The 72,089-nt window shown below is 43.0% G+C and overlaps 1 protein-coding gene across 1 annotated transcript; it reads left to right on the top strand.

Annotated features, from left to right (window-relative positions):
• Nucleotides 1-22,049: 22,049 nt before the first annotated feature.
• Nucleotides 22,050-60,376, top strand: LOC149448823 (proteinase-activated receptor 1-like). The gene is made up of 2 exons (XM_089694222.1): nucleotides 22,050-22,258; nucleotides 47,558-60,376. The coding sequence occupies exons 1-2, from the start codon at nucleotides 22,129-22,131 to the stop codon at nucleotides 48,754-48,756; spliced, it is 1,329 nt and encodes a 442-aa protein (XP_089550348.1). The 5' UTR covers nucleotides 22,050-22,128; the 3' UTR covers nucleotides 48,757-60,376.
• Nucleotides 60,377-72,089: the final 11,713 nt, after the last annotated feature.

Below are 72,089 nucleotides of genomic sequence, written 5' to 3'. Positions count from 1 at the left end.
AAATAGGAAAGCTGGCAGGAACACCAAGGATTTCACACAAAGGAAGTAATACAAAGAGAACAGGATATTTTTTCCATACAAATACATGATACAGCAGGCACATATCAGGAATATGGAATGTTGGGTTTACATATCCTTGAAGCTTGTCATATATTAGTGTAATTTCACTCAAGAAATTTTACATATTTTTTAAAAGGCCCTTATTCTTCTGTAAAAAATACATTTGGATATTTTGGCTTATAAAGTATTTAAAGACAATCAAATCCTGTACTTAAAATACCTTGCACCTGGTCTAAAGTGTCCGAAGGTCCCATATGCTATTAATGTGAACTAAATAATACTGTTTTAAAAAGACTGAAATCTATACTAATACAATTGATGTGATGTCATTGTACTTTTATTACCGCAATGATGAAAATGACCTGTTGGCTTGCTTTCAGCCCGATCATAATGAAATAGAATTACATGGCTCCTGAGCTTGTACTTCTCTTGTCATCAGTTATTCTATAATTATTCCATAAAGGAAATATATTTTTTTTAATTCAAGTCCATGTGACGTTTTATGTTTTAAACTAAATCTACTAAACAATCCATTTACAGTAATTTCCTTGGTACCGGAAACAGTTGTCTGGATTCCATAATCTGATGATCCCACAAATGCCAGTATTCTATTATCAGGGTGATGAACATAATGCAGGAGCATATATTAAGTGTCAACAAAGTAATGACCTCTATATATAGAAAACTGGGAATAATACTTGGAGAAAATTAAAGTGAACAACATATGAAGAATAACAAGAATTCAGCTGAAAGACCAGTATGTTGAACTTATATTTAAAACAATTTTAGTTTCTGGTGACTATCATATAATATAAAAGTCTACATTTAGGCGCCATGTACACTGCAGCTGGTAAACTCACGATCAGGAGCTTTTCTGCGTTTTTTTTTTTTTTTCAGCAGCCCCTGAACTCTCCCTAATGTTTTCCTATGTGTACATGTATACTATGTTGTTTGCAGGCAGTTGAGTTTACAGTTGCTTTTTTAACCCAACAAACTAGCGTTCAGGAGTAGATTTTATCAGCATTTCAAACGCTTGTAAACGCAGCTAACCGCGTTTATAAGCGTTTGCGTTTGGAAATTTTTTTTAACTCAAATGGACCTGGTACACCGTACTTTGAGGTTTCGGTTGAAAGAAAATATGTTAGACACAGCTGCAATAATTTCTGCACAGAAATGAGCTGGAACACATCCGAACACCACAAAAAAAAAGACAGCTAATCTCAACAAATACTGCTCTCTGCTTCTGCACTCTCTATTGCTCTCAAGATGTCTAAAATAGTTAATTTTTTACTGTTTTTCAGTGCATTCTGGGCATTTTGGAAGGTCTCCTGAGGTTATCCTTAAAAAAACTCTTCTAAACGCAAACACTCATAAATGCGGTATGCAAACGCAGCTAAACAGACGTTTTTCAGCAGACAATTTCCATCATTTAGAAGTGTCCCGTGTACATGGGGCCTTATAGAAAATCTGTAATGAACCTGGGTAGAAGGGGGGTAGGTGTAAGTAGAGGCATTGGTGGAATGACTAACCTCTGTCTTCATTTCCATAATCTACCATTCCACCCAATCCTCTGCCGTCTTTACTCTTTTCCCTAAGATTGGTAAGTCCCACACTATGTCCATAGACACATAGTCACAGTAGCACTATAAACCTATCAGTAATAAACTTGAAATAAAACTCATTTTCTCTTTCATTCCTATAGACACAAGGTAGAATGATTACTGGGTATACATCACAAAGGTTTCAGCATAATGGGACATACAGAAACAAAATTTTCATTCTACCTGCAATTTTCAGAGCCACAAACAGGGTTATCGGAACAACCATTTCATATTGCCCAAGGAAAAAAAAACTTTGACTATGTTTTAAATTTTCCCCTGCCTTCTGGAAGATTCCAGAACACAGGACTGGGAGAGTCAAATGGGCAGCTTGAATATTTATTGTGCTTCAACCAATCCCTGGGGATGTCCAGTAGGTGGCTGGGGAGAACATAAATAGTCTGGGGTCTGGAGCAGCTTGAGGGTTCTTGTCCTGCTGGAGAAGTTCCACAGCCTCAGGCTACTGCCTCTGTGGGGCAATTCTGTCGGTGTTTTCTGAAGATCATCAAGGTCCCAGATGTGACAGAGCTGGGAGGTCTATTCCAAAATATCTTGGGAGCCAGCTAAAGGAGTTTGCCTATGAATCTGGTCTGCAAATCTCACTGAAGAGTGCTTGGTAGAAGCTGGAAAGGGTAAAGCTGTCCTGTGGCATTGTGAATATTAACCCCTCCCTCACTGAAGAGTGTCCGGTGGAAGCTGAAAATGAGTAGCTATTCTGCAGCCAAAAAGAGAGCCTGGAGGAACCCAGGAACTGTGCAGTTCTCCTGCAACATAGAGATGTTCGGTGGAAACTGGGAAGTGTTCAGCTGTCCTGGAACATTGTGAGTGCTGACCTGAACTCACGAGTCCTGGTGACTTTATGCTGTCTTATTTTTTCAGGTGATATGTGCCAGTGATAGCTCTTACTGAGATGGCTCTTACAGGTTCTCAGTTCTGGCCATTCCCCTTTGTCCCTGGCATAAAGACTGTTCAGAGAAGCATGTCCTCTTGCTGCTATTCATTGTTCTTGGAGTATCCCACACCACCCTCTCCTGTTACACGTTCTTCAAGCAATAACTTACAAAAAGGCAACCCCTGGATAGATTCACTCTCTCTATTTGTCCTGTTTACCAAAAGTAAAAAAGTGAGAGAAAATTCCAAATATTGTGTTTCATGGTGTGTCACTAGAACAGGAATAGTGGGGAAATCTTCCAATGGAGACACTAGTTCTGGGGACACCCTGGGATTTCCTCACTTTAAAGAGGAATTTCCTCTTGAATCCCGGTTTGGCCATGGAGACAGGAGGTGAAGGAAAATCTCAATGGAACAAATGTAGCACTACCCTCTTGAGGGCCACTGTGTTTCTGCCCACCCCCACGCCAAGCTTCACACAGCCAGGCAATAGTATTTTCCACACTTGCATCCACAGTCAGTGAACAGTCCATGAGCTTGGTTTTTGTTATTTTATTAGGGGAAATAACATGGATAGGGTAATAGAGATTATGGGATGGCCAACTTGACTGAATCAATGCACAGGGACAGCTTCCTTCCTCTTTACAGAAACAGATCCTGGACTGTTCCTCTCCTTGAATACGGTTAGTCTTTATGGATCAGTAGCAAAAGCCCCTTATGGGCTAGGGACTCTCAGGCCCTCTGTAAGTTAGTTTAGATTGTAGTAAACTACATGCAGAGATGTCTCCTCTCCCCTCTAGAACGGCTCCCAGCTCCACAGCCTGCAGACACTACCAGCCCTCCTGGCTGCTCTGAACATCTCCCAGGACAAGGATAAAGGGTTAAGCACAGCGTTGTCCTTTGAGAGTTTGCTACATGTGTCAGTCTCTCCTCATGTGAATCCCCAGGTGTGCTGATTTACTCACTCTATCCTCTTTGCTCCCAGGCAATGATCTTGTTCATACTGTGATGCTGAATAGATCTTCCTGAGCCCAGCCTGGAGGCCAGCCCCCCCAGATCCAGGGGACCCCTCCCAGGCCACCTACAGCCTCCTCAGCACTCCATCCTCCACCTGACTTCCCTGCTTTCCTGACTCTCCCATATTTATGTGTTGGCCTCACCACATTACCAGGGCCTTCAAGTCTGGCAGATTTAAGTCTCCACCCCTTCCGCCCACTGACTTCTGGAAGCTTCCATGGTCCTCCAGAACCAGGTGGAGGTGACAACCTGCTGAGTTACCCAGCCTGACCTGCAGTAACCTGACCTAATTACAGACTCACACGGTTACCATGAGTCATACCAAAATAAATTTACCTACACTAATACTAGTAGCACACTAGAAGGTGCTATACAAAGATGTCAAAAAAAAAGCTGACAGGGGCTATAACCCTCTCTTATTCCATTAAAATGCTTTTCATTCTGCTTAAAGTGAATGTAAACCCTTACATATACTCAAAAGTGACTAGCCTTTGGTGAAACAGAGATGAAACGAATCCTCCTAATAAGTTGTACCTGCTTATCTGTAGCCATCTCTCTTTTACATCTGTTCAAAGTGCATAATTTCACAGCATTTGTAAGCTTCAGAAGGCAGGGAGCAGGGATCTGAAGTCACACCCTGCACAGTATAGAGAATTGAGCTGAGTTTAATCTGAAACCTAAGAGGAGAGAAATGACACCCCCACACACAGTCTCATAGGGAAAAACCCACAGTTGAGGCTGTCAATCACCAGCTGAATACTGGATGGAGGATTTGGGGTGTAGCTGTCCCCCAAGATTGCTCAGTGTTGGCTTAAATGCAGAGCAGTCAGAAATCACACTAAGTGCTTTGGATTGAGGCAAGTACACACTATAGAGGATTATACTTTGTTCATTCTTCATGTCAGAGGCTTAAAACTACTTTAAAGCTTCCTGTATCATGTTTCCACTAGAGAGATCAATTTGGTTTGCTAGAGAACACAGGAGATAGGCCTGAAGTGAAAATAACTGCATATGGTCTTCATGGATAGAGATGGTTTTGTCAGGACAAAAGTGAATTTGCTAGGTCAGTTGAGGATTGTTATGTTATTTCTTAGGCTGGCCATAGATGGGTAGAATTTTGAACAAACATTCTTGGGAAAGAAGGTTCTAAGAAAGTGTGTTTTTCTAATCATTACTGGGCCAAATCGACAAAGTGTTACTAAACCCACAACAGTAAAATCAGTCTGTATATTCAGTAAAGCATGCTTGTTATACTCACTGTGGAACCTAAGGGGTTAGTCCTCTGCATTGTGTAAAAAGGATGTTTGATCCTGTCTTCTCTGATCCTCCCCTTCTTTCCCCTTCTTCTACTATCCCCAATCCATCTGCTGGTAGAACAGAGCCTTGACAGTAAGCTTCACATGCTCAGTTTGTTGTGAATTTCTAGAGAGTGTTTTTGGGGTTTTTTTTTTGGGAGGGTGCATGTGATCCACACAAGGTCAATCAGCTGTCAGGGCAGGGCTGTGGAACGGACAGGTAGGCCTAGTGGCAGGGTAACGCACTGGCTGACGACAACCACCACCAACAGACTGAAGTCCCTCAGGGCGCGGAGTCTAAGTCCCAGGCTGCCCTTCACCAGGGCCCCTGATGGTGGGGATGGACTTGACGCAACCAGGGACCAGGTCGTGGCCCCCGAGACACCCCAGCTGCGGTAATGGCCGCCGCCAATGGCGTGTAGCTGGTGAGAATGACAATAGCGTAGTCAGACAAGCCGGGTCAATAACAACGGGACAAAACAGTACAGAACAGTAGACAGAGAATCACAGGTCACGGGCCGGGTTCAGCAACGGAAGGTCAGATCAAAGGGAAACACAGAGAATGGTCTTAGTACAAGCCGAGTCAGAATACCAGAAGAGTCACGAGCATATACACAGAGCTGTAGCAAGACCAAGACACAAGTGCAAAGAGCATGTGCAGATCCCAGGCTTATATGTACTCAGCCACACCCCTCTGGGGGATGGACCTCAGAGACCTGAAGGCATAAAAGATTCCCATCATGCTCAGCAGAAATCCAAGATGGATGCTAGCACATGGAGTAACAAAACCTCTGGGAAAAGGTAGGACCTTGACATCAGCACTGTCCAGACAAAGGGTCAGGGGTTATACAGCTTCATAGGACAAACGGGGAGAATGAAAATGCCTACTACAAGCTTTAACAAGTGCTCTGCTGGACACTATTAGAAGTCACAAGACTGCTCTAACTACTGATGAGAAAAGGTATTTAGCAGTTTATATTTACTAAAATAATTGCATTTCCATGTTCTGTGTACTGTGGGAGACCAGATATAGTGAATGCAGGATCCGGGGTTTAGTAACACTTTCATTTTTGACCGCAGTGACAAGAAAATTCAGAGCAGGATGGAACATTTTTCTTGAACAAATTTCTAACAGTGTATGTGGTTTTTGTTCTGTAAAGTCCATTTATTCCAAAAGCAAATGTTAAAAGCAAATGAAATCTTTCGAATGACAAACGAATGTTCTGAGAATTTTCCTCAGATTTCGCCATTTGTTTAATTAAAATTCTATCCATCTATGGCCAGATTAGTCATACATGGGCACTGTCAGTCTGTATCTGAAAAGGGGAGATAACTGCCTGCCTGCTGTGAAAGATGTGTTTTTTTATCATAGAGAAAATTAAGAATAGATTTACAGAGATATCCTAACAAGTGAATAAATCTCTGTGAGATAACTGACACTTCACATATGAAGAACATTCCTAATTATAACAAGTGGTGCTCAGATCAAACACTTCTTATCAGTGTGACAAGCACATCCTTGAGTCCTTTCTCAGCCTGTGGGACCCATACCTCCTGCTCGCACTGAACACATTTTGGATAAATTGCAATGCCAAATGTAGGAAAGGGCTTCTTGTCCATATAAGTACCTGACCTCACAAATGCTCTTTCCGTTAAAAAAGTTCCCACAGACATGCTGAAAACTCCTGTGAAGTCTTCCCAGAAGAGTGGAGGATATTATATCCGTAAAGGGGGACCAAGGACCAAATCCGAATTAATGGACATGGTTTGGGAATAGGATGTCCATCAATTTTCTATATTGTGATTGTCAGTTGTCCACAAATGTTTGGCCATGTAGTATAGGTGGCTTAGGGGCCCATTTATAAAATTGAACATATGCTTGTCGGTGGGACTGCAGTTCAAATAACCAGCCTGTATGACATAGGAATATTCTTCTGTATGTGTTACCCAAATTATTCTTCAGAAAAAAGCAGCAAATGTGTGCCCAATAGCTGAACAAGGTAGAAATCCTAAGTCCCAGTACAACCATTAACTTCTGTCCATTAACTGCTTCCTGACCACCCTATAGCAGAAATACCGCTACAGGGCGGCACGGGCGTATAAAATCACACACATATATATATATATATATATATATATATATGTGTGTGATTTAGCATTTCTGGGTTGGGGGATCGCGCGCCCTACCCGCACCGCCATTCACAGCCACAGCTGTCAATCACCGGGTCCTGATCGATAATTAGTCGCTAGCGCCCGGTAATTTCTGAAGATCTCTGATGGGGAGGAGAACTATTTTGTTTACTAACTGTCCTCCTCTCTGTAAGCTCGGGCACACTGCTCTGGATGGCTGTGCACAACACAGCCATCCACAGCAGTGTGATTACAGTGAAAGAACTGACACGGCCCCTAGTAAAACACTCCCTGCACACAGTTAACCCTTTGATCGCCCCTCATGTTAACCCCTTCCTGCCCAGTGCCCTTAGTACAGTGTCAGTGCTTTTTTTTTTTTTTTTTTTCAGCACTGATCACTGTATTGGTGTTACTGGAGGTGTTAGTGACACCAAGTTAGTTCCCCCCCAGTGTCAGAATGATCGCTGCAGTCCCGCTATAAGTTGCTGATCGCCGCCATTACTAGTAAAAAATTAAAAGAAATTAAAATCCCAGTATATATACCGCCATTTGTAAACGTAATGACTTTCACAAAAACCGATTAATTTACATGTATTGTTTTTTTTTGCAGAATACATTTTGGCATAAATTTAAGACAAAATTTGATTTTTTACATTTTTTTTACTGGACGTGTTTAATAGCAAAAAGTAAAAAATATTGGTTTTTTTTCTCAAACTTGTCGGTCGTTCTTTTTTTGTAGTGCAAAAAATAAAAAATGCACAGGCAATCAAATACCACTGAAAGAAAGCTCTATTTGTGGGAAAAAAGAACATAAGGAAAAAAGGACAGAGGATTTACCCCCCCTTCTTAACTGGACCTTTTTTTTTTAATACGGCTCTGTGTTACTTTAACTGGCAATTGCGTGGTCATGCAACGCTGCACCCAAATGAAATTTATGTCCTTTTTTCCCCACAAATAGGGCTTTCTATTCGTGGTATTTGATGAAATATTTTTTTACTAGATATAAATACATAAAAAGTGAGCGCTCTCAAGTCAGCAGCCAATGCACTAAATGTGATCACAGCAAACCTTGTAAAGTACCAAATAACATGAAGTGCAGCGCTAGATAATACCAATGAATAATAAAAGCATAAATGAATAATAAAATGTCCTCAAAAAATAGAAGCAAAAATAAACAGTTCATAAAATTTAAATTAAGGATGATCCACTTATTGTAGCAGGATACCAAGACAGGTTTGTGTCAGGAACAAATGATAAAAGTGCGCACTGACCGGACGCGCCCAGATAATGCGCATGTAATCAATATCCACCAGGGTCACTAAAGTAGGTAGAGTAGGTGAGCTTCCATCTAAGGATAGATAATCTTGTCTTGGTAGTGTATGGTTAAACTGCTAGGTCCAGAGGTCCCCTTAAGGTTGAACGGGTGCACAGCCTGGGTACAGGGCTCCCTCCCTCTCATGGACAAAGGACAGGGCAGGGGTTGTAGTCAGTGGGGGGTCACAGTGGGGTTCAATGTCTTCTCACACACAGTGATTGCAGGGTGACACCAACCATAGGGGCACCCCTGTCTGAGTGGAAGTGGCAGCAAGTACCTTTTAAAGCCAGGTACCTGTCAAAAAGTAGGTCTGAAATATGTCAGAGGAGGGGGGAGGAGGAGAAAAAGCACAACTTTCCCTTTTGGCTGAAGTTCCGCTTTGAGTGAGGAGAAAAATGATTTTGAAAACAAACCAGCATTAGAAAATACATAAGACCAAAAACATATTGTTATAGAACCCTCCCCCCCATTCACATACATACATACATACATACTGTACATACACACACACACACAACACGTGTACATGCATAACGCCATCTGTGCAGCACATATCAGTACTGCGGTGTACACGGAAAGAAGAGCAGTTCTTCTGGAGCCTTCATTTCTACTTTAACACTGAGCTATACAGCGGCTTTGGGACACTTTTTTGTTGTTTGTTAATTTACTCAGCACGTTCTCATCTTTTATATTTTACAGAACATTTGGAGATTACATTGGGGAAGGGGGTAATAAAACTGGAGCACTCAGAATCTGGTGCAGCTGTGCATGGCAGCCAATCAGCTTCTAACTTCAACTTGTTCAATTAGGCTTTGACAATAACTCTTCGGTCACTCCGAATCAACTTCACTTGAATTAACACGATTTCAAAATCAGATGTCAGTCCGACTTCAAGTGCAACGTGGAAGACATCTGTGCGACTTCATGCACAGATGTCTATGCAAGCAGCACCTGAACTTGCCAAAAGTAGTGCATGAAGTACTGTCAAAATTGGTGCGACTCCGACGGAGCCAGAATCGCACTGATATGACCGCTTCTATTGCAGACAATAGGGTGCAACTTGTCATGCGATTTGAAGCTGTCAAATCGCATGACAAGTGGTACTGTTTTGACCGAGGACTAAGGCTGGCCATAGACGGGTCATTTATCGGCCGAATTTTCGGCCAATAAACGAAACATTGGTCATTGCTGGCACTGATGTTGCCACCAATGTCCATGAAAAATGTCCGTTTTTCGTTGATTTTCCAGCATGACTGATAAAAGTAAACGAGAAGATCCACGAAAAACGGTCGAGGGTATTGCCCCACTAATGGCGTGAATATCGGCCGATTTTTTTTGTGCGGACGATAACTCGGCCGATAAACGACCCATCTATGGTCTGCAAAAGCCCTGGTTCACATTTCTGCGATCCAGTAATGCCCGTAGCGTAAAAGAAGGAAAGAAGTAGCGCAGGGCAGGCATGACTAGGCCTAGAGTGGGAAGGAAGGCTAGAAAGGGTTAAGTCAGTGCCAGGGGGTTTGAAAAATATATAGGTGGGAGCTGGTTGGTAGAGGGAGAACGTGGATGGTCTCTTTGGCACCTTTGGGTGGGGTGTCCTGGGTGGGGGGCGGTCAGTCGGAGCTGGACGTTGGTGAGTGAGCTTCCCTCCCACCCTACCTACACCAGCGTATTATTAGGGCCTTTTCCCTGAGAGACAGTGGGGCTGTCATGGATGGTCTGGTGGCCCAGCTGCGTAAGGCGGCAGCCTCACGGGGAATAGAATGGCTGCAGAGCCGGGTCTCTGCCTTTCTGCAGGACCCGGGCTTATCACAGGGCCCGGGCTTATCACCAGAGGAAGGGGGGCGGGAGCGCCCACGTGCTCGGAGGTCTCGGACTCCGGAGCGCTTTAGCCCGGACTCCCCCTCCCCCAGAGCTCAGTGCCGCATCGGGAGCCCCGCTCGGGACCCTCCGGCCCCTCGGGCAAGGCACTCTCTGGCCTCTGCTCGCGGGGGAGCCGGGAGGAATCCCCATCTTTGGCGGAGCTCGGTGGGCGGGGTTTCGTACGGAGGTAGCCCCTCCCCCCCGCCCGCACAGTGACGGGACGGCAACGGCTCCTCCACTGATGAGGTGCCTGTCAGGGAAGGAGCCCAACGTGGGAGAAGGAGCGCTGCGGCTGCCGGGCTGTCCCCTGCGGCAGTCGGCGGGCCCTCTGGGACGCATGAAGCGGCGGCTCTGAAGAGGCATAAGCAGAAGGGCAGCATTGGGCAGAGTGCTGAGGAGTGTGTGACGGGACGGAGACCAGGGACGTCGAGGGGCGTGGCTGGTGCCAGGAGGAAGAGTCAGCAGCGGCACGGCCCGGAGGGACCCGTGGCTCCTGGGAGGGGGAGGCCATGCAGCCGTCAGGAAGAGGATGGAAGATCGGAGGGCGAGCTGTCGGAACCCGATGCGGGGGCGACAGCTGGCTGCTCTGCGTCGATGGAGGCGGGACGCGCGGCTGATGGGACATCTCCTGGGCAGCCTGGTGAGTTCCCTGTTTTATTTTCTTCTGCACTTCGGGACCTGTTGGGGGGAGGCGGGGGCGCGGCCCGGGCAGAGAGGGATGTAGGCATTCCAGAGTCAGGTTTAAGGAGGGGTCTCGGCGATTTGATGTCCGGTTTGAGGGATTTGTTGCGGCGCTTTGAGCGGGGTGAAGGTAGGTGTCAAGGTCCTACCTTTTCCCTGAGGTTATGTTACTCCATGTGCTGGCGTCCATCTTGGATTCTGCTGTGCATGATGGGAATCCTTTTTATGCCTTCAGGTCTCTGAGGTCCACCCCCCAGAGGGGCGTGGCTGATGACATATAAGCCTGTGGCCCGCACATGCTCTTTGCACTTGTGTCTTGTGTCTTTGTGTTACTATTACTCTGTTCTGACTCTTGTGACTCTCCTGGTATTCTGATTCGGCTTGTGACTTGACTATTCTTTGTATTCTCCTTTGATCTGACCCTCTGTTGCTGAACCCGGCTTGTGACCTGTGATTCTCGTCTGCTGTCCTGTACTGTTTTGTCCTGTTGTTGTTGACCCCGGCTTGTCTGACTACTCTTTTGTTTCTTCCACCAGCTACACGCCATTGGCGGCGGCCATTACCGCAGCTGAGGTGTCTTGGGGGCCGCGACCTGGTTCCTGGCTGCGTCAAGTCCATCCCCACCATCAGGGGCCCTGGTGAAGGGCAGCCTGGGACTTAGACTCCGCGCCCTGAGGGACTTCGGTCTGTGGGTGGTGGTTGTCGTCAGCCAGTGCGTTACATTGTTAGGCCTGCCTGTCCGTTCCTCGGCTCCTGCCCTGACAGTAGGGCCCCTGGGCCAGCTTCAGCGTGGCTTCCGCCGCCGGGTGGGGAAGGGTTCGGGGTCCTAGAGCAGGAGGGAGGGGACATGCGGAGCTCGGGGGTTTCTCCTCCTCCTGGTTCTGCGCCAGGGGTGGTTACAGCGGAAACAGGTGTTCTGGTTTCCGGGGTTGTAGATGGGGGTGCTGGGGTCTCCGGGACGGTAGGCGTGGCGGACTCACCAAGGGCGAGGTATACGTATGTTTTGAGGGCCCTTTGGGTGCGCACTTACCGTCGGAGGTTCGAGAGCGGATTTGGAGAGGGGAGTATGTGGAAATTTTCACGCTCTTGCCTTTGGAGCGTTTTCCGTTAGATGGGTCGCGGGTTGACGAAGGTAGGCGAGAGGAAGCTGAGAAGCGGCGCTTTTGTTTTATCCCGCGTACATTTGCGAATTGGATGCAGGCATTTGCGATCATGGCCAGTGTCATTGGGGAGAAGACTCCTGAGCATTGCTCAGCTCTCTTTTGTTACCTGGATGCCATTAGCGAGGCTCACAGGGTCTACGGTGAGACCGCATGGCTTCGATACGACGAGCAGTTTCAGCAGCTGCGGGCTGTTCGCCCTTCGTTGCGTTGGGACCATAAGGACATTGGCCTTTGGATGCGCCTCATGACTCCCGTGCGGGCTCCTGGTCCGTTTTTTCAGGGCGGGGTCGGTGGTTCATTCTCCCCAGGACAATCGGCCTCAAAGCGTAGGGGTGTATGTTGGCAGTTCCAAGAGGGCGCGTGTCGTTTTGGGGGGTCCTGCCATTTTAAACATGAGTGTTCAGGTTGCGGCGGCTCCCATCCTTTGTCGCGCTGTTTCAAGCGGGGTAGAGGCCTGCCCGGAGAGCATGCGAGTAAGAGGGACGACTCTGGTGAAAGTGGAAAGGATGCGGCCTTTCCTAAATAGATATCCGGATCGAGCAGCCGCCGGGCTGCTGTTGGCTGGGTTTTTGGAGGGTTTTCGTATCCCGTGTAGTTTGACTTCGATTCCCCCTTTAGCTCGTAACTTACGGTCGGCGGTGCAGCATGCTGAGGTGGTTTCGGCGAAGTTGAGTAAGGAAGTGGGGTTGGGACGTATGGGCGGGCCTTTTTCTTGCGCTCCGTTTTCAGACCTGGTGGTTTCCCCCTTGGGGGGGGGGTGCCCAAGAAGGAGCCGAATTCGTTCAGGTTGATTCACCACCTGTCTTTCCCCAAAGGGGGGTCGGTTAATGATGCCATCGATCCGCAGTCCTGTTCGGTGTCTTACACATCGTTTGATGCGGCAGTTTTCTGGGTTCGTCGTTATGGGCACGGTTCGCTTATGGCGAAGTCAGATATTGGTCCGCATTTCGCTTGTTGCCGGTACATCCGGATAGTTTTCGTTTTCTGGGGTGCCATTGGCAGGGCTCGTTTTACGTTGATAAGTGCCTTCCCATGGGGTGTTCGATTTCTTGCGCATTGTTTGAGCGGTTTAGTTCGTTCTTGGAGTGGGTGGTGCGGGATGTCTCCGGGATAAATTCGGTCATCCACTATTTGGATGATTTTCTTTGCGTGGGTCCGCCCGCTTCCAGGGTATGCGCGGTTTTGCTGGCCACGTTGCTGAACGTTTCGGGATTTCATTGGCTTTGGACAAGACAGAGGGCCCGGCTTCGGTGATGACTTTTCTGGGCATCGTTTTGGACTCGGATGCCATCGAGTGCCGGCTGCCAGGGGACAAGCTGTTGGCCCTACAAGGGGAAATTCGTGGGGTGCTGGGCAAGCGGAAAATTCAGCTACGGGCCTTACAGTCGTTGCTGGGTAAGCTGAACTTCGCTTGTCGCATCCTGCCGATGGGGCGAGAATTTTGCCGACGGCTGGCGGCGGCGACGACGGCGGGAATTACTTCCCCTTTGCATTTTATTCGTTTAACTAGGGAACATCGGGAGGACTTGCGGATTTGGCATACCTTTTTGGATGACTTTAATGGACGGGCGCTGTGGATGTCTGGACCAGTCAGTAATTTTGACTTGGAATTGTTCACGGATGCAGCGGCTTCCGGGGGATATGGGGCCTTTTTTAGGGGGCGGTGGAGTGCGGCTCCGTGGCCTTCTTCTTGGGTCGCGGCGGGTTTCCTTAGTAACCTGGTGCTGTTGGAACTTTTTCCGGTGGTATTGGCGGTTGAGGTTTGGGGTGAAAATTTTAGGAATCAGAAGGTTCATTTTCATTGCGACAACTTGGGGGTGGTTCAGGTCATCAAACGGGTCTCGGCTTCCTCGCAACCAGTGGTTGGCTTGCTTCGCCATTTAGTGTTGCGTTGCCTGCAGTTGAACGTTTTTCTCCATGTTGTGCATCTCCCTGGGGTTGATAACATCTTGGCTGACGCTTTGTCTCGTTTTCAGTGGGACAAATTCCGAGAGTTGGCGCCGGCGGCGGAGCGACACGGGGTTCCTTGTCCCGACTGGCTGTGGGAGATTGCCTTGGGGTCGTTGCAGGTTGGATCCGGAGGTCGGTGAGTGAGGCGACATGGTCTGCATACTCGAAGGTCTGGCGGGAGTGGCGGGACTTGTTACAACAGGTCGATATAGATCCGTGGGGGCTGGAGGTAGGGGTGGCTGTGTTGTATTATTTGGCAAGGAACTTGGAACGGGGGGTGTCGGCTGCTGCAGTGGATTGGCGGTTGGCTGGCTTGGCCTTCCTCTTTAAGCTTCAAGGGTGTCGGGACTTCACAAAAGAATTCTGGGTACGACAGTCTCTTCGAGGTTACCGTAGGGCTTGTAGCAGTAAGGATTCTTGTCGTCCGGTGTCCTTCGAGTTGTTAGGATCGTTGTTTGAGCATCTGTGCTTTGTTTGCTTTTCGGACTTTGAGGTGTGCTTATTTCGGGCGGCCTTTGCGGTGGCCTTCTTTGGGGCATTGCGTATTGGGGAGCTTGTCAGTCCATCCAAATCCGTTCTTGGGGGGTTGTTGGGGGATGATGTCAGGGTCTCTAGTGACTGGGTGGAGGTGTTTGTCCGTCGGTCCAAGACGGACCAATTGGGTCGCGGTGCGCGGGTGCGGTTTTTTGCCCTTCCAACATCATTAGTGTGCCCGGTGCGGGCGGTTCGTGAATTTTTGTCCCGTCGTCCGGTGGGGCGTGGCTCTTTTTTCATGCATGAAGATGGGTCCCCGTTAACTCGTTTTCAATTTGTGTCGGTTTTTCGACGATGTTTGAAGGTTGTGGGTTTGGATGCATCTTTGTATGCTTCTCACTCGTTTCGGATTGGGGTGGCTACTGAGGCCGCCCGGTGGGGTTTGTCGGATGCGGCGGTAAAACGTATTGGTAGATGGGATTCCCAGAGGTTTCGCTTGTACATTCGTCCGCATCTGTTGGGTGATTAAGGTTGGATCCCGGGTTGTTGTCCCTGGGTTGGGGGGAGTTTGTCCTGTCTCTGTGCCGTTTTGTTCTGGTGGTAGTTATTGTTCTTTTATTTCAGATGGAGCGGTGCGCCTGGTGTGGATCCTGGGGCACTCCTACGTTTTTTGGGGGGCCAGGCGGGCGGATGTGAGGCCTAATGGGCGGCAGTTGGGGTTGACTAGACAAGAGGCTTGCGTGCGATGGATAGGTGTGCCGGGGATGTTGTGGGGTCGCGTGGTGCCTGAAGTTCGGCGTTTTGCTAGTCTGGATAGGCCACCGGATGTTCTGGTATTGCATGCGGGGGGTAATGATTTGGGAGTTCGGTCCATGCGGGAGTTGGTGAGGGATGTAAAGATGGACTTTCTGCTATTGCGGAGGGATTATCCGGAAATGGTGTTGGTATGGTCGGATATGGTAGCCCGTGCCTCTTGGCGTTTGGCGCGGTTGGTGGAGCGGCTCAATAAAGCGCGGATAAAGGTCAACAAGGTGGTGGGGCGCGTTTTCATTCGTAATGGGGGGTTGGTGGTCCGGCATTTGGAGTTGGAGGTAGATACCTGGCGGTATCTGTGGAATGATGGGGTACATCTCAATGCGGTGGGGACGGATTTGTGGTCTCTGGGTTTACAGGATGGTGTGCAGAGAGCAGTCCGATTGTGGTGGGGCACGCATGGGTAAGGGCTTACCCAGCGTGTTGTGGCGGTTTGTTGGTCTTTGGAGGCGGGTATTATCTTGAAGGTACAGAGAATGGTGTGGGACCCATTGGTGGTATGGTGTGCCCGGGGAACATTCCAGTTAACCAAGGTTTAACTGGAATGTGGTGGTGCTGCACTGCAGACTGTAAGGTTGTCTCCGAGCTGGGTGGTTGTGCTGGAGGCCTGTTGGTATATGGGGTCCGCAGGTGCATTTCAGATAATTTGTGGATGGGGCCTTCGAAGACCAACAACAAATTGGTATGTTTTCTGTTATAAGGAATGGTTTGGTGTTTAAATCGTGTGGTTAATAAAAGGCCAAGTTGGCCATTTTACTCCAAATCGGTGTCATGTTTTTATTTAAGTAAGAGTTATAGGTAGGGGGATCTGGATGAACCGATCTCTGGTGCACTAGTCATGCGGTCTGTGTTTTGCGCGGGCACAAGAGCCCATTCATTTGAGTGGACTTCCATACCCTGGGACACGCAGGGGAGAAGTCCCTGCACTTCTTCTGAAAATGCAGCCCACACGGGAACCTCGGTTCCAAGTACGGTTGCAATTTCCAGTGTGGGCGGCATGCCATTAGAATTAATGGCACCCACCCGCGGGTCCTCATTCCTCTGTGCGGGTGGATTTTTGTGCAGCGGCACCACTCGCACATATGTGAACCTAGCCTTAAACCTGGAGGCTGATTGGTTATTATGCACAGCTGCACCAGATTCTGTTTTTACTAGTTTTTAGTAAATCCCCCCCCATTGCGTCCAGACTTCCACAGAAGTTTGACATCCACTGACATTGACAGTGCATAGGTATCTTCAGGTATACTGATGTACCAGGGTTAGTTGTAGGTATATTGAGTCTGATGTGCTCCCAGTGCATGGGCTTTTAAATATATGGGGGTTCAAAACCTGGAAGCTGATTGGTTTCTATGCAGAGCTGCACCAGATTTTGTACTCTCCAGTTTTAGTAAATCATCCCCATTATGTTTATGCGCACTATAATTTATTTGATGTATTTTTTTTACTGAAAAAATAGTTTTAGATTGTAAACTCCCAGGATCAGGCCCTCTTAACCCTCTTGTATTGAACTGTATTGTTGATGTATTGTCTCCCGTTATATTGTAAAGCGCTGAGCAAACTGTTGGCGCTATATAAATCCTGTATAATAATAATAAACAGTTTTGCAAATATCATCAGATATCTAAAAATTGCAACTAGCCCTTTTTATTGTGCAGTTCCTCTGCTTTTAGAAAATATTTATTATTATTATACAGGATTTATATAGCGCCAACAGTTAGCGCAGCGCTTTACAACATAAGGGCAGACAGTACAATTACAATACATTTCAGTACAGAAGGAATAGGAGGGCCCTGCTCGTGGAGCTTACAATCTAAAGGATATATATTCTTTGAGCTATAATTTAGGTAAACACTGCATAAAAAGGGAAGTATGTGCTTCTTGAAAACACGTTATACTTTGCCTGTACCGTCTCTGTATTTGACTTTGTTCCTAGCTGTCGCCCTGACTGTTCACTGATGTTATCGAACCTTTTTTTCCTCTCTCTGAAAAGTCAATGCTGATCACTAACATTCCAATTGCACTACTCAGCTTTGTCTCCACACCATCACCTAAACCAGCAGAGCCATGCAATGTGCTGAGAAAGCCTTTATCAGGAAGGGGAATCTAAAGGGAAAATATAAATAGAGAAAGTTTGAGGCTGGAAGCAGACAGGGCAATCTTTTCTATTTATATATTTCAGGTACTTTTATAGCGTCATCAATTTACGCAGCGCTTTACACATATATTGTACATTCACATCAGTCCCTAACCCTCAAGGGGCATACAATCTAAGGTCCCTAACTCACATTCATACATACACATACTAGGGACAATTTAGACAGGAGCCAATTAACCTACCAGCATGTCTTTGGAATGTGGAAGGAAACCGGAGTACCCAGAGGAAACTCACGCAGGCACAAGGAGAACATGCAAACTCCAGGCAGGTGGTACCGTGGTTGGGATTTGAACCAACGATCCTAATACTGCCAGGCAGAAGTGCTAACCATTTAGCCACTGTACTGCCCATATTTTCTATGTGTCTTGTGATGGCTGCAGTTGTTATTTTATTGATATGCAACTGTACCTAATTGCCTTTAGATTGTAAGCTCCACAAGCAGGGACCTCCTATTCCTTCTGTACTGAAATGTATTGTAATTGTACTGTCTCCTTTATATTGTAAAGTGTTGCACAAACTGTGGGCGCTATATAAATCCTGTATAATAATAATAATTGGAAATATATTTTGTATTTGTATTTTCTGCATTTCTCATCATTTGTGTTGTGGGTACAGGGATGAGGGCGATCAGGAAATGCACATGATTATCCCCTTCTGTTGGCATCCTTAGAAATTGACCAGCACACTGGAAAAGAACCTAATAACCTAAAATTCCCCAGTCCAGACACAGCAACCAACCAAAAACAATAAATTGCCACCACCTACAAGATACAGGCATGTGAGAAACCTCATTTCGGACATAGTTAGGGCTTGTTTACACTTGCGGCTGCCCTTGCTGCCTCTTTAAAATAAATGGTCCAACATCGCTTTTCAAAGGGAATTTGACAGGCAGCTAGGAGGTAATATGCTGCTTCCTCAAGCACCACTGTGCTGCAACTGTGTGCATTGTGTGGTTGTGACATGGCCCATTTAACTAGAATGGGTTGCCTTTGCGCTATCTTTGAAGATGGGTCAACAAGGCCTATAGCGAAAAGAATAGCATCCCCACTGTGAAGTATGGTGGTGACTCACTGATGTTTTGTGGATGTGTGTGAGCGCTAAGTGCATGGAGAAACTTGTGAAAAGTGTTGGCAAGATTAATGGAGCATGTTATCAAAAATACCGGCAGACAATTTGCATTCTTCTGCACAAAAGGGAGGCTCTTGGACTTTCCAGCACAACAATTACCCTAAGTACAAGGCCAAGTTGACCCTCCAATGGCTACAGCAGAAAACGGCGAAGGTTCTGGAATGGCCATCACCTGAACTTAAAGCGGAGTTCCACCCACCCTGTCAAAAAATAAGTCCGCAGCTACAAAAACTGTAGTTTCTGACTTGTAAAAAACAGCCACTTACCTGTCCCTCGGTGTGTCCCGCAGCCTGTTTCACCGGCCGTCCTGTATTACAGGAGGCCGACATCTTCAGTGTGGGCACCCGGCTGTGATAGCTTGCGGCTTCACAGCCAGATATCCACTGCGCATGCGCGAAGAAGCGCTGCGCTTCATGAATGGTCCTGTAGTCTTCTGGGACCTGTCATGTGTCCCAAAAGACAACAGGGAGGAAGGACACCTTCCTCTTCTGATTATCAAGTGACAAAACGCGTAGGGCGGGGCTTCGGAGTAACGTCACTACGTTCTGTAAGCTGCCGGTGTCTCCAGCTTTTGAGACGGTTTATGTGTTGTGCAGTTCATGCTGGTGTCGGCTTATGGCACTTTACAATTTGAGTGGCTTGGATATGTTTTTTTAATAAAAACCTGCTATACAATATTACATTGCCTTCTCTGTTCTCTTCCCTTTGAGCCTATATGGTATACGAAGATCTGGACATTATTGGAGAGACTTTCTGCCGTTGGTTATCAGTCTGCAGACCATTGCTTCCAGAGCTAACATGCGATTTGCTAGTTTTATAATTTTACTAGCAACTTGCTCTGGTGAGTTTATTCATTTCTATTGGTGAAGGATTTTTGCACAATTGGTGGTGGATTTTTTCACATCGTGATGTTTTTGAATTGAGAGACATTTTTTTAATCACTTTATTGAATAATTTGCTTTTTTTAACGAATATTTATTTTTATATTTGTTGTATCACCATCACAAAATTAAGTTGGTTTAATAAGCGCTACCTTTTTATTTTGATTCCTAGATTGTAAGCTCGAAGGAGCAGGGCCCTCGAACTCCTCATGTATCACATTGTATTGTTATTGTACTGTCGCATGTTCTGTCCCCCTTTGTAATGTACAGCGCTGAGCGAACTGTTGGCGCTTTATAAATACTGTATAATAATAATTTTCACTATTACCTCTGTTAGAGGGTAAGGTTTAGCAGCTCGGATGTTATAACATAACACAATAATATAATATTTTTTTTTGGCGCTGTTTTCACTCATATGTTATTTTACTATTACAGGAAGATTACCCAGGCATTCCCTGAAAGTCGCATCAAAGTCACATCAAGACGCATCAAAGTAGTACTCAAGTCGCACTGCAAGCCGCGCTACTTTCAGGTAGCAGTAGTGTGATCCGAGACTAAAGTTCCACAGGACCCTGGTTGAGGCAAGCTTCAAGTTACTGACACTTTTACTTCGTATACAACTGAAAAATAACCGTTATTCCATAGTATATTGTATAGTCATTTTTTTTGTAGCAATCTTTCTTTTTTTTTTTTTCTATTTCTTTACAAAACAAAATTGTTTCCTATTTATACTGTTAGCAGGATGTTGGTGTGGTTTTAGCTTCCTGTATATCACAAATGTGCTATAATGTAATACAGAAACTTCATGTCTCTTTCACATATTCCACAGCATTGTCTATAGTGGGCAAATTTTAATGAAGTCATGTCCGGAGTGCTGATGTCCAGTAACCAAAAACAAGCAATCATAACACCTATTTAAAGCAAACCTGTCCGCCCCTGGAGGACATCAGATGATGAAATGCGTAGGGAGGGGGCTTTGGAAGTTTGGACTAGGCTAGGTTCACACCTATGCAGGTTGTGTTTGACCTGTTTCTGCTTTGCGTTTTGCACTTTTGCACCTGCTTTTTGCCACGTTTTTGATTTTTTTTTTTCCATTTTTTTAATTTTTCTTGTTGCTAGGCAGATTTAAAACGTATCAAGAATGTGGCAAAAAACGCAGCAAAAACACAATACATGCTTTTTTTGCATCCTTTCCATTGAAGTCTATAGAACCAAAAGCGCAACTTTTTGCGTTAAAAAAAAGTCTCTGACCCTTTTCAAAAAACTCACCAGGTGAAAACGCAGAAATGTGAACACTCCAAAGACATGCTGGTAGGTGAACTGGTTCCTGTCTAAATTGGCCATAGTAAGTGTATGTATGAAAGTGAGGTAGGGACCTTAGATTGTACGCCCCTTGAGGGTTAGGGACTGATGTGAATGTACAATATATATGTAAGGCTAGCCATACATTATAGAATTTTCTTTAGAAAGTTGCTTTAGATTTACCAGAAACCATATAATATGAGGTCAAACCTAAAAAACACTTTCAAATGTATCCAATTAAGCAGGTCCTTGCACTACATAGTATTATTATTATACAGTATTTATATTATTATACAGTATTTATAAAGCGCCAATAGTTTGCTCAGTGCTGTACATTACAAAGGGGGACAGAAGATGTGACAGAACAATACCAATACAATGCAAAACATGAGGGGATTGAGGGCCCTGCTCTTTCGAGCTTACAATCTAGGAGGGAGGGGGTGGTGGCACAGGAGGAGAAAGCTGTGGGGGATGGAGTGGTAGGAAGAGTGGAGGAGGTCGGCAAGTTAGCAAGGGGTGGGGTAGGCTTCCCTGAAGAGATGGGTTTTCAGGGTGCGCCTAAAGGAGAGGAGAGTAGATGATAATCTGATGGGTTGGGGCAGGGAGTTCCAGAGGATGGGTGACACCCTGGAGAAGTCCTGGAGGCGGGCATGGGAGGAGGAGACCAGGGAACTAGAGAGAAGGAGGTCTTGTCAGGAGCGGAGTGTGCGTGCTGGGTGGTACTTGGATATTAGGTCAGTGATGTAGTTCGGGGCAGTATGGTGGACAGCTTTGTATGTCAGTGTTAGGATTTTGAATTTGATCCGTAGAAGGTATCCGTAGAGTAGAAGGTAAATCTAAAGGAAACTGGAACAGAAAATTGTATAGTGTATGGCAGCCTTAAGCGCTGTATAAAATTGGCTGTGCTATATAAGTACCTGAAATAAATAAATATATATAATGTTTGTGGGTTAGAGGTAATTTTCTAGCAAAAAATACTGGTGCAGGAAACACTTGGTCTGCAAGTGGTGTGGTCTGTGTCTAGACTGGTCCTGATAGATATGTGAGATGAGAAGTTTAGAATTGTAGGGTGGGGGCTGATGGGAATGTGTGCCAGCTCTGTACAAATGCTGATAATAAATAACAAATGAAGTCATGTAAAGAAAAGGAGAATATAAAACCCCAGTAATATACTTTACATTTGCAGCTCTGCTCTGTCTCTAACACATTGTTTAAATTGAAAGTGATAGAGAAGGAAACTAAAGTCACCACCCCCATCCTCCTGAGAGAATAGAAAGGGCCCTCCATGCGCTGCCCCCTCCATGCAGCTCTGTAGGCTGTGACCTCCCTGTGTCTGGGGGAGGCTCGGTGTGGTCAGGACACGCCCCCCCAGACACACAGGGATCTGCAGAGTGTACAGCGAGTTGGCAGAGGCGATGTTCAGCTGGGAACTCTCCTCCGGACTTCATAGACAGACCGACATGGGACATACAAGGAGCTCAGTCCTCCGCTGGCTGGGACTGCTGATCGTACTCTGTGCCGTGCAATGTAACCCGCACAGGAGAGGTGAGTGACCCCCAGAGGAGATTGCTTTTCAGATGTGTAGCCTGTGACACGGTCAGTGCCCCCTGCCCCGCAATACTCACCCTCTGATCACTGGTAGACACATGGGAGATGAGGTTACTGTCGTGTTGGGGTTGTCACCCTCATCCTTGGATAGAAGTAAGTGATCTGGGACGAGCCAGGAATCTGTAGTCTGACATGACCCTCAGAGGAGCCATCATGGTGTAGATCAGAGCCCCACATTCTACAGTTTTAGGGGTGCCTCTGCAGTGCCCATGTTGCTGTGTTTGCAGGTTCTCTAGAACAGGGGTATCCTGGGGTGCCTTGAGGTTTCTTCAGGGGTGCCTTCGCCAAATGTCTACAAATTGCCCAAAACTTGTATAGAAGCCAGCGGGTTTTCATCGTGCACCACTCCATCAATGATGGAGAAAAACTGAGGGAGAAGAGAAACATGGGAATACTAGTCAGTACCAGTGTGCAAAAGTGTATTTGCTTTGGAAGAATAAATCACCTCTAGTGTTGGGTGTCCTACATGTGTGGATGTTGCTGTGTTATATAAAACTATTAGAATAGTTTTTCACAGTTTAGAATGGGGTGCCTCCAGACTGTCCATAATTTTAAGGGGTGCCTTGACTGTAAAAGGTTGAGAAACACTGCTCTAGAACATTGACCATACATCTATGGATGGAGCTGCTTGGCACCTCTTCCCTGGTAGACGACTCATCAGATCGACTCATAAAATGATGGACAGTCCAGGCAGGTCAGGTGCGGAGACAATAGGAATGACCAATTCAGAGCGTCTTCCACAGATGAGCTCCTTGGAGGTTCCCATCTTCCATCCAGCCTATCGGGGTAGTGTGCTGGCCACCATGTATGTGTAGGATCACTTTTCACCTGACCATGCACCCCAAAATGTCAACAGATTCCTGGGAATTGGATGAAATTCAAGCCATGGGTGCTATGCCAGACAGCTCAATATACTTCAGTTGAAAAATCGAAGGAGTCAGGTGCAAAAAAAGTTGGTCGAACTGTGACCGCCGCCAATCAGCTCCAGCCACTGTTTGGGTATTCAGTAGCCAAAAATGCAATAGCTAGCAGCGTCCATGCATTCTGTTTAGATGGGGATCTCTAATCTGTCTCTGTCTATCTGGGTATTCCTCTCAGAGAACCCCTGCTGAAATTGACTATATCTACAACTCATGATACATTAGTGTGATGGTTGGTGGGGGAATGCTCCTTACACTTGTGGTCATTGGGAAGAATTCCCCCTTACAGAGGCAGAAATCACTCATTGCTCAAGGAACCCCCGGCAACCTCTGGAGGAACCCTGGGATTCCATGGAAACCTGGTTTAGAAGCCCTGACATATACATGTCATCTATATAGGTCACCATCCATTTAAGTATTCCTTATCTATCATCCTTTTCTCTGTCTGTGAAAGTCTGGAAGATCTTTTTAGTTTTCAATGGAAGAGGAATCAGTGTTCCTGGCAGGCTTTGTATCTAGACATTCAGTATTTTCAGTGTGGGGAATCTATGTAAATCTTTATGTGTAAGGGCAGCAAAAGGCTGTTAAGGCTCTGTTGTATACAGTACACTGAGTATATGATGTTAATAAACATGCACATTATATACAGTATCCTTTATATACTGTATATGTGTGCATCCATCTATATACATTGTTTATTTCTCTTTACATCTCACTTCATTTGTGTACAGTATATCTATCTAGAGATTCATCTGTGTTTATATTATCTTTTCTTTACATTTCTTTCCTTTCCTCCCTCTTTTACTTTCCTTTCTTCTTTCCTTTCCTCCTTTTCTTCTTTCCTTTCTTCTTTCCTTTCCTCCTTTTCTTCTTTCCGTTCTACTTTCCTTTCCTCCTTTTCTTCTTTCCTTTCCTCCCTCTTTTACTTTCCTTCTTTCCTTTCCTTCTTTTTCTTCTTTCCTTTCCTCCTTTTCTTTCTTCTTTCCTTTCCTCCTTTTCTTTCTTCTTTCCTTTCCTCCTTTTCTTTCTTCTTTCCTTTCCTCCTTTTCGTCTTTCCTTCCTTCTTTCCTTTCCTCCTTTTCTTCTTTCCTTTCCTCCTTTTTCATCTTTTCTTCCCTCCTTTTCATCTTTCATTTCTACTTTCCTTTCCTCCCTCTTTTACTTTACTTTCTTCTTTCCTTTCCTCATTTTCATCTTTCCTTTCCTCATTTTCATCTTTCCTTTCTTCCTTCTTTTACTTTCCTTTCTACTTTCCGTTCCTCATTTTCATCTTTCTGTTCCTTTTCTACTTTCCGTTCCTCCTTCTTTTCTTTCCATTCTACTTTTCTTTTTTCCTTTCTACTTACCATTTCTCCTTTTCTTCCTTACGTTCCTTCCTCTTTTACTTTCCTTTCTTCTCTCCTTTCCTTTCTTTCTATTTTGCTTTCCTCCTTTTCTTCGTTACTTTCCTTTCCTCCTTTTCCTCTTTCCTTTCTACGTTCCTTTCATCCTTTTCTTCTTTCCTTTCCTCCTTTTCTTCTTTTCTTTCTACGTTCCTTTCCTCCTTTTCTTCTTTCCTTCCTTCTTTCCTTTCCTCCTTTTCTTCTTTCCTTCCTTCTTTCCTCTCCTCCCTTTCTTTTTTTTCTTTTCCTCCTTTTCTTCTTTCCTTTCTACTTTCCGTTCCTCCTTCTCTTTTTTCCTTTCCTCCCTCTTTTACTTTCCTTTCTTCTCTCCTTTCCTTATTTTCAATTTTGCTTTCCTCCTTTTCTTTGTTCCTTTCTACTTTCCTTTCTTGCTTTTCCTCTTTCCTTTCTACTTTCCTTTCCTCCTTTTCATCTTTCCTTCCTTCTTTCCATTCCTCCTTTTCTTCTTTCCTTTCTACTTTCCTTTTCCTCTTTTCGTCTTTCCTTCCTTCTTTCCGTTCCTCCTTTTCTTCTTTCCGTTCCTCCTTTTCTTCTTTCCTTTCCTCCTTTTCTTCTTTCCTTTCCTCCTGTTCTTTTTTTCCTGTTCTCCATCTACAGTAGACACTGCATGTCACTGTCCAGTTAAGTATATGTTATCTATCATCTCTCCGGTTGTCTGATGAAAGTCTGGTAGATCTCTTTCTGGTTTCTGATGGAAGAAGAATCATCCTCCTTAGCAGGCTCAACTTTTTCACTCAAGTAGAAAGTTTCTCTTCAGGTGAACATCCAGCCAGTTGATGGGTCCCGATGTGCGGAGAAGGGAGACATACCTTAGGGCACACATAAAATATAATAATATATATGTGTGTGTGTATATACATTACAGATATTTATATAGCGCCATCAATTTACGCAACGCTTTACATATATATTGTGCATTCACATCAGTCTCTAACCCTCAAGGAGCGCACATTCTAAGGTCCCTAACTCACATTAATTCATACACATATTAGGGCCAATTTAGACAGGAGCCAGTTAACTTACCAGCATGTCTTTAAAGTGTGGGAGAAAACCCGGAGCACCCAGAGGAAACCCACACAGGCCCCGGGAGAGAATGCAAACAACATGGTATTTTCTCCTACTTGCTGTCCTCCACAAAATGTGATGGTCGGTGATTCTCATACCAGTCTGTTTTTTAGCCAGAACTATGCCGTGTAGGTCTGTACCCGTCTAATGTAAGTCATTTATCTGTGTTGGTTGTTTTCAGTGTGTGTATTGATCAGCTTTATTATTCCATTAACAAAATGGTTGATCCAAAAGATTAGTGGACACACAATAGGATTGCCTGCCTTCTCGGGGCCTTTTGTTCCTGGTTTCTCGGAAATTCAGATTTCTTTTATCCCCATCTGGCAGTGTGGGACCGCCCCATACCAGGGTATTCAGCAATCCACCACTGCACTGTCCATGTGACACTGAGTACAAGTAGATGAATGACAGCCAGAGACTGCTCATGGATTGCAGATGACAGAGGATGTCCATGACAACTGAATGACATGGTCTGCTGTATGCGATACAAATTTGTCTATGACCATAGCTTTAAAAGCTAAAAGTAAAATTGTTTATGGATGATTGCATTGTATTGGACCAAAAGGCTTTTGTTTTTTAAAATGGTTATGAAATGGAAATTATTTTTTCCATCTACACAAAGGAGGTGGATATAGGAATCTCCCTGCTGGGACATTGTATTCTTGCAGCTGCTGATCAGTGGAAAATTTTCCAATATATTCCTTCAACATGTGTTTATTAAAAAATTGAACGTGAGGCTGTTCTGCTGAAGCGACTCAATTCAAATCAGTGTATGGCTAGCTTTACAGTTGTCACCAGCATAGGTGTCCCCATTGTAAGAATTCTTCACACTTCTTGTTTTGGAGACATTTTCAGTTTCTCATCTCTTTCAAGGACAAGGATCACCAGGATAAATAGAGTGTGAATGTCCCAACCAGGGACCCAGAGAGCAGTAAAATATGCCTGAAGAAACTCTGCATTCTCGGCATACGTCCCTAAATGAGAGCACTGCTTGGTACAGCGTCCAGCCGCTAGCTCTCATAGACTTTCCCATGCTTTTGGCAGTGTGGCTGGATGCTGTACCTGTGCCTCCTGGGCACGCCGTGTGCATGTAGCTTTAGAAACTGAAACTGACTTCATAGTGTTTGTTGTGACCTTTGAGGATCTTTGAGAATTAACAGTGTCACAGTAAAAACAGCTAGAGAGGTCAGAGAGGGCTTGTTTGTACTCTCCTTTATTGTATGTTAGGGACATGTAAATATTTTTATTATTTATTGTATACAATCTTGGCACAGGTGCACTTAGAGAGTTTTATTAACCACTTTCCCATCATCCTAAAGCAGCAATAACTTATATATACGTGATTTTGCATTTCTGGGTAGGGGGCGCGCACCCTACCCACGGCGCCATTGGTGGCTTCAGCTGTCGATCACCGGGTCCCGGCTGGTGATTCCCTGCCGGCACCCGGCGATCGCTGAGTATCACTGACGGGGGAGAGGTCTGTATGTAAACAATACAGATATCTCCCCTGTCCGCTCCAGCACACTGCTTTGTATGGCTCTGCATAGCACAGCCATACAAAGCAGTGTGCTTGCGCAGTGAAACACACACACAGCCCACAGTAAAACAGCACTCAGTTAACCCTTTGATCGCCCTAGATGTTAACCCCTTCCTGCCCAGTGTCATTAGTACAGTGTCAGTGCTTTTTATTAGTACTGATCACTGTATTAGTGTCACTGTCTGTGACAGTCAGTTCCCCCCAGTGTCAGAATGCCTGCCGCAGTCCCGCAATGAGTCACTGATTGCCGCCATTACTAGTATTAAAAAAAATAAAATATTCCAGTATATATACCGCCATTTGTAGACGTTATAACTTTCACGTAAACCAATTAATCTACACGTATTGGGGTTTTTTTTAGCAAAGACATGGAGCAGAATACATTTTGGCCTAAATTTATGTCGAAGTTTGATTTTTAAAAACATTTTTTACTGGATATATTTTATAGCAAAAAGTCAAAAATATTGTTTTGTTCTCAAAATTCTAAACAAAAGTCTTTTTTTTGTTTATAGTGCAAAAAAATAAAAAACCGCAGAGGTCATCAAATACCACCAAACGAAATCTATATTTGTATTTGTGGGAACAGAAGGGCATAAATTTCATTTGGGTGCAGTGTTGCATGACCGTGCAATTGTCAGTTAAAGTAACGCAGCTCCGTATCGCAAAAAATGGCCTGCTCAGAAAGGGGGTAAATCCTCTGGAGGGAAAGTGGTTAACAGACTGTGCTGATGGCCTTTGGTAGGAATGTTTTGGGGTTTTTTTTTTACACTGACTAACCAGCATATTTGACAATTTGATCCCTGACCACCTTCTGATGTTGTGGACTTGTAAAATTACTGTTTTTCTGCCTCCTTGTAGATTTGTCAGTGAGCTCCCAAACCTCTCCTTTTTCCTCTCACTTCAATTTATTTGGAAAAGCAGTGCACATTTGTTTGTTTTGGTCATGTGCAATGTTCTATGCACACTACAAATCTCATAGTCCATAGTCCATCTCAGGAGCAAGGAAGAGAGGGTGGCAATGTTCTTACAGTGGGACCGTGGAGAATGAACGTAGCCACCCTCACAGGGGTGTCAAACTGGCGGCCCTCCAGCTGTTGCAAAACTACAAGTCCCATCATGTTTCTGCCTTTGGCAGTCATGCTTGTAACTGTCAATCTTGAAATGCCTCATGGGACTTGTAGTTTGGCAACAGTTTGACACGCGTTCCAGGAAGGCAGAGCATAGCAGCCAAAAAAAAGGAATCTGGAGGAGAGAAATAGAAGAAACCTTTTTAGAGTTAAAAAAAAAAAATTGAATTGAGTTTCTTTTTGTAAACCAGCATTTAGTGTCACGTTAAGGGTCATCTAACATCTGTGCGTTGCATTTTAGGTGTGTTTTACTTGCTTATTTAGGTTACTTTTGAACAATGTATAATGTGCGTTTCCATGAAAGTACATCAAAGATGCAGCAAGTGGTATTTTTTTTTCATACAAAGCAGAGGAGGGAACAGGGTCAAAGCAGGAAAAAATATTTTTGGGTTAAAAAAAACATTGTTCTCATTAGTTTGTTCATTCATTCTCTCTCTCTGTAGACTCTTTTATACATTTCCTTTGCTGAACATTATGGTTTTACTGTGATGACTACAACAGGAGATGGCAGATCACTGGGCATTCCCCAGGAGTGTGCAGGGAAGGGTGACAACCCTGAAGGGAGTTAAGATTGTCACCTTAGGAGAGGAAGTGCTTGTGTACACACCAAGCTGGTTTGATTTAATTAAAAAGCAAAGTACAGTGGTACCTTGGTTTACGAACGCCTTGGTTAACATGATTTTTGGTTCACGAATGAAAATCCATTGAAAATAATGCCTTGGTTTTTTTCTCAATATGAAGCAAGTTTTCTCAGGATGCCTTGCACCTGGGAGGTTTATAGCGCCGGCTCGGTGCATGCTGGAGTCTGTGAGTAGTACGTGGCGTCAAGTGTGGAGGTGTTGGAGCAGTTTTTGCATCAAGTTTTGGAGCCATTCTGGAAATTTTTTAACATGTCCCTGTACAGTATTTATGCCTTTAATGTGCACTTTATAAAGAGTTTTGAACAGATAAAAGACTCTTTTTTTTAAATTTTTTTCTGACTTCCGGAACAGCTTAATGTGTTTTCAGTGCATTCCTATGGGAAACCGCGTTTCGGTTTAGGAATTTTTTGCAATACAAAACGTCCGGGAGAACGCATTACATTTGTAAACCGAGGTACCACTGTATAATTATAGAAAAAAAATTCACAGTACAGGAACATGGGCTCCAACTTATTTGGCTTTAGATATTTGGGTTTAAATACATTGTAATTTTTTAGTAAATCATCTGGTTACTATAGGCAACAAGGAAAGTAAGGGTCAGTGTAGGGGGGACACCTAGGTTCTTCTCAGTAGGACATGTAGTCCCAGCACTGCGGCTCCACCTGTGTCCATGGACCGTGGAGGCCATTATTAGGCTGTCTGTGTGGTCACCACATATTGGCCTTTCCTTATTGACCCCTGACCATTGTTACTGACTCCATGAGATATCTCCCCAGTGTATAGAACACTTGTGCTGGGTCATCAAGGCTGTGAGTCATTTGTTGGTTCTACTGTGTATTTCTTATAGCTTTCCTGTCAGATAACAGAAAAATGTCTCCACAGCAGTAATCAGCTCTGGGTTAGAGTTCAGACAAGTCAAAACATTCTGGAGGGATGACGTCATGGGACAGCTTTCTCCTGGGACTGTCTGCTGCTGTCCTGGCATTCCTCCAGCACATTCCACCCCTGTCCTCCCTCTCCAGCGACTTCATGGATGGTCTTCAAACAAATCCTTGGAGCCAGGAACTGGAGCTCCTAATTTTACATGTCTAGCTTGTAAACTTCCCGGAACACACCAGAAGGATCACTTTAGCCAACAGCACAGATGTGTAAAGTGACATAGGGTGAAGTGTTACCTGCCAAGTAAAAATATACGAGATGCTAGTGATTGCATGATTGTGAGCTGAAATCCAACAAGTTTAGGCATCCAAAGGCCTGTAAACACGATAGGAAAATCAGATGAAAATTTCCACAAAAGGAACGATTGGTCGATAATGTATTTCTTAGTACCGTATATTGCTTTCGACAGCCAATTCCAACTGTTCAGACACACAAAGAAATAATGGTACAAACTAGAAAATGTTTAGTTCGTAAACATCTTAAATAAAATGGTGCAGCGCTAACTTAAATTAACTATAATCAATACATGTGAAAATACATGAACTAGATCCTTAAAGTGAAAACATACATTTTAAACATATTTATTACCTAATCAATAAATCAAGTCCAAATGGGACTATATCAAGTGTACAAAGTGAACTGATCCACTTAAGGATCCAATGTGATAACAATACGTGTTAAAACAAACAAATGTAAAGAAATTACAGTGTGTGACGTGAACTGATCCACTCAGGGATCCAAATGTGATATCCAAAGGGTGAAAAACCAAAAGAATATAGGATATTTGAGAATGTACACAGTCGAAATGGGACTGAATAAAGACTGTCCAAATGGGACACTTGAAGAATTCCAGTTATGGATATTTTTACTTACTGTAGTTACATTGGTCCAGCCTGGCCCAATGTAGCTATGCATATACCATACCTGTGGAACCCCTCCAGAAGCTGTAGAAGACACTGAGACTCCAGTGATCTCCACTTGCTTCTTAGTTCCAAGTGGCCTTCTACACAAGATGTTGTTTGCACAACATGGGCACCATTTAGAGATCACTTTGCATTTTCTTTTCTCCATGAATTTGAAGATTCTCTGGGCAAGGTTGAGAGGTGGATTGGAGACATCACAATCTCCACCTCATCCAAACGATTTGCACTCATTGGGGCAATGCAAAGCAAATTCTGAGTGGTGCCCACACCAAGCAGGCAAACTCCCTGTGTTCACTAAGCAGCAGGACAGGTGCTCAGCACAGGATCCTGAAGCTAGTGGTGATCACTGTAGTAGCAGTATCTACCGTATTTTTCGCTCCATAAGACACACCTGACCATAAGACGCACCTGACCATAAGACGCACCTAGGTTTTAGAGGAGGAAAACAAGAAAAAAAAAATATTCTGAACCAATGGACTGCAGACACAGTACAGGGGATGACCAGAGACTGCGTACACAATACAGGAGATGACCAGAGACTGCGGACACAGTGCAGGGAATGACCAGAGACTGTAGACAGTACAGGAGATGACCAGAGACTACAGACAGTGCAGGGCATGACCAGAGACTGCAGACAGTGCAGGGCATGACCAGAGACTGCAGACAGTGCAGGGCATGACCAGAGACTGCAGACAGTGCAGGGGATGACCAGAGACTGCAGGCAGTGCAGGGGATGACCAGAGACTGCAGACAGTGCAGGGAATGACCAGAGACTGCTGACCTTTGGGGAGGTAGGGGGAGCGGGTACCTGAATTTGACAGGTACCCGCTCCCACTTCCGTGGAGTTGTCCTTCTCTCTTCTTCCCGGGCCGGCTTCTGTGACAGCCGGGTGCCCACTGCGCATGTGCGAGGAGCGCTGCGCTTTGTGAATGGCCCGGCGCTTTCTGGGACCTGTCATGTGTCCCAGAAGACACCGGATCATTCACAAAGCGCAGTGGGCACCCGGCTGTCAGAAGCCAGCACGGGAAGACTGTGCAGCGCTGGAGCGAGGAACAGGTAAGGCCCTGCAGGAGAGAACAGCTGAGCGGCCGGCCCGGTATTCTGACATGGTGGCGGCAGAGATACCGGACCGGCCGCTTTATATTCGCTCCATAAGACGCACTGACATTTTCCCCCTTTTTTTGGGGGGAAAAAAGTGCGTCTTATGGAGCGAAAAATACGGTACGTCATGGATTTCCAGCTTCCACGGGATATCGACCAGATATGACTCATGCATACATCTATTGGGCTAAGCTGGACCAATGTAACTATGTAAAGATTTCCATACCTGGAGTTCATCTATAAAGTTGTGGAGAGAAGGCACCAAAGCCCTCCAACAGAATCATTGCGCAGCACAGTGAAGCCTTCTTTGAACACAAGGCATTCACACGTCTCATTCCAGCACATCCAAAAATAAGAGGATTATTCCTCATTTTAGTACAGTCCGTGGAGCAAATCATGTCTTTACGCCCCAGTGGTCAAATGCACATCTAGAACTGTTGGTCTAGAGTGCAGATACTGTGTATCCTAATTCTGTAGAGCCACTTATACTTTTATAACACAGGTTAATGAGGCCCATAGCAGAGAATGGTAGTACAGGTAATGTGTATTATGTGTTATGGTACACTCTCATGTATTTTTTTACTGCTTGTAGAAGATAGTCTTTTTTATTGCTCTAACATCACCTACAGTCATGGCCAAAAATATTGACACCCCTGCATTTCTGTCAGGTACCACTTTGCCCAGAAAATTGTTGCAATTACAAATGTTTAGGCATTCTCATGTTTATTTCTTTTGCATGACACAAAAAAGTGGAGAAACAAAAGCCAAATCTGACACATTCCACGCAAAACTCCAAAAACAGACTGGACAAAATTATTGGCACCTTCTCAAAACTGTAAGAAATAATTGCATTCCAAGTTTTTGATGCTCCTGTAATTTGTAATTAACCACTTGCCTTCAGGGCACTTTCACACCATGTTGCCCAGGCCAGTTGTCAGCTTTCAGCACTGTCACAATTTGGATGACAATTGCGTGGTCATGCAACACTCTACCCATATGAAATTTTTATAATTATTTTGAGACCAATAGAGCTTTCTTTTGGTGGTATTTAATCATCTCTGGGTTTTTTTATTTTTTTGCTAAACAAATTAAAAAAGACTGAAAATTTTGGGGAAAAAAGTTTTTTCTTAGTTTCTGTTATAAAATTTTGTAAATAAGTATTTTTTCTCCAGCACTAGTTTGCGCCAATGAGGCTGCAGTGGTGGGCACTGATAGGCGGGACTGATGGGCACTGGTAAGTGGCACTGATGGGCATTGACAGACATCACTGATGGGCACTGAAAGGCAGCACTGATGCATGGCATTTGTAGATGGCACTGACTGGCACTGATAAGTGGCACTGACTGGCACTGTTAGGTGGCACTGACTGGAACTGTTAGGCAGCACTGTCAGGCACTGATAGTCGGCACTGACTGGAACTGATAGGTGGCCATGAAAGGCAGCTTAGTTGTGCACTGATATGTGGCATTGATGTGCACTGGTAGGCACTGACAGGTGGCATTGATGGACACTGACAGGTGGCACTGATGGGGCTACACTGATCATCAGGGCACTGATCATCAGTACCCTGATGATCAGTGTACATTTCCCCTCAGGAATGCCGATTACCCGCTCTCTTCACGCTGACAGCTCGTGAGGAGAGAAATGCTGATGACTGGCATTTCCTTATTTACATGCGATCATCTGTGATTGGACACAGCTGATGACATGACAGAGCCGACGTCATCGGCTTTTTCCATTGATCGGTGATCCGCTGTGTCCCAGGATCACAACACACCAGCGATTGCTGCGCTGCGCGCCCCCAGTGGGAGCACGCGCTGTTAGAGTGGGAGGATGTCATATGACGTCATCCCAGAATGAGAGAACCACCGCCCACCCACCATTTCCTTATATGGCGGGCAGGAAGCGGTTAAACTCACCTGTATCGATTAACAGGTGCTGGCAATATAGAAATCACACTGGCAACCAGTTAAATGATGAAAAATTGACTGGAGAAGAGAAAGAACTGGCTGAGGAGTTGAGAACAAAAATTGTGGAAAATTATGGACAATCTCAAGGTTACAAGTCCATTTGCAGAGATCTTAATGTTCCTGTGTCCACTGTGCGCAACAGTATCAGGAAGTTTACAGCCCATGGCACTGTAGCTAATCTCTCTGGACTTGGACGAAAGAGGAAAATTGATCAAATATTGCAATGAAGGATTGTTGGAATGGTGGGTAAAGGATCTTGATCAACTTCCAAATAAATTCAAGCTGCCTTCAGGCACAGGGTTCAACTTTGTCAGCTCGCACTATACGTCGCCATCTGAATGAAAAGATACACTATGGTAGGAGGACCCCACTGAAACATAAAAAAGCCAGATTGGAGTTTGCCAAAACTTACTTAAGGAAGCCAAAATCCTTTTGGGAGAATATGCCGTGGACAGATGAAACTAAATTACAGTTTTTTGGTAAAGCCCATCATTCTACTGTTTTTTAAAAAAAGCAATGAGGCCTTTAAAGAAAAGAATACAGTCCCTACAGTCAAACATGGTGGAGGCTCACTGATGTTTTGGGGTTACTTTGCTGCTTCAGGCACTGGATGTCTTGATGTCTTGACTGTATGCATGATGTCTTGACTGTATGCATGGCATTATGAAATCTGAAGACTACCAAAGGATTCTGGGGTGCAATGTAGGGCCCGGTGTCAGAACGTTGGGTCTCCGTCAGAAGTCATGGTTCATACAGCAGGACAATGGCCCAAAGCACACATCAAAAAGCACCCAGAAATGGTTTCAAACAAAGGGCTGGAGAGTACTGAACTGGCCAGCAATGAGTCCAGATCTTAATCCCATAGGCCATCCATGGAGAGATCTCAAAACAGCAGTTAGGAAAAGGAACCCTTCCAATCTGTGAGACCTGGAGCAGGTGACGAAAAAAGAGAGGTCCAAAATTCCAGTAGAGAGGTGTAAGAAACTCATTGATGGTTACAGGGAGTGATTGATTTTAATTATATTTTCCAAGAGGTGTGCTACCAAATATTATATTGAGGGTGCCAATAATTTTGTCCAGTCTAAGATAAGGAGGGACACCTTATATTGTGATCCACAACCCACCATGACAAAAGTCGCATGGACTATGAAGAATTAATGTACAAAAAAGGATCTGTTACAGCTCAAAGACCCTTTTTTTTACATCTTTTCCCTATATATTGTCTTTCTTAAAGGTAACACGAAAGAAGTTCAGTAGGCTGCTTTCACATTGATCGGGTTTTGATGCGCTTTTGTTCAGCTTGATCAGTTTTTCAGTTAAAAAAAAGTGAAAGATAAATGCATCCCTTTAAAACCTATGAAACTCTCCACTCCAATCAGTTGAGTTTCAGTTGCATTTTTAAAAATCTTGCTTGCTGCATTTTTGGGGCATGTTTAGATGGCCCTTTCACACTGATCAGTTTTTGATGCACTTGTGTTCAGGTGTGAAGAGTTCTATTTAAAGGGATGCATTTTTCTTCCTCTTTTCTTCCACTTTTTTTATCTGAACAAAAACTGATCAGTGTGAATGCAGGCTAAGGTCTTAGATGAAAGGTATAGTGCAGTTTAGCACATTTGGTAGTTAAAGTGGGCCTGTTATCACGTGTACACTAATCAGCCATAACATTATGACCACCTACCATAACCTGCTGAGGCATGGACTCCACAAGACCTCTGAAGGTATAAATATCCACACTTTGTGATCAATAAATAAATAAAAAACACAAATAATAGCGCAACCCCTACACCTCAATAATTAATTAAATGAATTAATAGATTAAATAAATAAATAACATTAATTAAATTAATCCACCACCGTGCATGTGCACAAATAATATATCATTACTTAAATAATTAAATAAACCCTCATAAAGTCCATTCACAAAAGTCTATATATATTCCAATATGATGCTCAATAAATGAAGTTATGGTATCTTCCTTCACCAATGTGACATCCAGTGCTTTAACACCCCATCAAAATACACACTCACCAGATACTGGTGAAAAACCAGCATATCTGTATATAACCAGCACTCCACCCCTCCAGCTTATGGATATCCATAATACTCCACAGTAACCAATGAATAATAATAAGACAGCGTTTGTTACACAAGAGCACAGAGCTCTCTATCCGGAGACACCCTCGGAAGAAGTCGTATGATGAAACGCGTTAGGAGCGTGGCTATCCGGTGACGTCACCACGCACGCCAACTCTTGGCTCGGGACCATGTGATCGCAACAACGCCATCTTGGTTGCAGGCAGGCTGGTGAGACGCTGGATAGAGAGCTCTGTGCTTTTGTGTAACAAACTCTGTCTTATTATTATTCATTGGTTATTGTGGAGTATTACGGATATCCATAAGCTGGAACTCAGGGGTGGAGTGCTGGTTATATACAGATATGCTGTTTTTTCACCAGTATCTGGTGAGTGTGTATTTTGATGGGGTGTTAACGCACTGGATGTCACATTGGTGAAGGAAGATACCATAACTTCATTTATTGAGGATCAATTGGAATATATATGGACTTTTGTGAATGGACTTTATGAGGGTTTATTTAATTACTTAAGTAATGATATATTGTATATATATTGTATATATATATTTGTACACATGCACGGTGGTGGATTCATTTAATTAATGTTATTTATTTATTTAATCAATTAATGTAATTAATTTAATTATCGAGGTGTAGGGGTCGTGCTATTATTTGTGGTTTTTATTTATTTATCACAAACTGGATATTAATTTAGTGGATATATAATAGCAGCACCTATCTGAATTTAATATCAACATTTATATACATAGGCGCAATGTTTTAATATGGATGGTTTTGGAAGAATTCAGACACCATTTAAAGGTTGAATTATAAGGTTCATATTGCATTATAACCTCTGAAGGTATGCTGGTATGAGGTTTTTTTAAAAGGTGAACTTATCCTTTGCGTCCTATTATACACCGATCAGGCTTTACATTATGGTAACCTGTCGAGGCATGGACTCCACAAGACCTCTGAAGGTATGCTGTGATATCTGGCACTGAGCTGTCAGTAGCAGATCCTTTAAATCCTGTGAGGAGAGGCCTCCGTGGATTGAATTTGTTTTTCCAGCACATCCCACAGATGCTCGATTGGATTGAGATCTGGAGAATTTGGAGGCCAAATCAATACCTCAAAATTGTTATTGCGTTCCTCAAACCATTCTTGAATTCATCAGAGTAGGCCACCTTGTTCCATTGCACCATTGTAGGTGCTGTTGGCTGTGGAGTGAAGCTACGCTTCCTCATACACAACAAACTGCGGTGTACCGCGTGTTCCGACACCTTTCTATCAGAACCAGCATTACCTTTTGGATCAGACTACATTGGCCAGCCTTTGCTAGCCATGTGCAACAATGAGACTTGTCCGCCCATGATCCTGTCATGGGTTTTCCTTCCTTGGACTGCTTTTGGTAGATCCTGACCACTGCATACCGGGAACATCCCTCAAGAAATGTACTTTTGAAGATGCCCTGACCCAGTTGTTTAGCCATTACACTAGCATTAGCCATTATCAAAGTTGTTCAAATCCTTACACTTGCCCATTTTTTCTGCTTTCAACACATCAGATCAGGGACAACCTGTTCATTTGCCACCTATTATATCTCACCCACTTTCAGGTTCCATTGCAATAATCAATGTTCTTCACTGTACCTGTCAGTGATCCCAATGTTATGGCTGATTGGTGTATTTGCGGTGATCAGTCTTGCCGAATGCAGTCCTGACACATAGACAGGGAAATTTGCCTGTGAGTTCAGTGCTTTACATTTTATTATTATTATACAGGATTTATATAGCGCCAACAGTTTGCTCAGCGCTTTACAATATAACGGAAGACAATACAGTAACAATACAGTTCAATACAAGAGGGATAGGAGGGCCCTGCTCCTTGGAGCTCACAATCTAGGAGGGAGTTTTCACTGCACTGCACTACACATTGCAACACGCTGTAGTACATAAAGATGAATAAAATGCCATTAAGTGTAAAATAAAGAAAAAAAGGTTGTAGGTCGCATCGTTATAATGCATCAACAATGCTTCCTTTACAGCACACACCAGCCGCAATGCTTGCAAATGTTCTTTTTTTTGTGCCATCTGTGTCCTATTGGAGAAATTTCCCTTCACGTCCTGTCCCATATCTAAAACCTGGAAGTGGGAGGAAATTCCTCCAAAGTGAGGGAATTCCTGGTTGTCACACGGGTCATCAGAACTAGAGCCCCTATGTAAACATTTCCGCTCTGTTCCTGTTCTGGTGACAACCTGAAATATGCCATTTCTTTCACTTTTGTGATAACAGCCACAAGCACAAATAGAGAGAGTGAAATTCCCATCAGAGACACAAACAGCAAGTAAATCCTGATGTCTTTTAATCCCTATCCACTTTATCCAAAATGAAAAAAAAAAAGTCTGTTATACAAAAGGCAGTGGTGCAGGCAGCTATTGGGCCGGAGCTGAGCGATATGCATTTCCATGAATCGTTCTGCTTTCTTTTTTTTTTTTTTTTGAACTGTTACATAGTGACACTTCGTTCATGACACCAGAGGTGCTGAGCGGTGACATGTGGTGGCATCCAGCATGCTGTGGAAGAATGTAGACATGCTGCATTTTTCTGCAGTACACCACCACTGTAGTATAAAGTGGGCACAAAGAAAACAACTGATTTTCAGTGAAGAAAACCACAAGTCACCACACATAGGGGCAGCACAGTAGCTAAGTGGTTAGGACTTCTGCCTGGCAGCACTGGGGTCATTGGTTTGAATCCCAACCATGGCATATTCTGCTTGGAGTTTGCATGTTCTCTCTGTGCTTGCATGGGTTTCCATTTACGAAATGGAACAGATTTTTCTTGGCACTTCAGTGGTACGTGCTCCTGTAAGAGGTCAGAGTTTAGAGCTCAGAGATAATGATTCCAGACTCCATTATCGAATGAATGATGTCACCTTTTGAACTTTCCATCCCTTTGGTCAAAGACTTGAGGAAAACAGGCTTTTATTGTTAGAGATCTAATTAGGGACAGGCATTTTATGGGACACTATGGGATGACTTTATCCCTGACAGTAAAAGCCTGTTTTCCTCAAACCTTTGACCAAATGTTCTGGGTTGTGGGAGAAAACCCAGGGAGAGCATACAAACTCCATGCAGATAGCATTGTTGATGGGATTTGAACTTCGTCCCCAGGGGGGTGCAGCATTTTCCATAATTCAGTTTCATGAATAGCTCTGTTGAGTAGAGAGGATGCACAGTCTCCGGAGCCGTTTACATGACATGATTTGTCATTGTGCTTGACATATCAAGGTGTCAATATGGAACATCAGGGAATGTCAAAGGTTTCTGGGAGAAGGTGGCTCCTGCTAAGTATTGACTTGAAGCAGGAAGATCTTCTGGGTAAATGATGTGTTTTTGGCAGGTCTTTAACAAAAGTGAAACCTTTTTTTTAGTTTTGGATACAGTGGAGGGGGATTAGAACCCCAGTCAGGTTTTCTATCCCAAATTTTGAGTGGTCATCAGAAAAGGAATAGAAGAAAAATGTTCTATTGGGAACACTAGTTCTGGTGGCCCTGGTGACAACCAAGGATTCCCCCACTTTGGGGGGATTTCCTTTTTTGTTGCAGCTACGGGATAGGAAGTGAAGGGAATTCTCTCCAAAAGGGCACATGGCAAAATGAAAATAAAAAAAACCTGACAAGGGTTTTACCTTCCCTTACTCTATCCTAAATTAAAAAGAAAACGGTTTTACCTTCAGTACTTTAATGTGTCTTCCATTGACTTTTTCAACAAAAGTGGAGTTACCCTTTAAAGTAGAACTGTAGGCAAAACTGTTTTTTTTTTTTTCTTCCCCATTTTGGGTGGAGAAAGGGATGGTTATACCCTCTGTCAGGTTTTTTATGCTATCTGTGTCCCATTGGAGAGATGTCCCTTCACTTCCTGTCCCATAGCCAGAACAAAACAAAGTTAGGAATCCCTGGTTTTCACCAGAAATGGTGTCGCCATTTTAAAAATGTTCCCTTATTTCTGTGCTGGTGACCGCTCAGTGTAGCAATCGTGCACACAAAGATGGATGTGAACCTCCATTTTGGCAAAGGCCTCCATCTTGTATCATTTTCTACTCCCAAATTAGCTTCCTCAAAATCCCCCCCTCACTGTTGAGTGACATGTGGTCTGATGCAGAGATCAAAGGCATCAAGGCCCAGCGGGAGAGCTCATGGCTATAACCCCCAATTAGCCTGGCCCCCAGATGTCTGCGAGACTCTGCTTGGAAAAGGATTGTAAAACCATAAACCAAGTCCTTCACTGAGCTCAAAGACATTCCAAATAGTCGTAAAACGGACTCACATTTAAACATCCCCTTTTCCCCTATGATTACATATCTTGGACTATGAAAGACATACATAAAAACCGGGCATATATTCAGATCGGTCTCGATAATACTAGTCGTCTGATATATTACATCCCCTAGCTGGCATCAACAGGAGAGCAGAAAACGATTTCTCCTTAACCATCCCAGCAGGTATGCCATATTTCAAACCTAGATGTTCAGCAGGCGATTCTGCGTAATAATCTACTAGTGGCAAGGCTGCTAAGTGCACCAAGAGTAAGTTATGAACCATGACTTCAACTGCAAGGGTTTTTGGTTCTAGCTTGGGTCTCCGCCCCAACACCCCTCCCCAAATGAGGCGATTGGTTCTCTGCTTTAAGGAGACACCCTGCTGAGTTGCTAGCAAAAGCTAAGCTAAGCTGAGTTGAGCTAAGTTGAAGAAGCTCCCTTTTAACATCGGAACTAACTTAGGGAGATAAAAGCCCTCTGCTCAGAAACTTGAAAGCTGCTTGACCCAAGGCTTTTGGCAAGTACTTTATCTCTCTAAATTCATTTCTGTTATCTCTTTGCTGTGCTATTGCTTTTTGTATATTTATATATATATATATATATATATTGGCTACATCTTTTTCTGTAAATATTTTTATTGCACCCTTTTGACCTTTTTATTAATTTTAGTAATAAATCTTACTTTCTGAAAGTGTTGAACTGTTTCTAAAGCTCTTTAATGCAAACTAAGAACCCCTGCCTCTGAAGAGCGCTACTGTGTGTGTGTTTTAAACTTTGGTATCTCAGTGACAGTGGTATACCAACGCTTATGCAAACATCATAGTGTTATTACTGATATTGCCGAGTTTATATTCCTCTTTCTCTGTACAAAAAGGAGGTGGTGGCAGTGTGAAGGGTTAATTGCATAATTAACCTGACCCAGTAACAATCACTCCCAGGCTGCAGATACACAGATTGTGGTCCATTAGCTGGAAAATCTTTGTGCAGAATGCAGCTGGGCATGGCATTGTTACGCACGTAACAGCGTGGTTTTAGATTGGCTAGTCCTTCGGTCACGAGTTTGGTGAGAAGGGATGGGGTCTGGCGCCGCAATTGTCACACTCAGAACGTTGGATTTTCTTTCACTTTCAGTGATAATAGTCACCAGGGCAGATAGAGAGGTTGAATCTCCCTAACAGGGACACAGGTAGTAATAAAACCTGACAGGTCTTCTAATCCCTCTCTACTCTATATAAAAATAAATAGTTATACTTTAACCACTTGCCTACCAGGCACTAATACCCCCTTCGTGCCCAGGCCAATTTTCAGCTTTCAGCGCTGTTGCACTTTAAATGACAATTGCGCTGTCATGCAACATTGTACCCATAGGACATTTTTATAATTTTTTTCACACAAATAGAGCTTTATTTTGGTGGTATTTAATCGCCACTGGCTGTTTTTCTTACTTTTTATTATAAAATTTTGCAACAAGTTAATTGTTCTCCTTCACTGATGTGCGTTGATGAGGCTGCAGTGATAGACAGCACTGATGGGCACTGACAGGCAGCACTGATGGGCATTGATGAGGGGGCACGGATAGGCAGCACTGATGGGCTCTGACAGGCAGCACAGATGAGCACTGATAGGTGGCACTTATGGGCACTGACTGGCGCCACTGCTGGGAGGCACTGATGGGCACTGCTGGGTGGTACCGCTGGGCACTGGTGGGTGGCACTGCTGGGAGGCACTGCTGATCAGTGCGGATGTCCTCTGTGACATTTGTTCAGTTCACGGCAGTACTTTCCTCACATTGTGACAGCGTGAGGAAAGTGCTGCTGATAACCGACAACCGTATTTACTCGGTGATCTGCTTTGTCATTGGACACAGCTGATCATGTGGTAAAAGGCCACTGTGATTGGCCTTTACCTATTCATGTGATCATCTTTGTCCGTAGGACACAGCGATCACTGACAGTACCAGGTGCGCGTCGCTGGCAGTGCACGGGGGGAGGGGCGTTCTGGGAGGACATCATATGATGCCCTCCCAGAACTGGACAACCACGCTGTAGCCTGTATGTAGTGTGGTTGTAAAGTGGTTAAAGTTATTGTAAAGAAAATGTTTTACTTACCTGCTCTGCTCAATAGAATTGCACAGAGTGGCCCTGATCCTCTTCTTCTTGGGTCCCCTGCCAGTTCTCCTGGTTCCTCCCCTCTTGCTGGTGCCCCCAATAGGAAGCCAATTCCTATGGGGGCACTCGCGCAGGCTCGCTCCCGAGTCTCACTGCTGTGTCCATTGACACAGACAGCAGGACTCGGCCCCACCCCTACATCCTTGTCACTGGAGTTGATTGACAGGATCCATATACTCAGTGAAGAGGGACAAAGCCAGGAGAGCCGCAGCTCTTATGCACAGTGCTGGATCATGATGGGGCTAAGGTAAGTATAAGGTGAGGGGGCGGGGGGGCATTCGGTAGGTTTATTGAACTGTCCATGTGCTATCCCGGGGTGAACCAGCCCTTACTGTCACATAATATCTGGTAGCAAAGAGCCACATCTTCCTGATGATGACATTTCTATTGCTAGACTGAACCTTGTACAGGACAAACAAAGGTGTGCTGTGTATGTGGCAAGATTGTAATATGTTCCTATGTAATCGCATTCACTTTTATTACTTGAATAGAGATTATCAAGCAGTAAATCAATCTATGTACTGGACTGTGAGGACATGAACAGAAGGAACAGGCCTTTCTTCCACAAAGACAAAGAGAAATCTCTACCTGGGCAACATAGGGGTTGATTTAAAATCTGGTGCAGCAATGCATAGAGACCAATCGGCTTCCAGTTCTTTTTTTGTCAAAGTTTAATTGAACAAGCTGAAGTTAGAAGCTGATTGGCTATCGTGCAGAGCTGCACCGGATTTTGCATTCCCCAGTTTTAGTAAATCAACTCCATAATGTCTACATGAGTCTACTATATGGAAACTATATTGGGAATTTGACCAATTTTATTATATGTTTTTACCATGTAAAAATTTTTAGTCGATGTAAACTCTAATTGAATGACATTTAGTTTGCTAAATAACTGTGTATGATCCAAAAAAACTGCTACATCTTTAATTAAAACACATGTTGTCACCATTTTTCATCCTTTGTTGCACCCCGCTCTTGCTGATCTTTTGCAGCCTCCCTGCAGTCACTTCGTTGGGTACCCCAGGGATGAGTGCATGATGTTTCTCAGGGCAGTTTCCCTATGGTGGCAACAGTGGACCATGACTATGTAATTCAGAGGACCATGACATGTAATTTGCATTGAGACGGCTACATGCAATTTTTACCTGAAGTCCTTATGATAGGGTGACAACTTGGGAGCACACATAGGAGACAGGAACACAGTGTTGTCACCCTAGTACAGGAAGTAATTTTAATGAAAGCTGCAACTTAAAACTATTAAGAATTACTTATAAAATAATATCAACATGTTAAAGTATAGAAAAGATGTTAGTGACTAGGATTGAAAAGGAACACAAGGGGGCACCTCTAAGTGTAGTAAAACAATTCAATGAACCATAAGTATAGCACTCACATGTATGAAGAAGTAAGAAACATTGTAAAAAGTTGGGGACCACAGTATGTAGACACATCCAGGACCAGATGTAGCTGAGAGACAAGCCGAGCATCTGCACACCACGGAAAGCATCGGCTCCTATGGTTGTGATGGAAAGTGGAACCGGAAGTGATGTCAAGAACCCTTTACAATGTTTCTTACTTCTTCATACATGTGAGTTCTTCATACTTATGGTTCATTAAATTGTTTTTAATACTGCACTTGGAGGCGTCCACTTGTGTTCCTTTTCGTTTCTACAGAGATATATTCCAGTCTCCCAGCAGGGCTTCTCATAGGTGCTTTTTATGGACTTTATTATTTTTTTATGGACTTTATGAATATGATATGGACTAAATGGGCTTAATATTATTCTTTCGCTAATTATTTGCATACCATACTGTTTTTTACTTCAGGATTGCTCCATATGCCATTTGTATAGTGATTAAGATTACATACACTTTAATACAGGGTTCACTATTGTCACAAAGCATCATGAGTTTGAATACACAGCAGCAGCTGTTTGCTTTCAGACATTTTCTCCTCGACTGACACTGCAACCAGCCCCTCATAACAGAGCAGACAAACAAGAGAAGGGATGAATCACGGGCTAGATCAATGCTGCCCATTGATTCATTTTCTGATTCAGCAAAACCAAGCAAGAGGGAGTGGCATTCATCGAAGGCAATTAAGCAACAATGACTACACCTATAAAAAAAAAAGTAATACTCGGAGTTACATGCGGGCAACACAAAGAAGTGAATGCGCACTCACCACTGGCATGGACACAATTGCATGTCAAAGTTGGACACGTGGACAGGAATGGGTGCACGGATCTGAACACATAGGCTTCCGTTTCTGCCTGCATGTCAGACTTTGACATGTGATTGTGCCCGTGTCAGCGTGCATGTGCATTCACTTCTACTGACCATCTACACACAGCTCCAAGGTGGATGCATACGCATCTGCATGGAGGATGGGCTTAATGACCCATTTAGGTAAGCCCTAAAGGGAAAGTATCATCATCATCATTATTATTCAGGATTTATAGAGTGCTAGCAGTTTGTGCAGAGCTTTACAATCCAATGAGAGCTAGTACAGTTACAATACCATAAAATACATTAGGGTTAAGAGGGCCCTATGCATAAGAGAGCTTGCGATCTAGTAGGGTGGGGCAAGTGGTAAAATAGGTTATAATTGTGGGAGATGAGCTGTATTATGTAGCTTTAATAAGTCCATGTTTTAAATTAATTTTGCAAGGTTTACGCTTTATTATTTTTGACATGTAATGTTCGACACAGCGGTCACATTTTTACAAGCTTTGTCTTCCATATTTGTATTATGTACAGATTTATAGAACAGCCACTAGATGGAGCTCTCAGTGTCACAGTGCAATTATAATTATTGTATTGAGTTGTTTGCCCACTTCACTGAAAGTGTTAATAAACGCACAACAGTAAAATCAGTCTGTAAATGCAGTAAAGCATGCTTGTAATACTCATTGTGGAACCTAAGGGGTTAATCCTCTGCATTGTGTAAAATACTGTTTGATCCTGACTTCTCTGATCCTCCCCTTCTTCCAGTGCCCCCCTCTTATCTCCTGATAAGACATATCCTGTAGAGACACTCTGCACATGCTCAGTTTGGTGTGCATTGCTAGAGAGGTTTTTTTTTTTCTTGAGGGAGTGCATGTGATCAGCACAGGGCCAATCAGCACTGTCCAGACAGAGGTCAGGGGTTCTGCATCCTCCTAGAGCAAAATGAAAACTCCTCCTACAAGCATTAACATGTGCGGAGCTGGATACTGATAGAAGTCACAAGACTGCTCTAACTGCTGATGAGAAAAGGTATTTAGCAGTTTATAGTTACTAAAATAATTGCATTTCCATGCTTTGTTTACTGTGGGAAACCAGATATAGTGAATGCAGGGTCCTGGGTTTAGTAACACTTGAAGTCAATGCTTCTGGTTTTCACATGTGGCCCAGAACAAAAAGCCCCACAATGAAGGGGGCTGGTTCATTATAATACCCTGCTGCACTCTCAGTCTTCTAAGGAGTAAAGGTGCCATGTCTGCTTCCTCTTATCTCCTGATAAGACATATCCTGTGGAGACACTCTACACATGCTCAGTTTGGTAAGTATTGCTAGAGAGGTTTTTTTTTTCTTGGGAGAGTGCATGTGATCAGCACAGAGCCAATCAGCACTGTCCAGACAGAGGTCAGGGGTTCTGCATCTTCCTAGAGCTTATAGAAAACACCTACAAGCATTAACATGTGCTCAGCTGGACACTGATAGAAGCCACAAGATTGCTCCAACTGTTAATGAGAAAAGGTATTTAGCAGTTTATAGCTACTAAAATAATTGCATTTCCATGTTGTGTGTACTGTGGGAGACCAGATATAGTGAATGCAGGGTCAGGGGTTTAGTAACACTTGAAGTCAATGCTTCTGGTTTTCACATGTGGCCCAGAACAAAAAGCCCCACAATGAAGGGGGTCTGGTTCATTGTAATCCCCTGCTGCACTCTCAGTCTTCTAGCGAGTAAAGTTGCCATGTCTGCATCCCTTTGGATGTAGTTAATGGAAGACAATCATCTTGCAAAATATGTATTTCATCTGTGTGCTTAGCTGTTTGTCTGAAGTTCAGATTTAATTTTGCGGAGCCTTGCAGGTAATTTTTGTAAATATAATGACGTGGGATCCAGTATGTTGGGCTACTTGAAGAACTGGCACTCACATATTTACATAGAAAGCTAAATATATGGAAAAGATAACAGTTGTAAGCCCCGTAGAATATACAGGAAGTATTATATCAGAAATGTTTGTCAGTCATATTGAGAAGGTTCAACAGCTCACACATTCCTTGTATGGAATTTACAGTCATCAGATTATATCTTAAAGGGGAATTTATTTTTATTGCTTCCTTTATTCGTTTTAACTGCTTCCTATTGGGTTGCACATGTGCTATACAGTGGTTGTCATTTCATCACATGAATCGTATCTTACAAATACAGCAAAGGCTTCATAAAGTTGAAGGCAGAACTTTTTCTTAGGAACATCCTGTGTTAAGTGTTTTCTCCATCTGAGCACCTTGAAATCTCTTTGCATTCATTTTTCATGATGAAAAAAGGCTCTGGACAGCATTGGGAACTGGGAGAGTTAAAAAAATTCAAATGCAAACGCTTATAAACACGATTTGCCGCATTTAGACGCATTTACAAGCATTTTGCGTTTGAAACGCTGATAAAATCGACGTCTGAACATAAGTTTGTTGCATTAAAAAAAACAACTGTAAACGACATAGTGTACATGGACACATAGGAAAATATTAGGGTGAGTTCAGGGGCTGCTGAAAAAAATGCTCAACAGCTCCTAAATGTGAGTTTAGCAGCTGCAGAGCCGTAAGACTCTTGCAAGATTTCCTCTCATCCCTGTTGCATCTCTAGACCAGGAAGTGAAGAGAAATTCTCCCCCCAGTGAGACACAGCAAAAAATAAACAGATAGGGGTTTTGGTTCCTCCCAACTCTACCACAACTAAAAGAAAAAAAATTTGGCTATACTCACACTGTATTTTTTTTCTTGGAATTTCTCCCCATTCTTTTATTTTATATTAATTTATTGTTGTTTCATTTCAGGTAATTACAGTATTGATCCAAAAACCTTTTACATTCCTGACGATTTTGTTGATGAATTTGAAGAATTTCCGGATGATGCAATAGACAACATTGAAGGTTTTCCTGATGAAGCCATAGATGCATCTGGAGAGGAATCAGGAATGGAGCCCACACAGCCTCGCACCCGCAGTATAGTGAAGGGAGAAGCAAACAACATTACAAAGCAGGTTCATATGTATCTGACTGGTCAGCTATTGACCAGATTTGTACCATCGGTGTACACCTTGGTATTCATTGTGGCGCTTCCTCTCAATGTCATGGCAATCATCATATTCTTGTTTAAAATGAAGGTCCGGAAGCCAGCCATTGTCTATATGCTGAACCTGGCCATGGCTGACGTCCTCTTTGTCAGTGTTCTACCCTTCAATATCGCTTACCGATTTGCGGGAAATGATTGGCACTTTGGACCTGTCATGTGTCAATTTGTCACGGCAGCATTTTACTTTAACATGTACTGCTCCATCCTGCTCATGACAAGTATAAGTGTGGACCGGTTCTTGGCGGTTGTTTATCCAATGCATTCTCTTTCCTGGCGCACAATGAGTAGAGCCTGGCTGGTCTGCATCTTCATCTGGATTGTGTCCGTTGCCAGCAGTGCACCCCTTTTCATGAATGAGCAAACTAAACATGATGCCTTGTTGGGCATCACCACCTGCCATGATGTACAAGACCTGAAGGACCTCAAGGGATTTTACCTGTACTATTTTACCACTTTCATCATGGTCTTCTTTGTGTTACCATTAATCACTACAACCATCTGTTATATTGGCATCATTCGCAGCTTGAGCAGCAAAAGCATTGAGAACTCATGCAAGAAGACCCGAGCCTTAGTCTTGGCCATTGCGGTGCTCTGTGTTTTCATCATGTGCTTTGGGCCCAGCAATCTCATCTTTCTAATACATTATTTGTACTTCAGTCATGGAGCCAACCAATCTCTGTATTTTGCCTACATTCTCTGTGCCTGCATTAGCAGTGTCAGCTGCTGTCTGGACCCAATTATTTATTACTATGGCTCCACCCAATGTCAAAGGTACTTGTACAGTTTGGTGTGCTGCAAGAACTTAGCTGAGCCTGTAAGCAGCAGTGGTCAGTTGATGAGCAAAAATGAGACAGGTGTCAGCAGTGCAAAAAATAGCGTCTACCGAAAACTTCTGACCTAAATTTTACTTACATGGTTTGCTGAACAGTTGTAGACTTGTACTTTCCTTTAAGCACAGTATAACTTGTTTTACATCAAGTCACTGTGTTGCTTGGGTTGGTCCTTTACAGATCAGATGTTTTCAGTTCATATGATTAACAAATCTTTGTAGATAGGTTAAATACAAAAGATTAAGATATAAAATGTATTTAAGAACCACCAAATTGGAGTTTGTGTTCAGAAAGTGCTTTCAGTGTAGATCAGCCTTTCTCAACCAGGGTTCCTTGCAACCTTAGGGTTCCTCAAGAGATTTTCTAAGGGTTTCTTGAGTATTCATCAGTTTCTGCCTTGCATATAAGAAACCATCAACAACAATGATCTTTGTATCTATCTGTAATGGGGGTAGTCTTCCCAATGACCACAAATGTAATGGAGCATTGTTATCTGTAATGGGGGTAGTCTTCCCAATGACCACAAATGTAATGGAGCATTGTTTCGTTTCACCATCTTGCTAATGTACTGCCACAGACATAGTAAATATTATCAGAGTTTCCGTGAGACCAGAAAGTTATTTTAAGGGTTCCTCCATGATAAAAAGGCTGAGAAAGGCTGGTGTAGATAGTCTTGAAGCAGAAAAAAAAAGAGTAATTTTACATTTATGTAATTCCCCTCATCCTAGTTTGTGGGTGACAGGGTGAGATGGCCAACCCAGAATACCTTTTTTATACTACAAGCTCAGGACTTTCCAGTGGGATTCCAAGGTGTTCCAAGGCCTGATGGAATGTGTAATGGGACATTGTGTTCTGGATCTAGCTTTGGGCCTCCTAAGGGACACCTGTTTACGATATTCAGAAAGGAGCTTCTAGGTTGCTGAACATCTAGACTTTTAAGGGATAACAACCCTAAGAAAGTTTTTCCTTTTCCACTATGTGTACATGTGAACATAGTCTCCTAGCTAATTATGTTAGAGGAGAATATGGGCATGGATGCACTTCTAAGCTATCAGCCACATTCAAATACTTACCTCACTTTTATAAGAACTACTCTCTAGAAACAAACCTATTGAATGTGTCTTCTTTTCTGTCTAGGAACTGAACCTATATAAGGCATTATAAAGATGGTATATGGAGCACTAATACATTTCAAAACTGGGTGAAAGTGATTTGAAGTGCATTAAAAGTCACACCACATGAATTAATAGGGCACTACCATATAAAAAAAAATTGAAAAAGCATGGACAAAGAAATCTGATTTCCTGATTCTGCCTTGGCAAAGACTACGTTGCTTTTGGCTGCCAGGAACTACTGAAGGTATCATACAGTTAAAAACTGCAGAAGGTCTGCAGTGAGATCAGAATATGCCTGGTCTCCTCTACCTACTGTATGCTATATATATTGCGAAATATACATGGTAACACATTTAGCAACAAATTTACAAACATTTCAAGATTGTAGTTCCCCCTAAAGTTTACAGACTATTTAAAGTTATGCTAGTGGAGAAGTATAATACCAAAAGATAATGGATCATGCAGGATCGGGAAACCAGAATAGCTAAGAATAGCTGGCTGTGTTACTCTACAGTGTCTGATGGAAGGACACTGAACAAAAATAGGACTGAGTTGCCATAGAAGTGATCTTTGGTTGTATACTGAAGTAGAAATACATAATTTCAATATAATTTTTCCTGATATGTCAGAGAACAGTGGTGAAAGACAAAAACAGTATAGGCAAATCATTCCTCTATACCACAGGTGTGAAACACAAGGCCCGTGGGCTGAATCCGGCCTCCAGGCCATTTCATGTGGCCCTTGCACCTCTTCTGTAGGTACCCCCTTGTCTCCGCCCTCACCTTGTCTCAACAGTAGGCAGCAGAGGAGAATAAACCTCCTCTACCAAATCCTGTACCTCTCAGTGCAGCAGCAGCAGCACCCCCTCATCTCTGCCTCCCCTGGTCTCAGCAGTCAGCAGACTCTGGTAACTGACTCCACTCCTCCTCTGGCCCTCCTCCAGACCCTGCACTTTCTGCTTTCCAGCTCTGCCCCCAAAGGGGGTGCATGGTGATGTTAGGGAGGGTGTGGGATTCTTGACATCTGATGTAATGGGGGGTAGGGTGCTCTGGGCATCTAGTCTTACAGATACAACTGGCGCTTTGAGGGCAACCAGAATGCTGAAACGTCCAGCGATGAAATGGAGTTTGACACCCCTGCTCTATGCCATGACGATAAGGGACACCAAGCTAACAGAGGATGACTACATGTACCTTGGGCCGTATTTTGAATATTATTCCATAGAATTTTCTTGATGAGAAAGATTAATAAATTGGTTGTGTTGATTAATAAGAAGCTATTTCTTGAATGAGGCAGCTGCATTCGTTTTCATTTTTCAGAGTTTTTGCAATTATTTTCATGTGATTATCCTGTCTCTTTGTATCTACACTAATCTCTCCACTGTATCTATGGTGGCAGCCATAGTTTTCATACAGACTGTACTTCAAATTTGTCTGCCTTTGGTCACCTGGTGGTTTGGTAGGGCTAGTAGATTGCACAAGAGAGATGACAAGAAGTGACAAGGATCATACATTTCTAGCAAGATCAACAAGTACTTCCTGTACTTGCTGATAAAAAGTTTATAGCATGAAACAAAAACTAATGCAGCCACCACATTTAAGGACTGGTAAGCTGCAATATATTACACTTTTTTTGTTGTTAGGTTTAGCCATACTTTAGCACTGTAATCTACATTTCATCCTTCCAGTTGTCACAACTATGTATAGACTTTGGGCGAGTACAGAGGCATACAAACCAATGTAGAATCCAAGAACCACTAATTCTAAAATTGGAGCCAGCAGGTACTTTTAACCCTTTTTACAACAGCATTATACATATATGCTGCAGCTGGTGGGCATGAACGCTTAGCCACCACCTGTACGCGTCACTGTCATCTTCTGGAGTGCACTCATTTGGTCCCCCAGAACTGTGACTGAGCTGTCACCAACATCTCACGTCAACTACCAAGGATTGGGAAATGGTAGGATGGGCTTCTGATTACATCCACTGTGCAGCCAATCACAGTGAACAAATGAAGCCCCTCCTACCAATTTTCAGCATTTCCCCCCACTTAAAGGGCCTGCTCCCACTGGTGGCAGGGAGATATTGAGCCTGAGATGTTTTATTGACGACAGAAGAATATCCGAATCTTCTCTTCTCAGTAATCACAAATAGCCATGTCGACTTTCAGCTGATGTTAAACCCAACTATACAGAAAATCTTTTATGAGTTTATAAAACTGCTCTGACTGTATATGAATCCAGGTTTCCATAACGAACCTTGTGTTCTTTCTTCAAAACTTTCCATGAAGAACCTTTTCTCTATATACAGAAAATGTCACGTGTTGTGTATGAGTGTCTGTGACGTTTCATGTGTCATTGTCACTTTTTCTAAATATTATTGTGTAAAATGTATCTACCGAGGCGATGTAAATGTGAACTATGTTGAAGGCGTGACCGAGAAAGAGTTGACGCAAATTCTTCTATATGTTATGACTGTTAAAGAAAAATGAAAACCACGTATTGTATCTTGCTGTCCATATTTATCTTCTATGCACGTAGTTGTGGCTTGGTGTTTGTATCATTATTTCCCCTCTCTTATAAACAGTATGATGTTACTGTACAAAATGTATCTCTAGCACATACATACTCTGAATAACCTCTCTAGGATGGCATTATGTCAATATTCTGTGTAGATTTTAGAATTCACATCAGAGCTGGCCTCTGCAAGATATGAATGCTGAAATAAAGATGTGGTGGTCCAGGATCCTACGTATGATATGGAACATTACTTCCCAAATCCTGTACTCAGTGATGAAGCTATCCCTACCATAAGGGGGATGGTATGGAACATTTCTTCCCTATTCCCTATCGTAAGGGCCATGGTATGGAACGTTTCTTCCCTGTTCCCTACGGTAAGGGGGATGGTATGGAACATTTCTTCCCTATTCCCTACCGTAAAGGGGATGGTATGGAACATTTCTTCCCTATTCCCTACCGTAAAGGGGATGGTATGGAACGTTTCTTCCCTGTTCCCTACGGTAAGGGGGATGGTATGGAACATTTCTTCCCTATTCCCTACCGTAAAGGGGATGGTATGGAACATTTCTTCCCTGTTCCCTACCGTAAGGGGGATGGTATGGAACATTTCTTCCCTGTTCCCTACCGTAAGGGGGATGGTATGGAACATTTCTTCCCTATTTCTTACCGTAAGGGGGATGGTATGGAACATTTCTTCCCTGTTCCCTACCGTAAAGGGGATGGTATGGAACATTTCTTCCCTATTCCTTACCATAAGGGGGATGGTATGGAACATTTCTTCCCTATTCCTTACTGTAAGAGGTATGGTATGGAACATTTCTTCCCTGTTCCCTACCGTAAGGGGGATGGTATGGAACATTTCCTCCCTGTTCCCTACCATAAGGGGGATGGTATGGAACATTTCCTCCCTGTTCCCTACCATAAGGGGGATGGTATGGAACATTTCCTCCCTATTCCCTACCATAAAGGCGATGGTATGAAACATTTCTTCCCTGTTCCCTACCGTAAGGGGGTTGGTATGGAACATTTCTTGTCCATTCTCTACCATAAGGGGGATGGTATGGAACATTTCTTCCATATTCCCTACCGTAAGGTGGATGGTATGCAACATTTCCTCCCTATTCCCTACCGTAAGGGGGATGGTATGGAACATTTCCTCCCTGTTCCCTACCGTAAGGGGGATGGTATGGAACATTTCTTCCCTGTTCCCTACCGTAAGGGGGATGGTATGGAACATTTCTTCCCTGTTCCCTACCGTAAGGGGGATGGTATGGAACATTTCTTCCCTATTCCCTACCGTAAGAGGAATGGTATGGAACATTTCTTTTCTATTCCCTACCATAAGGCTGCATTTACACTTTGCGATTTCGAATTGTGGCCAGAACCGCCACGATTCCGCCCACAGTTCACACTGCAATCATGGCAAAACGCAACATGCACGTTTAGGTGACATTCATTTTTAATGGCACCTTAAACGCGGCGCTGTTTTGCCATGCAACAGAATCATGTGGCAAACTTGTCGCCCAAAAAGGAGTAGGCGCTTCCTTTAAGTGACAGCTTTGCCCGATGCGTTTTACAGCACGATTCTGTCATGCGACAATCATGGCAAAATTGCACTGTGCTTGAGGTGCCAGTAAGAATGAATGGCACCCAAACACGCATGGTGCGTTTTGCCGTGATTGTCATGTGATTTGGAGTCCTGGGCAGAATTGCAAAGTGTGAATGAGGTCTAATGGGGTTTCCTGTTGGTTTTATAGCAAGGGGTGGCATGAGATACAAAGCCTATCTTCATTTGCCTCCTCCTCCTCCTCGGTCCTGCTGTGTGATTGCTGATGGCAGTGCACACACCAGGTGCACTTACCATAGAATTAATATAAACAGTATTAAGCAATCCCATCCTGCTATGTAGATGTATACCAAAAGGATCCATTCACAGCACCTTGCTGCTGGAACACATGACAATCTATATTACATGCATTGGTGCATTAACACATGAAATTTATATATTATTTTAGTGATTGGGTGTGCCTCTACTTTAAGGGACCTACAGATATTAGATGTCTGGATTTCATGGGTTGATGAAGCTCCTACTGGTCTGCTAATTATTATTGCCTCCTCCACTCCACCATACTTTAAGCAGTTCCAAAAGCATCCACCAGGTCCACCCATCTCCTCCATCCTCTTATTTCTATTCACAGAAACAGGAAATTTTATGTTTGTAGACTTACAGGCCATTTCTGATGCCAGAGAGCTGCCAAACCGTGCATACATATCTGACCACGCTTGTAGGTACAGAAGCTGAAGTGTCCCCTGATCTCAAGGCAGCAGCATCCTCTTCTCATGGACTACTAATAGAGTATATGTGTGATGCCCATTGGAGCAGCACAGGTGTAGTAATCATCAATATCTGTGTATAAACTCCAAAGTGATTATATGACGAGAACCCTAAGAGTCCTTTCACAGAGGTGTTCCGTTTTTTTTCTTCAGTTCAATCACATTTTTTCAAAGAAAAAAACGGATGTGTTTACATCCATTTTTTCATCCATTTACATCTGTTTTTCATTTGTTTACATTCGTCTTTTCATCCATTTTTTATAAATTTTTTTCATCCGTTTGTTATCTATTTGCAACCATTTTTTCATCCGTTTACATCTGTATTTTATCTGTTTACATCCGTTTTTTCTTCCATTTTTCACTCATTTTTTCATCTGTTTGTCATCCATTTACATCCATTTTTCATCTGTTTTTCATCCATTTACATCTGTTTTTTCATATGTTTACATCCATTTTTTCATCCGTTTACATCCATTTTTCATCCATTTTTCATTAGTTTTTTCATCCGTTTACATCCATTTTTTTCATCGATTTTTCATTAGTTTTTTCATCCATTTACATCTGTTTGTCATCTGTTTACATTATTTTTTTCATCCATTTGTCATCTGTTTACATCCATTTTTTTCATCCATTTTTCATCTGTTTTTTTCATCCATTTGTCATCCATTTACATCTGTTTGTCATCTGTTTACATTGGTTTACATCCTTTGACATCTGTTTTTTGTCTGTTCTGGGTTTTTTTGCGGAAGAAAAATAGGGTTTTCTTCCGTTAAAATAAAACAGATGTTAACGGATGTAGATATTAAACGCATGCCGCCCAGCCACTGTACATATACGGCGGCAGGGCGGCACTCGCAGGCAAAACCACGTTTTAAAACATGTGTTTTGTAAACAAATAGGGGGCGCGCGCGAGGCGCGCCGCCGCCCTATTTGTCCCGCGGATCACCGCCGCAGATGTCAGTCGCCGGGTCACAGCCGCTCCTTAGCGGCTATGTCCCAGCGATCGGCGGCAAACAGTGACAGAGAGCACAGCTGCAGTAGCTGTGCTGTCTGTCACTTCCCTGTCAGCTCGAGGATGAGCTGATCGAGAAAGAACAGTTTCTCTTTCTCGATCAGCCTTGTCCCACCCAGTACACACCCCCACCCCCTAGTAAAACACTCCACTCACTCCTATAACCCTTCCCTGCAAAATAAAGTTAACCCCTTCCTCCCCATTGCCATTAGTACAGTGTCAGTTTTTGTTTTTTTTGTACTGATCACTGTATTAGTGTTTTTGGGGATGTCAGTGACCCAAGTCAGTACCCCCCAATGTCAGAATGTCCGCCGCAGTCCTGCCATAAGTCGCTGGTCGCTGCCATAAGTCCCTGATCGCCGCCATAATTCGCTGATCGCCGCCATTATTAGTATAAAAAAAACCCTAAAAATCCCAGTATCTTTCCCGCCATTTGTAAACGCTATAACTTTCACGTAAACCAATTAATTTACACGTATTGTTTTTTTTTTTTTAGCAAAGACATGTCGCAGAATGCATTTTGGCAGAAATTTATGACTAAATTTGATTTTTGCATTTTTTTTTTACTGGACATGTTTTATAGCAAAAAATCCAAAATATTGTTTTTTTTTCCTCAAAATTGTCAGCCTTTTTTTTTTATAGCGCAAAAAATAAAAACCGCACAGGCAATCAAATACCACCGAAAGAAAGCTCAATTTGTGGGGAAAAAAAGGATGTAAACTTAATTTATGTACCGTATTGCATGACCGCGCAATTGTCCGTTAAACTAGCGCAGCGCTGTATAGCAGAAAAATGGTGTAAATTGCAGTATTTATACCATAGTTTGTAGACGCTATAACTTCCACACAAAGCAATCAATATACACTTATTGGGATTTTGTTTACCAAAAACATGGAGCAGAATACATTTTGGCCTAAATTTATAACCAACTTTGAGTTTACTATATATTTTTTATAGCTGAAAATAAAAAATATTGTTTTTCTTCAAAATTTTGGGTCTTTTTTTGTTTATAGCGTGAAAAATGAAAAGCGCACAGGTGATCAAATTACACCGAAAGAAAGCTCTATTTGTGTGAAAAAAAAGACGTAAATATTGTTTGGGTGCAGCATTGCATGACCGCGCAATTATCAGTTGAATTAGTGCAGCGCCGAGTAGCAAAAAGAGGCCTGGTCATTAAGGGGGGTACATCCTCTGGAGCTCAAGTGGTTAACGGATGTAAAAAGATGTTCATCCGTTTACATTCGAAAGTCCATAGAAATACATGGGGGTCTGTTTTTCAACCATAAACGGACAGATGAAAAACGGACATACGGAACGCTCATGTGAAAGAGGCGTAAAACAGCTGTTAGCATCACCTGAACAGTAAAATTGGGAAGTACTGGTCTGGAAAGTGCTGGGTTTGAGTTTGCCGGAGACACCATTCTATGGAGTTTGAAAGTTCTCCCCATGTTTACTTGGTCTTCGACAAGGTGATTGGTTTTCCTCTCACAATCCAAAGACATGCTATTATGTTAATTGCATGCCCCCACAATCCTTCTAGTGTAGATAAACGTTTGTTGGTGGCCTGAGCTCGTGCAAGGCATTGGGAGGACAGCGGGGCGTTGGAAAACAGTCACTCATGTGAAAGGATCTGTGTTGCTGAATATGTTACCACTATACAAGGGCAGGAAACAAATAGAATCATCTGTGGAACCTGCTAGTCGGGATTCCAGTGAATGTATATATGGGTTTCCGGGGTACTTTCCTACTCAGAATATTTTTACAGGGAAACAACCCTTGTGGGGTCCCGTCATAACAAAGATTTGGAGGTCCGTGGACAGTGCTGCTTTGACACTTCCACTTTTTCTGGTCTAGAATAGTGATCATTGGACTGATTTTCAAAATCACAGTGTTGTTAAAACAGAGTTCCTTCCAAAAGTGGAAGCTTATCTACCTCCTCTCCCCTCTCCTGAGACGTGGCACTTTTTTGGGGGGCAAGGGGAGCGGGTACCTGGTTTTGACAGGTATCCGCTCCCACTTTCAGTTCGCCGCAGCCCCCCCCCACTCCTTCCCCCCGCAGCACTCTGGGACATTTCACAGGTCCCAGAGGACTGCAGCCCATTCACAAAGAACATCTGCAGTAGGAAACTGGCTGTGAAGCCACAACAAACTCTTCTTTGAAGTAAAATCAGCATATATATGCAGTAAAGCATGCTTGTTATACTCAATGTGGAACCTAAAGGGTTAATCCTCCACATTATGTAAAAACGCTGTTTGATCCTGTCTTCTGTCTTCTCTGATCCTCCCTTTCTTCCACAGTCCTCAGACAATCTGCTGACAGTACAGGGCTCTAAGAAACACTGCACATGCTCTGTTTGGTGTGTATGGCTAGAGTGTTTTTTTTTTGGGAGGTTGCATGTGATCAGCACAGGGTCAATCAGCACTGTACAGACAGAGGGTTGGCGGTCATGCAGCCTCATAGGACAGTCAGAGAGGAATGCAAACTCCTCCTGCAAGATTAACTAGTACTCAGCTGGACACTGGTAGAAGTCACAAGACTGGTATATAGTGCTGAAGAGAAAGGGTATTTAGCAGTTTATATTTACTAAAATAATTGCATTTCCGTGTACTGTGGGAGACCAGATATAGTGAACGCAGGGTCCATGGTTTAGTAACACTGTAAGCAATTTATCTTTCATTTGCTTTGCGATAAGAAGTTGTGACTTTTAATAAAATCAAGAAAACGTATAAAATGTACTGAAGCTAAAAACTGGCATTTTCTATGTATTGCTTTTTTATACATCCATATTATTTATAATGCAACACTGTATATCTTTTTTATGTTTTGTTTTTGGGAGGTCTATTGGTATGAAACCGAAAACCAAAAATTTAATATATTGCAGCTTAACAATCATTGGATGTGGTGGCTACATTAGCTTTTTTTTCTTAGGCTTTTCCCCCTCTGTTTTCACCTGGTAATCTGGCCAGTAACACCCCTCCTGTATTAGAGTGGATGAATGAGCACAGGGGGGCATGGCAGAATTGTCAGTCTTGGGGAAGGGGAGTGTTAAATGTACGAGCAGATTTAAATATACTAACAAACTGAAGCCAAACTCCAGCTCACACTTTATAATCAGTTACAGCAAAAGTTTTTTTTTCCTTTTAGGATAAAGGTTTTATATAAATAAATAAATAAATAAAAACTGATCATTGTAAGCACCCCTGTCAGTGGTAAATGGTTTGTTTATTCTCCGTAACTGATACATCTAGAATGGAGCTTGTTCTTTAAAACCCCCCCCCCAAAAAAAAACAGACTTACTGGATGGATCACCAGATGAAAATAAAGGAAAGACTAAAAAAGAAAACGAATGCAGCCATCACATCTAAGCCTTGGTTCAAACTGAATACAGCTTTGTAAACGCGCTATTTCACTTGAAGTAGCACAATTTCAAAGCTGCAGATCATTGCGATTTGTACCTCCCATTTTCACTGTGGCTTGCAACTTCATTAAGCCCCCGGTCACATCGGGTGCAATTTGACATGCAATTTGCATGCTAGGCGACTTGCAAATCACATGCCAAGTCCCACCCTATTGTCCACAATTACTGCGGTCATATCGGTGCGGTTCTGACTTGGTTGGAGCCGCACCAATTTCTAAAGTAGTACATGCACTTCTTTTTATGCGATTTGCATGATTTCTGTGTCAAGTGTCTTGAAAATCTTTGCACTTGAAATTGGCATGTCCCCGACTTTGAAATCATGCGACTTCACTGTAAGTCGCACGATTTCAAAGTCGGGCTTGATGTGACCGGGGTGTAAACAGAAGTCAATGTAAGTTGCAATGAAATCGGAAAAAAGTAGTGCAAGAACTAATTTTGAAATTGCGCTACTTCAAATCGCACTGATTAAGACCGTGCCATAGAAATACATTAGATGCAGCTTCAGGTATGATTTGAAAATCTCATGGCGCTCTTGAAGTTGCAGTGATGTGAACCAGGACTAAGTCACCAGTCTCACTGCTGTGATTTAAAATCGCCCAATTTGTGTGCAATTTCAGCGCGATTTCAGGTGCGATTTCTGAAGACTTTATTGCTGCTTGTGAAGATTTTCAACAATTTCTTTCAATTTGCAGTGCAATTTGTATTATATTCTATGTATGGGAAATCGCAACTAAACTGCAGAAAAAGTAATGCAAGAACTATTTTAGAAATCGCGCTGCAGCAAATCACACGTTAAGACACTGACATTCACATTCATTGGATGCGATTTCAGGTGCAATTTCAATTCCCAAATCACACCTGCAATCGCATCGGTATGACCGGGCACTTGGTGTTGGTAAGCCGCAATATAATATGTTTGTTTTTGGGTTTAATACTGACTCTAATAAAACTGCATATTGTTTATTGTGCAGTGAAACTATTTATTTCCATATTATTCCCTCTTTTAAATGTCCTCCACTGTAAATCTAGTAATCTGAACCCTTCTCTGGTACAGCAGTTATTCACATCATTTTTTTTTCCATCACCAAATCTCTTTACTGATTAGGCTCAACCTGTTTACTTTGTATTCAGTGTATATGAAAGGTTTATGTTTGCACACGTTTACTGTAAATATATGTAAATACTTTGTTTTCAGGACATTTTGTATTGTTTGTCTATTTAATGTACTCTATACCTTTGGCTCAAATCCTGGGATGCATTTGCTCAAATAAATAAATGTGCCATTCACTGTTTGTTTTATTGGGTGTTACTTTATTAGATATCACAAGAGAAAAATCCAATTTCTTGGCAATTTTCATTTTGCCAATTGTATAAACAGTAAAGTCAGTTTGAGTTTACCCAAAGATCAGCAATAGAATATCAGATGATTCTTTTGGGCTGGGCCATTTTTCCACAATACACTGACATTTTGACTACCAAAGCATAGTCAGGTAGAAATTAAAAAAAAAAAAAAAAATAGGGAATAAAAGGAAGTCACCTACCCCCCCCCCCCTTTTGTTTCTGGTGTGTTCTGCACAAAGAACATACCCATATGCCAAGCAATCCAGTGGTGCTCTGTAGGAACTGATCTCCAATCCCAGAGGACGCCGGTTTTGAGGAAACGCGTCAAGCAGAGTCTGAGTGGGACGTCATCGCGCACCACCATGCAGGCTGACTGCTTTTTTTATATACTGTTTGATTTAATTCAACCGAATGTAAGTGCAATATGTTTTAAATAAAAGTCATTCTTCATCTTACTACACTTCAAGACTTCTCCCTGTTTGTACTTTGCACATATGATCGCGGTGAGCGACACTAGAGGCTAAGGCTGATACCTGGTGAGACCATATACTCCTGTGATGAGGTTATTCATCCGTCTGACAATGAGGATGCCAACCTGGATTTTGGATTCAAGGGCTTTTTTTTTCTTTATTATTTATTTTTTTATTTATTTCAGGTACTTATATAGCGCCGTCAATTTACGCAGCGCTTTACATATATATATTGTACATTCACATCAGTCCCTAACCCTCAAGTGGTGTACAATCTAAGGTCTCTAACTCACATTCATACATACACATACTAGGACCAGTTTAGACAGGATCCAGTTAACCTACCAGCATGTCTTTGGAGTGTGGTAGGAAACTGGAGTACCTGGAGGAAACCCACGCAGGCACAGGGAGAACATGGAAACTTTAGGCAGGTGGTACCGTGGTTTTTGAACCAATGACCCTAGTACTGCCAGGCGGAAGTGCTAACCATTTAGCCACTGTGCTGCCCATTCTATCACATCGGTTTGGTAAGAGGAGCACTTTTGAGCACAGAAGCACCTTATATAACGTTTACCATCATGGAGAACTTTCTTCAATATTTCTTTAGGACCTTATTTACATATGATTTTTTTTATTTTAATGTTTTGATTGCTGTAATTTTTTTGCTATATGACGTGACAATTTATTGTATTTGTTTCCATGCGCTGATTGTTTAATTTGTTGATTATGGGTCCTCTCCCATTTTCAGTAGATTGGCCACCTGTGTATGTGGCGGATTTGGCCACACCTCCTCCCCGCCCACCATCTCGATCAGCCCACAAACACAGAGTGAGTCTATATGGGCTACCAGTCATAGGAGTCTGATCAGCGGGCATCTCCTGCCGGTTCTCCCAGCAACTTGATGGAGCCCAATCTGGCAGTGAACAACTGCCTATAGTCTGTGGGCAGCCCTGGTCGCAAAAATGGGAGTGCTAGCAATATTTTTGGGGGTTCTATAGCACCCCAAAGCACCCAAATGGTGCCACCCCTGTCGAAATGTACAAAGCTTCTGTGCCACTCATGAAATATTCACTAATGCTTTCAGTAAATTAGTTTGTTTTCTTGTGACCAATTTAGTGCTGGTGTTTCGGTGACAATAACATGACATCAATCATTTCAATTTCAGCACCCAAATATATAGTGGCAGGGTGACCCTGTGTCACTGATTAAAATGGTGGTTTTGTAAGAAGCAAGTACACTAATGGCACAAGTTTTTGCTGGCTTCATGAGAGCCAGAGTAGCCCTACGTTCACACCTAAGCGTTTTCTGAAGCGTTTTATAGAAACGCACTACAGTCCATTTAACATGATTTCCTATGGGACACGTTCACATCTCCACGTTTTCACCTAATGCATTTTTTGGAAAGGGTCAGGGACTTTTTTAAATGCAAAAAGTAGCATTTTTGGTTCTATATTCTTCAATGGAAATGCTGCAGAAAAGCATGTAGTTGTTTTTTGCTGTGTTTTTGCCGCATTTTTGATGTGTTTTAAATCTGCCTCAAAAACAAAATGCAAAACGCATAAAAAAACAGACAAAAATGCATCAAAAATGCAATGCAAAATGCAAAGCAGAAATGGGTCAAACGCAAACTGCATAGGTGTGAACCTAGCCTTAGAGCTCGGAGCCATGAGAGGTGCTGCTGTGCACCAGACTGTCCAGGCTGGGACGGACCAAGGCCTGAGCCAGAGAGAGAGTCCATAAGCGCTAGAGCAGCTAGGGAGCTGCAAGGAAAGACGCAGAGCTGAGGTGCGGCATCTCTGCATGAACACTGGGACATGTTTGATGGCTAGGGGACCAAGAGGTGCTAATCAGAGCAGTAAAGCTGCAAGAGAGAGCCACGAGGATGGAGGTCATGCTTTGTATTGATGGTGGGAAGACCTAAAAATGATTTCTAGCGTGGCGTAAACTCACTGTTTTGATGCTACCACTGAGCTGCAAAACCCCAAGCATGACATATATATATATATATATATATATATATATATATATATATATATATATATATACACATACAGTTGTGTTCAAAATAATAGCAGTCAGACATCACTAACCTGATCAGTCACTGTTTTTGGTAAAAATGACATTTCTACATGGCAAATAATTTACTAGCAGGTATAGTAGAGTAATAGAAATCCAACAGACCCAACAGTCATGACATGCATGCTGCTGATTCTGTGTAATTGAATCACTAATTGAAAGGGGCATATTCAAAATAATAGCAGTGTGGAGTTCTATTAGTGAGGTCATTCATTCTTTGAAAAACAGGTGGCAATTATTGCCCTTATTTAAGGAAGGAAGGCAGCAAATGTTGTACATGCTGGTTACAGTGTATTTCTCTCTGAAATTCTGAGGAAAATGGGTTGTTCCAGACATTGTTCAGAAGAACAGCGTACCTTGATTAAAATGTTGATTGGAGAGGGGAAAACATATAAAGAAGTGCAGAAAATGATAGGCTGCTCAGCTAAAATGCTTTAAAATGGCAACCAAAACCTGAAAGACGTGGAAGAAAGCGAAAAACTACCATTTGAATGGATAGAAGAATATCCAAAATGGCAAGGACTCAGCCAACAATCAGCTCCAGGAAGATCAAAGAAGGTCTAAAGTTACCTGTGAGTACTGTTACAATTAGAAGACACCTATGTGAAGCCAAGCTATCTGCAAGAAGCTCCCACAAAGTCCCACTGTTGAAAAAAAGACGTGCTGAAGAGGTTACAATTTGCCAAAGAGCACATTGACTGGCCTAAAGAGAAATGGCGCAACATTTTGTGGACCGATGAAAGTAAGATTGTTCTTTTTGGGTCTAGTGGCCGGAGACAGTTTGTCAGACGACCCCCAAACACTGAATTCAAGCCACAGTACACTGTGAAGACAGTGAAGCATGGTTGCGCAAGCATCATGATATGGGGATGTTTCTCATACTACGGTGTTGGGCCTATTTATCACATACCAGGGATCATGGAGCAGTTTGAATACATCAGAATACTTGAAGAGGTCATGCTGCCTTATGCTGAAGAGGAAATGCCCTTGAAATGGGCGTTCCAACAAGACAACGACCCCAAACACACCAGTAAACGTGCAACATCTTGGTTCCAGACCAACAAGATTGATGTTATGGAGTGGCCAGCCCAATCCCCGGATCTTAATCCAATAGAAAACTTGTGGGGTGACATCAAAAATGCAGTTTCTGAAGCAAAACCAAGAAATATAGAAGAACTGTGGAATGTAGTCCAATCATCCTGGACTGGAATACCTGTTCACAGGTGCCAGAAGTTGGTTGACTCCATGCAACACAGATGTACAGCAGTTCTCAGAAACAGTGCTTATACAACTAAATATTCATTAAGTGATTCAAAGGAAAGCAAAATCTTCAAACATTTTTCAGTTTATATAGTGAATATTTGAGTTTGTAAAGAAGAATACAAACACTATTTTTTTTTAACAGTCTAATATTCACTTTTCTTCAATTTTTTTAGAGGAACAACACAAATTTGATATATTTTTCTTCATGTTTTGATTTGGAATAGAATGTGTAGTGTTCCCAATGCATTTGTGTGTATGGAAATAAAAGCTTTTAGAAGGATTTTGAGCTTAATTCACTTTTTTCAACACAATGCTATTAATTTGAACACAACTGTATATATACAGTCATGGCCGAAATTGTTGGCACCCTTGATATTTCTCCAGGAAATCATGTATTTCTCACGAAACGTATTGCATTAACACATGTTTTGCTATACACATGTTTATTCCCTTTGTGTGTATTGGGACAAAACAAAAAAAGGGAGGAAAGAAAGCAAATTCGACATAATGTCACACAAACCTCCAAAAATGGGCTGGACAAAAGTATTGGCACCCTTTCACAACTGCGGATAAATAAGAATGTTACAAGCATGTGATGCTCCTGTAAACTCACCTGGGGCAAGTAACAGGTGTGGGCAATATAGAAATCACACCTGAAAGCAGATAAAAAGGAGAGACGTTCACTTAACCTTTGCATTGTGTGTCTGTCTGTGCCACACTAAGCATGGACAACAGAAAGAGGAGACGAGAACTGTCTGAGGACCTGAGAACCAAAATTGTGGCAAAATATCAACAATCTCAAGGTTACAAGTCCATCTCCAGAGAACTAGATTTGCCTTTGTCCACAGTGCGCAACATTATCAAGAAGTTTGCAACCCATGGCACTGTAGCTAATCTCCCTGGTCGTGGACGGATGAGGAAAATTGATGAAAGATTGCAACGCAGAATAGTCCGGATGGTGGATAAGCAGCCCCAAACATGTTCCAAAGACATTCAAGCTGTCCTGCAGGCTCAGGGAGCATCAGTGTCAGCGCGAACTATCCGTCGACATTTAAATGAAATGAAACGCTATGGCAGGAGACCCAGGAGGACCCCACTGCTGACACAGAGACATAAAAAAGCAAGACTACAGTTTGCCAAAATGTACTTGAGTAAGCCAAAAGCCTTCTGGGAAAACGTCTTGTGGACAGATGAGACCAAGATAGAGCTTTTCGGTAAAGCACATCATTCTACTGTTTACCGAAAACGGAATGAGGCCTACAAAGAACAAAACACAGTACCTACGGTAAAATATGGTGGAGGTTCAATGATGTTTTGGGGTTGTTTTGCTGCCTCTGGCACTGGGTGCCTTGACTGTGTGCAAGGCATCATGAAATCTGAGGATTACCAAAGGATTTTGGGTCGCACTGTAGGGCCCAGTGTCAGAAAGCTGGGTTTGCGTCCAAGATCCTGGGTCTTCCAGCAGGACAATGACCCCAAACATACGTCAAAAAGCACTCAGAAATGGATGGCAAAGAAGCGCTGGAGAGTTCTGAAGTGGCCAGCAATGAGCCCAGATCTAAATCCCATTGAACACCTGTGGAGAGATCTTAAAATTGCTGTTGGGAAAAGGTGTCCTTCCAATAAGAGAGACCTGGAGCTGTTTGCAAAGGAAGAGTGGTCCAAAATTCCGGGTGAGAGGTGTCAGAAGCTTATTGATGGTTATAGGAAGCGACTGATTTCAGTTATGTTTTCCAAAGGGTGTGCAACCAAATATTAAGTTAAGGGTGCCAATACTTTTGTCCAGCCCATTTTTGGGGTTTTGTGTGACATTATGTCATATTTGCTTTTCTGCCTCTGTTTTATATTTGTTCCAATACATACAAAGGGAATAAACATGTGTATAGCAAAACATGTGTTAATGCAATACCTTTTTTGTGTGAAATACTTGATTTTCAGGAAAAATATCAAGGGTGCCAACAATTTCGGCCATGACTGTATATATAAAATACTAAGCAAACGTTTTAGGCAGGTGTGAAAAAATGATGTAAATTAAGAATGCTTACAGAAATAGAAGTGTTCATAGTTTACTTTATCAATTAAAATGGGAAATAAAGAGAAATCAAAATGTAATCAATATTTGGTATGATCATCCTTTGCCTTCAAAACAGCATCAATTCTTCTAGGTACACTTGCACAGTTTTTGAAGGAACTCGGCAGGTAGGATGTTCCAAACATCTTGGAGAACTAACCACAGATCTTCTGTGGATGTAGGATGCCTCTAATCCTTCTGTCTCTTCATGTAATCCCAGACAGACTTGATGATTTTGAGATCAGGGCTCTGTGGGAGCCAAACCATCACTTCGAGGACTCCTTGTTTGCACTGAGGATAGTTCTTAAAGTGATTCTAAAGGTTTACATTTAAAAAAACATATATATAGAAACATCTATATGTACCTCTGTGCAGTGGTTTTACACAGAGCAGCCCGGATCCTCTTCTTCTCAGGTCCCCTGCCGGAGCTCCGTTCCCCTCCCTTCTGTCGGTTGCCCTCACAGCAAGCAGCTTGCTATGGGTGTACTTGTGCATGCGCACTCCCCAGCCGCTGCTCCGTGTGTCCATTCACACATAGTGCGTTGGCTCGGCTCCACCCCCTCTCTGTTCTCATTGACTCACTGCCTATGATTGACAGCAGCAGGAGCCAGTGGCTCCCGCTGCTGTCTCAGCCAATGAGAGGGAGTCCTGGGATAGCTGAGACTCCAGTGCACATCACTGGATTGAGAGGGGGCTTAGGTGAGTATGAGGGGGGGACTGGGGGAGCTACTGCACACAGAAGGTTTTTTACCTTCATGCATAGAATACATGAAGGTAAAAAAAGCTTCAGCCTTTACAACCACTTTAATGACATTGGCTGCATGTTTGGGATCGTTGTCCTGCTGCAGAATACATTTGGGGACAATCACACACCTCCCTGATGGTATGGCATGATGGATAAGTATCTGCCTGTATTTCATAGCATTGAGGACCCCATGGATCCTGACCAAATCAACAACTTCATCTGCAGAAATGCAACCCCAAACTTTCACCGAGCCTCCAGCATGCTTCTCTGTTGCCTGCAGACACTCATTATTGTACCGCTCTCCAGCCCTTCTCGAACAAACTGCCTCCTACTACAGCTCAGTTCAGAACACCAGCTTCCATTTTTCTGCACCCAGTTTCTATGTTTTCGGGCATAGCTGAGTTACTTAGCCTTGTTTCCACATCGGAGGAATAGCTATCTGGCTGCAATTCTTCCATGAACATCTGACAGCAGCAATCTGCTTCTATGCTTGGTGTGGTCAGAATGAAAAAAGGAAAGGGGGAACTGAAGGATCACTAGGTATGTGGGAGGAGTTTAAGAAGCCTAAGGGCCAGTTCACACTACAAAAATGCACTCCGGATGCATTCTGGATAAGTTTTTGCTTACAGTTCACACAACATGCAGTTCTGGTGCAGTTTTGATGCAGTTTGTTATGTTCCAGTATGGTTCTGTGCAGAAAAATGCAGCATGTTCTACTTTTTTCTCCACCGGAAACTAACTGGAACTGACTGCACTACTGTGAACCAGGGCCATTGGAATACATGGAAAACACTGTGCATGCATTTTTTATGCAGAAAAAAGCGCACTGAACTGAATCTAGTGTGAACTAGCCCTAAAAGAAACAGGCACTATTTTTACTTGCATAAAATATATACAAGCTACATTTATATAATTAAAAAATTTAGATTTTTAATATTCACTTGCATATAGGTGTGTTATATACAGTTAGGTCCATATATATTTGGACACGGGAACAATTTTAGTTTTTTCAGGTATTTACAAAAACATATTCAAGCTATAGTTATATAATGGACATGGGCTGAAAGTGCACACTCTCAGGTTTAATTTGAAGGCATGTACATCCACATTGGAGGAAGGGTTTAGGAATTATAGCTCTAAAGAGTAGCCATCCCCCCTTTTTCAAGGGACCAAAAGTAATTAGACAATTGAATCAAAAGCTGTTTCATGGCCAGGTGTGGGCTACTCCTTCATTATTTCTTCATCAATTAAGCAGGTAAAAGGTCTGGAGTTGATATGTGTGGTATTTGCATTTGGAATCTATTTCTGTAAAACTAAATCATGTGTAAAAAGGAGCTGTCCATGCAAGTGAAACAGGCCATTGCAAGGCTTCAAAAATGAAACTCATCATCATCAACATCATCATCAGAGAGATAGTAGCAACATTAGGAGTGGCCAAATCAACAGTTTGGTACATTCTGAGGAAAGAAGAATGCACTGGTGAGTTCAGCAACATAATAAGGCATGGACGTCCACGGAAGACAACAGTGGTGGATGATCGCAGGATCCTCTCTATGGTAAAGAAAAACCCATTCACAACATCCAGACAAGTGAAGGACACTCTCCAGGAGGTGGGCGTATCATTGTCAAAGTCTACAATCAAGAGAAGACTTCACAAGAGCAAATACAGAGGGTTCACCACAAGGTGCAAACCATTCATAAGCCTGAAGCATAGAAAAGCCAGATTAGACTTTGCCAAAAAACATCTAAAAAGCCAGACCAGTTCTTTGGACGGATGAAACTAAGATTAATCTGTACCAGAATGATGGGAAGAAAAATGTATGGAGAAGGCTTGGAACAGCTCATGATCCAAAGCATACAACGTCATCTGTAAAACATGGTGGAGGCAGTGTGATGGCATGGGCATGCATGGCTTCCAGTGGTACTGGGTCATTGGTGTTTATTGATGATGTGACAGAAGACAGAAGCAGCCGGATGAATTCTGCAGTGTTTAGAGATATACTGTCAGCCCAGATTCAGCCAAATGCAGCAAAGTTGATCGGACGGCGCTTCACAGTACAGATGGACAATGATCCAAAACACACTGCAGAAGCAACCCAGGAGGTTTTTGAAAGAAAAAAAGTAGAATATTCTGCAATGACCGAGTCCATCACCGGATCTCATCCCAATTGAGCATGCATTTCACTTGCTGAAGGCAAAACTAAAGGCAGAAATACCCACAAAGAACAACTGAGAACATCTGCAGTTAGAGCCTGGAAAAGCTTCAGAAAGCAGGAAACCCAGTCTTTGGTAATGTCCATGGGTTCCAGACTTCAGGCAGTCATTGCCAGTAAAGGATTCTCAACAAAATATTAAAAATATAAAAAATGAACATCAACTGTCCAATTACTTTTGGTCCCTTGATGGCTACTCTTAAGAGCTGTAATTCCTAATCCCTCCAATGTGGATGTACATACCCTCACATCAAACCTAAGAGTGTGCACTTTCAGCCCATATCCATTATATAACTTGAGGTTGAATACGTTTTGGTAAATACCTGAAAAAATAAAAAATTGTGCCTGTGTCCAAATATGCATGGACCTAACTGTATACTGTTGAAAGCATTTTGGTATAACTGTTGAATAAGTGCAAACAAATAGATCCTACCTCAAATAGGCATACCCCTGAGGACGTACGTGTGTACGAAATGCATTGGGTGGAGCCTACGTGCTGACGTCATGCCGCTGCGTCCGTGATCTGGAGCGGTGGCCATCTTGGTATGTGATATATTGATTTCTACATGTGGAATGTTTTTATGGAACATTTTAAAAAAATGCTACACTATATTTTAACCCCTGGGCTCTGTGTGGTGAACCTCTCTCCTTGGGACCTAACCGGACTGGTAAAGTCGCTGGAGATTGGATTGCATGGACCTCATGATATACATTCTACTGAGCAAGTAGCTCTCTGGTGAGTGCATAGTGGTGGATATAAAGCACTGTGTGGGACTGAACACTATCTGCCACGATTGTTATCACAACTTCACAGACATACAGATTTATATTGGAAGGACTTTATTGTATACTATTTCATTGATTGCTACGCTGAGACTCATTTATATTTATTTTGTTTTCTGTCACTGATTTGTTTTATTATTCACTTCATAGTTTTTTTTTTATTCACTGCACTGTTTTTTCATTTAAATAGATTCTGCCAATGAATGATGGCCAGCATTGCACTATGGCCAAATCTGTCTCCTAATAGAGGGTATATCTCCATTTTTTAATACACTGTCGACACCTAGTGGTATATTTAGAAAATACAACATTATTTGTGACCATCCAGTAGAGCACAGAAAAATACTCCTTGTTATGTTTGGTAACCCGGCTTCCTTATTTACAAATTTATAGTAAGCATAGCAGTTATGAACCTATTAATTGTATATCAGCAAAGAATAGTCACTATGCATGCACCACATACCAGCAAAAGCACCAATATTATCCTTATGCCTGATTCTGTCTAAGAACAGACACTATTCAATTCAATCATGCAGTCAAACTAAAAAAAAACATAACTTTCCTAACATAAGACAGAGAACATCCATTGTTTAATTATTTTCCACAAAAAAAATCTTAATTAAATAGGACTCTGTCTATGCGCCAGGCAACAGACTGAAGAATTACTTTTGGTAACTAGTGGTAACTGGTTCTCAATCTACTTTCTTGATTCCTTTTGCTGGATTTGGGTGTCCTAATTTTTGTTTTTTCCTTTAGATGAACTTTGTTTAACTGCTTCCTGAACATCCCTATAGGAGAAATACTGCTACAGGGCGGCAGGGCTGCACAAAATCACGTATATATACATGATTTTGTATTTCCAGGTAGGTAGAGCATGTGCACCTCCCTACCCGCACCACCGTTGGTGGCTACAGCTGTCAATCCCTGGGTCCTGGCCGAACGCCGAGGAACAGTGACAGAGGAGAGATCTGTATCTATAAACAATACAGATCTCTCCCCTGTCAGTTCCAGCTTCTGCATAGCATTTCAGACTTTTATTCCCTTTACTTTCAACTGGAGATCCTGCCAGTATCATGCTCTTGTCCCAGGCCAAAGTCGCTCACTGTGCTGTATGGAAAAGCAGCATTGTCACTCTAGTGTGCAGAGGAAATAGCACAGCGCCTCTGAGTGTAGACTGTAATACAAGTTTAATTGTTTAAAAGTAAGTAGGCAACTCACGTTAATAGTTACAAATAGGCTCGTCATAGAAGAACGTACAGTCCGCCTCATCGCCAAGCTGTTAAGCGCAACATAATGTGTCAAAGTGGGACAGTAGGGAGTGCTGCAGAGGGAGGAGAGCGCCAGTTGATCCGCTATAGGAGCCCACTATGAAGTTCAGAGCGGTGGCATCAGCACCTGAAAATGTTTCTGAGCATGCTCAAGGTCCGGCATAGAATGGCACGCTCCTTTGCCGAACCTTACGCAAGCAACGCGTTGCATTTCTGTGATGTCAGGTGCCGACGCCACCGCACTGAACTTCATAGTGGGCTCCTAGAGCGGATCAACTGGCGCTCTCCTCCCTCTGCAGCGTTCCCTACTGTCCCACTTTGACACACTATGTTGCGGTTAACAGCTTGGCGATGAGGCGGACTGTACGTTCTTCTATGAGGAGCCTGTATGTAACTATTAACGTGAGTTGCCTACTTTTTTCCGAAAAATGATGACAGAACAAATACAACTTCAAAAAAGTCTCCATGCCTCTTCTGAAGTATGTCGGACTGTCTGCTTTGCAAAAAGGGGTCATTTGAAGGATATCTGTAGGGTTCTGACATTGTTGGACCTGAAGAAATTAGATTGGCTGCCAGTACATCAGGATTGATCAATATTCAGATCTATCCCACAGTTTGTGAACTCTATAGTTTCCTACAAACGAAAAAATCCCTCCTAGTTTGGGTTCTTTTCACCAAAGACATGTAGCAGAATAGATGTTGGCCTCCATTTCTGAAGAGCAGTTATTTATGTGCGAACTTTTATAACAGAAAGAAAGAAAAAAGGTGTTTTTTT

This window comes from Staurois parvus, unplaced genomic scaffold (genome assembly GCF_062004578.1).
Source record: "Staurois parvus isolate SC_StPar_1 unplaced genomic scaffold, SC_StPar_1.0 ptg000656l, whole genome shotgun sequence".
In the NCBI taxonomy this organism is placed as follows: domain Eukaryota; kingdom Metazoa; phylum Chordata; class Amphibia; order Anura; family Ranidae; genus Staurois; species Staurois parvus.
This window is presented reverse-complemented; position numbering and strand designations above follow the sequence as displayed.

What these genes read in the sequence shown, in the direction of transcription:
- LOC149448823 (XM_089694222.1), top strand. Translation starts at nt 22,129, where the DNA reads ATGTTCAGCTGGGAACTCTCCTCCGGACTTCATAGACAGACCGACATG. An exon ending in ATGTAACCCGCACAGGAGAG is followed by an intron (nt 22,259 to 47,557) that starts GTGAGTGACCCC and finishes GTTTCATTTCAG; the next exon opens with GTAATTACAGTATTGATCCA.